At 45.3% G+C, this 72,089-nt stretch overlaps 1 protein-coding gene and 1 long non-coding RNA gene across 2 annotated transcripts; one reads left to right on the top strand and one right to left on the bottom strand.

The window, feature by feature from the left end:
* The first annotated feature begins 13,279 nt into the window (after positions 1-13,279).
* UBE2V1 (ubiquitin conjugating enzyme E2 V1) lies at positions 13,280-45,939 on the top strand. The gene is made up of 4 exons (XM_077253239.1): positions 13,280-13,420; positions 31,992-32,140; positions 42,740-42,865; positions 45,147-45,939. Exons 1-4 carry the CDS (start codon positions 13,399-13,401, stop codon positions 45,291-45,293), a joined length of 444 nt encoding a protein of 147 aa, XP_077109354.1. The 5' UTR covers positions 13,280-13,398; the 3' UTR covers positions 45,294-45,939.
* Positions 45,940-66,448: 20,509 nt separating this feature from the next.
* On the bottom strand, positions 66,449-70,121 carry LOC143769226 (uncharacterized). Its single transcript, XR_013214281.1, has 2 exons — positions 69,984-70,121; positions 66,449-67,612 (listed from the first exon to the last, which is right to left on the bottom strand). It is a non-coding gene; the product is annotated as an uncharacterized LOC143769226 (long non-coding RNA).
* Between the last annotated feature and the right edge of the window lie 1,968 nt (positions 70,122-72,089).

Raw genomic sequence — 72,089 nt, 5'->3', positions numbered from 1 at the left:
AAACATTTCTTAAAATTTCCAATTATCTTGTTAGGTATATTATTATTCATTTTTCTTTAAAGGAATGAGTCACATACATTTTTAAAAAAAGAACAATAATACCAGATACAAGGGACAAATACCATCACATTATGGCCAGACCACATATTACTACCACATACTGACCATATAATAACACATACAAGGGACAAATACCGTCACACCATGGCCAGACCACCACATAGTGACTGAATATTACCATGTACAAGGGAGAAATATTGCCACACCATAACGAGACCACATAGTGACTGAATAATACCACATACAAGGGACAAATGTCAACACATCATGGCCGGACCACATATTACTACCACATACACGGGATCAATACTGTCACACCATGACCAGTGTTATGACCCCAATGGCGAGGGTCTCAGAGGAACGTGGAAGTCTGCAGAATACAAAAATCCAGCTCATAGGGCAGTGGTAACTGGGTTGACCATATATCTACTCCTAACGCCAACACTAGAAGTAGCCGGGGATCATTCCTACGTTGATTCTAGATGACACGCGCCAGCCGGAGAATCTAGCCACCCCTAGTAGAGGAAAACAAAGACCTTTCTTGCCTCCAGAGAAGGGGACCCCAAAGCTGGATAGAAGCCCACCACAAATAATGACGGTGAGGTAAGAGGAAATGACAAACACAGAAATGAACCAGGTTTAGCACAGAGAGGCCCGCTTACTGATAGCAGAATAAAGAAAGGTAACTTATATGGTCAACAAAAACCCTATCAAAATCCACACTGGAAATTCAAGAACCCCCGAACCGTCTAACGGTCCGGGGGGAGAACACCAGCCCCCCAGAGCTTCCAGAGAAGGTCAGGATATAGATTTGGAACAAGCTGGACAAAAATACAAAACCAAAACAAATAGCAAAAGGCAAAAGGCAGACTTAGCTGATATAACTGGAACCAGGATCAGTAGACAAGAGCACAGCAGACTAGCTCTGATAACTACGTTGCCAGGCATTGAACTGAAGGTCCAGGGAGCTTATATAGCAACACCCCTAACTAACGACCCAGGTGCGGATAAAAGGAATGACAGAAAAACCAGAGTCAAAAAACTAGTAACCACTAGAGGGAGCAAAAAGCAAATTCACAACAGTACCCCCCCCTTAGTGAGGGGTCACCGAACCCTCACCACGACCACCAGGGCGATCAGGATGAGCGGCATGAAAGGCACGAACTAAATCGGCCGCATGAACATCAGAGGCGACCACCCAGGAATTATCCTCCTGACCATAGCCCTTCCACTTGACCAGGTACTGAAGCCTCCGCCTGGAGAGGCGAGAATCCAAGATCTTCTCCACCACGTACTCCAACTCGCCCTCAACCAACACCGGAGCAGGAGGCTCAGCAGAAGGAACTACAGGCACAAGGTTTCATAACAGAGCAACCAGGGCCTCTCTGCGACAAAACGGCCCCTGCCCCAATCTCCGAAGCATCCACCTCAACCTGAAAGGGAAGTGAGACGTCAGGCTGGCACAAAACAGGCGCCGAAGTAAACCGGCGTTTCAACTCCTGGAAAGCCTCCACGGCAGCAGGAGCCCAGTTAGCTACATCGGAGCCCTTCTTGGTCATATCCGTCAAAGGTTTCACAATGCTAGAAAAATTAGCGATAAAACGACGGTAGAAGTTAGCGAAGCCCAAGAACTTCTGAAGACTCTTAACTGACGAGGGCTGAGTCCAATCAAGAATAGCTCGGACCTTGACTGGGTCCATCTCCACAGCAGAAGGGGAAAAAATGAACCCCAAAAAGGGAACCTTCTGTACACCAAAGAGACACTTTGAGCCCTTGACAAACAAAGAATTTTCACGCAAAATTTTAAAGACCAACCTGACCTGCTCCACATGCGAATCCCAATTATCAGAAAAAAACAAAATATCATCCAGATAAACAATCAAAAATTTATCCAGATACTTCCGGAAAATGTCATGCATAAAGGACTGAAAAACTGAAGGCGCATTGGAGAGCCCAAAAGGCATCACTAAGTACTCAAAATGACCTTCGGGCGTATTGAATGCGGTTTTCCATTCATCACCTTGCTTAATGCGCACAAGGTTGTACGCACCACGAAGGTCTATCTTGGTGAACCACTTGGCACCCTTAATCCGGGCAAACAAGTCAGACAACAGCGGTAAAGGATACTGAAATTTGACAGTGATCTTATTCAAAAGCCGATAATCAATACAAGGTCTCAAAGATCCGTCCTTTTTTGCCACAAAAAAGAATCCCGCACCAAGAGGGGAAGAAGACGGACGAATATGTCCTTTCTCCATAGACTCCTTGATATATGAACGCATAGCGGTATGTTCAGGTACCGACAGATTAAACAGTCTTCCCTTAGGAAATTTACTGCCCGGGATCAAATCTATAGCACAGTCACAGTCCCTATGAGGAGGCAGTGCACTGGACTCAGACTCACTGAAGACATCCTGATAATCAGACAAATACTCCGGAACTTCCGAAGGCGTAGAAGAAGCAATAGACACAGGCAGGGAATCCCCATGAATACCACGACAGCCCCAACTTGAGACTGACATAGCCTTCCAGTCCAGGACTGGATTATGGGTCTGTAACCATGGCAGCCCTAAAACAACCAAATCATGCATTTTATGTAAAACCAGGAAACGTATCACCTCGCGGTGTTCAGGAGTCATGCACATGGTAACCTGTGTCCAATACTGCGGTTTATTTGCTGCCAATGGTGTAGCATCAATACCCCTAAGAGGAATAGGATTTTCTAATGGTTCAAGAGTAAAACCACAGCGCTTAGCAAATGAGAGATCCATGAGACTCAGGGCAGCACCTGAATCTACAAACGCCATGACAGGATAAGATGACAGTGAGCAAATCAAAGTTACAGACAGAATAAATTTAGGTTGCAAATTACCAATGGTGACAGGACTAACAACCTTAGCTATACGTTTAGAGCATGCTGAGATAACATGTGTAGAATCACCACAGTAGTAGCACAAGCCATTCTGGCGTCTATGAATTTTCCGCTCATTTCTAGTCAGGATTCTATCACATTGCATTAAATCAGGTGTCTGTTCAGACAACACCATGAGGGAATTTGCGGTTTTTCTATCACATTGCACCGAATTAGGTGTCTGTTCAGACAACACCATGAGGGAATTTGCGGTTTTGCGCTCCCGCAACCGCCGGTCAATTTGAATAGCCAGTGCCATAGTATCATTCAGACCTGTGGGAATGGGAAAACCCACCATAACATTCTTAATGGCTTCAGAAAGGCCATTTCTAAAATTAGCGGCCAGTGCACACTCGTTCCAATGTGTCAGCACGGACCATTTCCGAAATTTTTGGCAATACACTTCAGCCTCGTCCTGCCCCTGAGACATAGCCAGCAAGGCCTTTTCTGCCTGAATCTCAAGATTGGGTTCCTCATAAAGTAAACCGAGCGCCAGAAAAAACGCATCAAGATCAGCCAATGCCGGATCTCCTGGCGCCAGCGAAAAAGCCCAATCCTGAGGGTCGCCCCGTAAGAACGAAATAACAATTTTTACTTGCTGAGCAGAATCTCCAGATGAACAGGGTCTCAGGGACAAAAACAATTTACAATTATTCACGAAATTCCTAAACTTAAACCTGTCTCCGGAAAACAGTTCAGGAATCGGTATTTTAGGTTCTGACCTAGGATTTCTGATAACATAGTCTTGTATGCCCTGCACACGAGTAGCCAGCTGGTCCACACTTGTAATCAAGGTCTGGACATTCATGTCTGCAGCAAGCATAGCCACTCTGAGGTAAAGGGGAAGAAGAAAAAAAAAAAAAAAAAACTCAGAATCTTCTTTCTTATAATCCCTCTTCTGCAATGCATTAAACATTTAATACTGGCCTGGCAAACTGTTATGACCCCAATGGCGAGGGTCTCAGAGGAACGTGGAAGTCTGCAGAATACAAAAATCCAGCTCATAGGGCAGTGGTAACTGGGTTGACCATATATCTACTCCTAACGCCAACACTAGAAGTAGCCGGGGATCATTCCTACGTTGATTCTAGATGACACGCGCCAGCCGGAGAATCTAGCCACCCCTAGTAGAGGAAAACAAAGACCTTTCTTGCCTCCAGAGAAGGGGACCCCAAAGCTGGATAGAAGCCCACCACAAATAATGACGGTGAGGTAAGAGGAAATGACAAACACAGAAATGAACCAGGTTTAGCACAGAGAGGCCCGCTTACTGATAGCAGAATAAAGAAAGGTAACTTATATGGTCAACAAAAACCCTATCAAAATCCACACTGGAAATTCAAGAACCCCCGAACCGTCTAACGGTCCGGGGGAAGAACACCAGCCCCCCAGAGCTTCCAGAGAAGGTCAGGATATAGATTTGGAACAAGCTGGACAAAAATACAAAACCAAAACAAATAGCAAAAGGCAAAAGGCAGACTTAGCTGATATAACTGGAACCAGGATCAGTAGACAAGAGCACAGCAGACTAGCTCTGATAACTACGTTGCCAGGCATTGAACTGAAGGTCCAGGGAGCTTATATAGCAACACCCCTAACTAACGACCCAGGTGCGGATAAAAGGAATGACAGAAAAACCAGAGTCAAAAAACTAGTAACCACTAGAGGGAGCAAAAAGCAAATTCACAACAGACCAGATCACATATTACCACAACATAGTGACCGATTACTACAAAACTGATTAATAAAAAAAAAAAAACACAATACTAATATTACCATAAGTGCCATTATACACAGGAGCTCTGTACATAGTATACGCTGTACACAGTAATAATATCCCACATCCTGCTCCCATATGTACTCTATTCTGGACCCAACATATCTCATTCCTGGCCCATTGTGGTGTCTCTTTCCTGTCCCCTTACGGTGTATCTTCCCTGGCCCCTTATGGTGTTTCTTTACTGGACCCTTGTGGTGTGCCATTCCTGGTCCCATGTGTTTTCCCATCCGACCCCATGTGACTGCATTTTGCCCCATGTGCCTCAATCCTGTCCCCATCTCTTCTCCATTCTGCCCCCATACTGCCCCATGACTCTCCATTCTGCCTCATGTCTCCATACTGCCCCCATGTTGCCTCCTTTCTGTCCCATTTGATCTTCTATCCTGCCCCCATAGTGTGGCATTACATAAAAAGTAATACAGAAAAAAATATTCTCCTTACCTGACCGCAGTCCAGCGTCCTTGTCTTCCTTCATCCATCATGAGTGACATCATACTACGGCGACGTGCACGCCGAAGTCAGCTGCCGGCCATTACCGTGCGAGAAGCCTCCCACACGGTAATAAATCTCAACTGAATGTGTGCCTGAGGATGCATGTTCAATTACTGAACCAGAAGAAACCTGCCGCAGGGGCCCGGTGAGCAGAAGAGAGCTGTTCCAGTTTGGGACCTCTCTGCTCACTGGGCCCCATACGCCAATAAGGGCAGTAATGTTCTGATGGCGGCCATTCATGTAACAATCTATAACTGGTCTGAAAATGTGACACATGGCTATGTTAATAAAGTATTGAGCTGCCTGAAAAGTTAATGATTACTATGTCTGTATTTATGTAAGCAGCATTAATTATAACATTAAGCACTGTGGCTTCCCAAGTGCTAACATCCTAAATATACTCACTGTCAGGATTCAGTTCTGCTTGCGCCGGTTCCAGCGGTCATCACATGATCACTCGTTTACAATCATGTGCCTTCTAGCTTTTTTTCGCTGCTTGTCTCAAGTACTGTAGTTTTTCAGTCAACATTGAGAAAATGGAGAAGAGCAGCTGGTCTGCATGTGACTGCATTCACAAATCACATATAAGCGGTCACATCACGACTACTCAAACCACATAAGCGGTGTACAGGACTGGCGCCCAAACTGAATTTTTGATCCTTACAGGAAAACCTAGATCCACCTCTGGTTTCTGCTCAAAAAACTCCTAAATAAACTCAGTGTGAACATTCCCTAAAAACACTCAAAAGAACGAACATAAGTATTTCCCCTCAACTGCTACACTCAGAAACCCCTCAAATCTCATTAATATTCCCTGCATGCCTTCTGTCTCTTTTAATTGTGCCCTTTGGAATTCTCTCTGTGTGTAATAAACTCTTCTTCATCCATGACTTCTTCCTTTCTGATTCTCTTAACCTTCTGGCTCTTACTGTAACCTGGATCCAGCAGTCAGACACCACTGCTACTGCTGCTCTCATATAGTGGACTACACTTCTCTCATACCCAAGATCGGACAACAGAGCAGGTGGAGGCGTTGGTCTGTGCCTATCACCCAAATGTACCTTTCAGGTTATCCCTCAAGTACCCTCACTTGTCTTCCCTTCTTTTGAGGTCCATGCTGTCAGACTCTACATCCCCTTCTCCATGTGAGTGGTGGAGAAGTATAGTCCTCAGGGTCCCTCCCATCAGTTCCTGGATCACCTTGCTATCTGGCTTCCAAACTTTCTCTCCTATGACATCCCCACCCTCATCATGGGTGATTTCAACTTCCCCATTGCTTTTCCCCATCTGCTACTCACCTTTTATCTCTAACCTCCTGTTTCGGCCTTTCGCAGCTTACTAACTCCTACGCATAAAGACGGAAACTCCCTCCACTTGCTCAGTGGATGATTTCACAAACTCCCTATCCTGCTCTCTGACGACAACCTTCTTTCATTCTCTATCAAGAACTGCCATCCCGCTCAGGTCACCCCCACTTTCCACACTTATGGAAACATACAGGCCATTAACACCCAGAAACTTATGAAGAACTTGCAGTCATCATTGGCCCCTATCTCCTCCCTCTCATGTCCTGATTCTGCACTCAAGCATTAAAACGAAACACTGCAAAATGCTCTGGATGAAACTGCACCTCCTATACATAGAACAACTCTGCACAGACGGCGACAACCGTGGCACACTCTGCAAACACGTTTCCTACAGTGGTGCTCTAGGTGCGCCCAACGCCTGTGGAGAAAATCCAATCTACCTGAAGATTTAATCCATTATAAGTTTATGCTTAAAACATACAACACTGCCCTTCACCTCTGCAAACAAACCTATTTCAACACCCTCATCACCTATCTTATAACCCGAAACGTCTCTTTGACACTTTTCATTCCCTACTCAACCAAGAGTGCAGACCCCAACCACGGATCTCCACGCTGACGATCTGGCCAATTATTTCAAAGAAAAAAATTGACCATATCGACATGAAATTATCTCCCAATCCCCTCATACACTGTCCTCCCTCCCCTACTACATCTCGCTCACTCACAGATTTTGAACCAGTCACAGAAGAAGTAATCAGGCTCCTTCATCTTCTCGCCCTACCACTTGCATCAGTGACCCCATTCCGTTACATATCCTCCAGTCCCTTTCCCCTGCTGTCACCTCTCGCCTAACAAAAATAGTCAACCTCTCTCTCTCTTCCGGTATCTTTCCCATCCATTGCTTAAAAAGCCATCCCTCGACCAAAACTGTGCCGCTAACTATCGACCTGTCTCTAGTCTTCCCTTCATCTCTAAACTCCTGGAACATCTGGTCCACTCCCGTCTTATCCGCTATCTCTCAGATAACTCTCTTCTCGATCCTCTACAATCTGGTTTCCGCTCTTTACACTCTACTGAAACTGCCCTTACTAAAGTCTCTAATAATCTACTGACAGTTAAATCTAATGGTCACTACTCCATGCTAATTCTCTTGGATCTCTCTGCAGCATTCGACACTGTGGATCACCAGCTCATCCTCACTATGCTACACTCCATCGGCCTCAAAGACACCGTTCTCTCCTGGTTCTCCTCCTATCTCTCTGACAGCTCCTTCACTGTATCTTTTGCTGGTTCCTCGTCCTCTCCTCTTCCCCTGTTGGGATTCCTTAAGGATCGGTTGTAGGCCCCCTCCTCTTCTCTTTGTATACTGCCCCTATTGGTCAAACAATCAGTAGATTTGGTTTCCAGTACCATCTCTATGCTGATGACACCTAATTATACACTTCTTCTCCTGATATCACGCCTGCCTTTTTAGAAAACACCAGTGATTATCTTACCGCTGTCTCCATTTTGAGTTTCTGCTGCCCTAGGCACTTTCAGTGCTGCCTCCCACTTTGGTGATTATGACACTATGGGCAGTGACTTTGGCAAAAATCGCTGATGTGAAAGTAGCCTTTTTCAGCGGAACAAGCAGTTTTTCCCGCATCTGCCGCTTAACGGCAACACTGCGTTCGGCCTCATTCATTCCCTATGGGACTTGCGGACATGTGTGGCACTTGCTGTTTTGCCGCGATCCGGTAAATGCTGTACGTGCAGCAATGGGGAAAAAACACTGCTAGCAGTGTTTTTTTTGTCTCACCGCAAGTGCAAAACCTCAAGTGCCGCACATATCCACAAGTAGCCATCACTACCTGTCCCTGCACCTTGCTAGCTCATCCCTAACCATCCCTCTGACCTAAAACTACACTATAAAGCTTTAGAAAAACAATGTATTAACTGACATATTCCTATGATAATGAGGGCTCCAGGCTACGGCGTAGACTGGGACGGCCGGCCGTCTCCGGGTCTCCATTGTCTCTCTGTGCACAGACATCCCTCCACCGGACCCGGTAATTGCCGCTCGCAGTAGCATACCGGCAGAGGTGTATCTAGGTTTTCTGGCACCCGGGACATACGCAATTTGCACACTCAGTCATGTACCCACGAGCTCCTCTCCCTAATGCTCTCAATGTTCAGTGAAAACAGAGAGAAGCAGGAAGAGAAGCTCATTGTCACAGGACCACAAGTATCAAATATGAGCGAAGTGTCCATGTGATGAATGCTGGAACCTGCAGAGCTGAATCCTGATATCGCAGACTTCTGAATTATCACAACTAATGCACTGCACACTTTTAGGATTCTCCCTTGCCGGTGCACAGTCATGTCAGCACAAGCATGTGACTTGTATACTTCTGACCATATTCCGACTAGACGTGCCCGGCCTCGCTCAGTTCATTTTCATTGAGTGAGGCCACACAAGTCTATCAGCATGTGACCGCATGTATGTAAATTCCCGGCACGAGAGAATCCTGACAGCGTGTAGTGCGCACTGTGAGAATTCAGAAGTCTGCAGTCACATAGAATGACTGCAGACTCATTACAAACCTGGACATCCCCTTTAATGCTCCTAACATAAATAAAAACATGAAAGTTAGTCAGTATCACAAATAACATTTACATCGAGGTACCTTATAGATGACGTTGCCTCTGGAGCCGTTCTTCTTTTCTTCATCTTGTCCAGACCCCATGAGTTTTCTCATCCACAGCCGTCTCTGCAGACTTCCATCTTCTCCACTTGTTTGCAGAAAATCTCCACATGATGCCCTTAAAGATACAAGTGTCATTAAAATGCTCCTTAATAAAATTGCCCCTCACTATATTGTCTGGACAAAATATGACCCCCACACTGCCCCTCTTATGGTACATGCTCTTCACACTGACCTCTCCTTTCCATACCGGCCCCCCTCTTCACACTATCCTCTCTCACTGTGTTCCCCCTATAGGGCCCAGTTTTTATACTGTACTCTCTCATCACACTCCCCCTCCTTGGTATACTGTCCTCTCCTGGCTGTGCCCTTACACTGTCCCCCATGCTACGAACCCACTACTCAGTTTCTGTTCTGTGCCCACTCACTTTTCTCCCCCCATACTGTCTCATCACACTATTCCCCTCCCTCCTCATACTGTCTCCTCTCACATCCCTCCTGTTCACCGTACTGTCTCCTCATATATTTACCACCTCACTTTCTATACTGCCTGCTCACCTGACTCCCCATACTGTGTCTGCACACATCCCATCACCCTCACTCCCCATACTCTGTCCACATCCATTTTTCACATCGCTACTGTGTCCGCATACATTCCCCCGTTCGCTCCCCATGCTGTCTGCACCCATCCCCCCATACTGTTTCCTCATATATGCCCCCATTCCCCAGTACTGTTTCCTCATACATGCCCCCCATTCCCCAGTACTGTTTCCTCATACATGCCCCCATTCCCCCATACTGTTTCCTAATACATGTCCCCCATTCCCCCTTACTGTTTCCTCATACATGCCCCCCATTGCCCATACTGTTTCCTCATACTGTTTCCTTATACATGCCCCCCATTCCCTCATACTGTTTCCTTATACATGCCCCCCATTCCCCCATACTGTTTCCTTATACACGCCCCCCATTCCCCTGTACTGTTTCCCCATCTCCCCCTTTGCTCTTCATTTTGTGTCCTCAAATATCCCCACACACATTAAATCCCCCATCCCCACTCCAATTCTCCCCACACATAATAAATCCCCCTATCCTCACTCAAATTGTCCCCATACACAATAAATCCCTCCATCCACACTCAAATTCTCCACACACATAATAAATCCCCTGATCCCCAAATTGCCCTCCCCCCTCCGTGCACTTAATCTTCAGTGTGGTCTGCCCCACTGGAGCACTTACCACCAGTGTTCGCCTCTGCAGCACGAGTGAGCGACGTCAGCAGCGTGATCACATGATCTGATTACGCTGCTCACGTCGTTCTGACCCGGCAGTCAGAGCCTCAATTGTACTCACTTCTGTAAGATGCGAGTACAATTGATCCCTGGGCAGGAGCGGACACTGACAGCTTGGGGCCCCTGTGCAAGAACTGTGTCTGGGCCCCCCTCCTTTTATGGCAACAAAACTACATATATATAACCACACACACATGCATGTGTATATATTACATACCATATATATTCGAGTATAGGCCGACCCGAGTATAAGCCGAGGCACCTAATTTTGCCCCCAAAAACTGGGTAAGCTTATCAACTCTAGTATAAGCCGGGTATGTATTGTCCCCTCACTCCTATCCCGGTATGTGTGGCTCCCCAGTCCTGTCCTGCTCTGTGTGGCTCCCCACTCCCATCCTTGTATGAATGGCTCAGCTTCCCCCCCATCTTGTATGAATGGCTCAGCTTCCCCCCTCCCATCTTGTATGAATGGCTCAGATTCCCCCCCTCCCATCTTGTATGAATGGCTCAGCTTCCCCCCCTCCCATCTTGTGTGAATGGCTCATCTTCCCACCTCCCATCTTGTATGAATGGCTCACCTTTCCCCCTCACATCTTGTATGAATGGCTCAGCTTCCCCTCTCCCATCTTGTATGAATGGCTCAGCTTCCCCTCTCCCATCTTGTATGAATGGCTCAGCTTCCCCCCCTCCCATCTTGTATGAATGGTTCAGCTTCCCCCCTCCCATCTTGTATGAATGGCTCAACTTCCCCCCCTCCCATCTTGTATGAATGGCTCAGCTTCCCCCCTCCCATGTTGTATGAATGGCTCAGCTTCCCCCCTCCCATCTTGTATGAATGGCTCAGCTTCCCCCCTCCCATCTTGTATGAATGGCTCAGCTTCCCCCCTCCCATCTTGTATGAATGGCTCAACTTCCCCCCCTCCCATCTTGTATGAATGGCTCAGCTTCCCCCCTCCCATCTTATATGTATGGCTCAGCTTCCCCCCCATCTTGTATGAATGGCTCAGCTTCCTCCCCTCCCCGCTCCCATCTTGCATGCATGGCTCCCCCATCCTCCTCCTGTCCTCCCTCCTTCATCCTCCTCCCTGGCTGTCATACTCACCTTTCCCACACCGTGCCGAACATCCCTCCATCTCTGTCTGGGGCTGCAGCTTCTTCCTGCGTAAGCAGTCACGTAGTAGCGCTCATTAAGGTGATGAATATGCATCCATATTCATCACCTTAATGAGCGGTACCACGTGACCGCTCAGACAGGAAGAGCTGCCGGCGCTGAGACCAGGCATCGCTGGAGTAGGGTGAGTATGACGTCTTCAAGTGGGTGGGCGGGGGGTGGGAGGCGGGCGGGCGTGCGGGAGGTGACCCCGGACTTTAATTTAAAAAAAAACAAAACTAGTTCAGGTAAAGGCCCCCCCCCCCCCCCCCGCCATCGTCCCGCCCTAGGCACGTGCCCTCAAGTGCCTAGTGGCAAATACGGCCCTGGCTGTCTCCAACCTCATGTCTTCCGCTATCTGAAACTGAATGTGTCAAAAACTGAACCTCCCACTCCTGTCTTCAAGACTTTACATGTGCTGCGCCGATTCTTTGGAATGCACTACCTAGGTTAATACGATTAATCCCCCAATCCCCACAGTTTTAATCGTGCCCTAAAAACGCATTTGTTCAGACTGGACTACCGCCTCAACGCATTAACCTAACTATCCCTGTGTGGCCCATTCAAAATTGTCACCATAACCAGGTTCCTCGTATCATATTCTCATACGCTTTATGCAGTTAATAGCCCTCTGTGTCTGTACTGTTACATACTTAGGCCAATAACCGGTTCATGCAGCTTTACATGAACACCCGAGCCTTACACTATGGCTGATCCGAACAACAAAAGCAATTGTTACCATCCACCTCTCGTGTCTCCCCTTTTCCTCATAGGTTGTAAGCTTGCGAGCAGCAGGGCCCTCACTCCTCCTGGTATCTGTTTTGAACTGTGATTATTGTTATGCTGTAATGTCTATTGTCTGTACAAGTCCCCTCTGAAATGTAAAGTGCTGCAGAATGTCGGCGCTATAGAAATAGTTATTATTATTATTTTTAAGAACAACTCGAGGTTCCTAATTTCAGTCTTTTGGATGTATGTTAACGACGTCAGGTTTCCAAGGATGCCGAGTGGCTACAAGAAGTGACCCGGGCATTCTTCAGGCATCGTGTGCTTGGAAGCTGCTCCATATTTACCAATACGAGTCAATGGGAATGGTAAAAACCCCTCTATAATTTCACCTGGGTGTCTATTTTGAGTATTTTGTGTTTTCGCCTAAAAAAAAAAAGTTAACGTTTTATTCATTTTAACAAAAAACGTCCAAAAATGTCCCTGTCCCCTACAAAAAAAAACACTTAAAAACATTTATACAGGTAATAAAAAAGAAAATGTTAATAAAATGCTTCAGGATCAGAAAACGAACGCCGGTCTTTCCCAAAGTGAATGTAAAAAGCGTTGTGTGAACGCCGCCCTATGTTGGGCACATGGCTTGCTCCTATGACCATGTGTCCGGCACCACCAGGGCTGCTGGGTGATTGTGTTCAATTTCCCCACTCAATACTCCTTTACTGATAAACTACAATGCCCAGCATGCCTTGCCGGTGAGTTCTATGGTTGGTGCCGCAGGGCATGCTGGTATTTGTAGTTGAACGACTGCTAGTATTTGCCAGCCGCACTGCCCTCATCCAATATGGCTGACGACGCAAGGGGCGCTCTATCGCTCTCGCCGCTGAGCTCTATGGTTTCCTCAGCCATGGCGCCAGCCCCGCCCCGCTCTCCCTGTGACAGCAGGCCTGTCGTGACATCACCGAGAGGCCGGCTCCGGAGCACAGCGAGCGCAAGATGGCGGCCACCACGGGCTCAAGTGAGTCGGGCAACGGGGGAAAGCGGGGAGGAAGCGGTCTGTGAGGAGAGGACGGGGCCCCGGAAGGGAGCGGCGGCCGCCAGAGGAGGATGAGGTCCGTTCGGCCGCGGAGGGGCGCTGTGTAGCGGCGCGGAGAGGCTGAGGCCTGGTCTCCTCACAACGCAGGATTGTGCTCTGTCAGGAGCCGGGCCCGGGGGCCGCTGCTGACTGCGTAGGGTCCCTGGGGGCCACACATCCTGTGTTCTCAGGGTCCTGTGGGTGTGGTGAGGGGCCCTCCCGACAGGCTGGCTCTGCAGGGGCCCCTGGGGACCTCCCCTGCTGTACAACCGGAAGAGGGGCCTAGTTTGTGAAACAGGAAGGTGGGGCCCCCAGGGCCACCTGTCTGTATGCGGAGCTCCTGGTGCTGTGCTGCAGTCCTGTGTCAGGGAGGAAGCGAGAGTCCGGCCTGTGGCAGGCGTCGTGTCCTGTGTTACATGGGACTGCGCCTCCTGCTGAGTTTTTAGTCACAGATGTGCACAGGAAGACTCCCGCTCTGCTGGCTGCATCACACATTGGGAACGCCCTCACGGACCCCCGAATGGAAGAGCAAGGTTCCCCAGTATGTGGGGCTCTGCAGGGAGATCTAGCGGGATGATTCTGTAACAGTCAGTGGAAGGGTGGAGGATCGGGGGTCACTGAGGGATTCGGGAGGAGCGACCCTCCGCTGTCAGTCAGGGCGATGTGATATATGGAAGGGCCCTGGGGGATGTAGGTGCCACCTGTAGGAGCCTCGAAAATGGGCCCCGCACCTGTCACACATCTATGTGCTGAGGATGTGATGTCAATGTTAAAGGGAACCTGTCACTCCCAAAATCGAAGGTGAGCTAAGCCCACCGGCATAAGGGGCTTATCTACAGCATTCTGTAATGTTGTAGATAAGCCCCTGATGTATCCTGAAAGATAAGAAAAAGAGGTTATATTATACTCACCCATCGGTTCGGTTGGGGTCCGATGGGCGTCGCGGTCCGGCGCCTCCCATCTTCTTACGATGACATCCTCTTCTTGTCTTCATGCTCCGGCGCAGGCCTACTTTGTCTGCCCAAAGTACGCTGGAGCCGCAGCGTCAAGACAAGAAGAGGACGTCATCGTAAGAAGATGGGAGGCGCCGGACCGCGACGCCCATCGGACCGGACCGCAGCGGGCCGCCCCTGGGTGAGTATAATCTAAGCTCTTTCTCTCATCTTTCAGGATACATCGGGGGCTTATCTACAGAATTCCAGAATGCTGTAGATAAGCCCCTGATGCCGGTGGGCTTAGCTCACCTTCGATTTTGGGAGTGACAGGTTCCCTTTAAAGATGAGGACCCCTTTAATAACACATGAGCTTGTTGTAAATCTCAGAGAACAAAAAAACCTATTTGACCAAAGCGTATAAATTCACTGTAAAAATGTACAGATTGCTGCGTACGTTCCCCTGTTCATACAGCTTGTGTGCAGACCTATGTGTCACCATGGTAACGGACTACTAACAAACCGTGTGTAGTCAGGTCCTGCAGTCCTGGGTTAAGCTGGATTCGCACAGCACAAGGCCCAGGCTGACGGTGAGTCTCCTGACCTGAAGCTACAGCCTAATGTATGCCTATCAGATTGTACGTTCGGGGTATCGCAGTTGTGTACAGACTCTGACATACGGCCTTAGGGTAAGTTCACATTTCCATATCTAGGAACATACAAGTGGAATTAAAGGGCTTGTCCACTACTCGGATATTCCCCGCTGAATCCCTATGTTTCCCCCTCGAAACATAATATTGCTTAGGGCTTGTTCAGACGTCCATGATCATCTGTCCAGTCTCTGATCACAATGCACGGACTGGCCGTGCGTCTCCCTCATGTACTTCTATGAGGCTCGGAGAGGTTTTATTGCTGCAGAAAACAAGCAACATTTTACATTACCAGCAAAAGCTGAGATTTCATGCACGCTTGTTTTTTCTTTGACTGAATTTGAGAACTGCAGCGTATTTGTAATCTGTAACATGTCAATACTTTCTCTGTTTTTGCAACGTTTTCTCATCCTTAGAAAGTAATGAGAAAGTGAAAAACACATTAAACAGGTTTTGCTCTGCTTTTGCAGCATTTTTTGGTGAATAAAACAATTAAACATGTGCTGTAGACAAATCGCATACCGTATGTAGTCCGCAACTTCAAAAGCAGCAAAACCTGTGCTTTAACTGCAAGACAGTAGGTTTTGACTTCAGAAGAAGATGCTGTGTGTGAATATAGTTTATTTTCCTACAGAGTTAATCGCAAATATATACAGTGCCTTGCGAAAGTATTCGGTCCCCTGGAACTTTTCAACCTTTTCCCACATATCATGCTTCAAACATAAAGATACCACTGAAGTTGGATCAGCCTATAACTTCATTTTCCACTTTGATTTTGAGCATCATTCCAAATCCAGACCTCAGTGGGATATTAGATGTGATTTACGTTGATCATTTTTAGGTTTTATTGTTCTCAACACATTCCACTATGTAATGAATAAAGATTTACAACTGGAATATTTAATTCAGTGATATTTAGGATGTGGGATTTTAGTGTTCCATTTAATTTTTTGAGCAGTGCACATACAGTGCCTTGCGAAAGTATTCGGCCCTTTGGAACTTTTCAACCTTTTCCCACATATCATGCTTCAAACAAAGATACCAAATGTAAATTTTTGGTGAAGAATCAACAATTGGAACACAGTTGTGAAGTTGAACGAAATTTATTGGTTATTTTAAATTTTTGTGGAAATAAAAAAATGAAAAGTGGGGCATGCAATATTATTCGGCCCCTTTACTTTACTTTCAGTGCAGCAAACTCACTCCAGAAGTTCATTGTGGATCTCTGAATGATCCAATGTTGTCCTAAATGCCTAATGATGATAAATATAATCCACCTGTGTGTAATCAAGTCTCCGTATAAATGCACCTGCTCTGTGATAGTCTCAGGGTTCTGTTTGAAGCACCGAGAGCATCATGAAGACCAAGGAACACAACAGGCAGGTCCGTGATACTGTTGTGGAGAAGTTTAAAGCTGAATTTGGATACAAAATGATTTCCAAAGCTTTAAACATCCCAAGGAGCACTGTGCAAGCAATCATATTGAAATGGAAGGAGTATCATACCACTTGAAATCTACCAAGACCCGGCCATCCCTCTAAACTTTCATCTCAAACAAGCCAAGCCAAGAGGCCCATGATCACTCTGGATGAACTGCAGAGATCTACAGCTGAGGTCGGACAGTCTGTCCATAGGACAACAATCAGTCGTACACTGCACAAATCTGGCCTTTATGGAAGAGTGGCAAGAAGAAAGCCATTTCTCAAAGATATCCATAAAATGGGTTGTTTAAAGTTTGCAACAAGCCACCTGGGAGACACACCAAACATGTGGAAGAAGGTGCTCTGGTCAGGTGAAACCAAAATCGAACTTTTTGGCAACAATGCTAAACTATATGATTGGTGTAAAGGCAACACAGCTCATCACCCTGAACACACCATCCCCACTGTCACTGTCAAACATGGTGGTGGCAGCATCATGGTTTGGGCCTGCTTTTCTTCAGCAGGGACAGGGAAGATGGTTAAAATTGATGGGAAGATGGATGGAGCCAAATACAGGACCATTATTGAAGAAAACCTGTTGGAGTCTGCAAAAGTCCTGAGACTTGGACGGAGATTTGTCTTCCAACAAGACAATGATCCCAAACATAAAGCAAAATCTACAATGGAATGGTTCACAAATAAATGTATCCAGGTGTTAGAATGGCCAAGTCAAAGTCCAAACCTCAATCCAATCGAGAATCTGTGGAAAGAGCAGAAAACTGCTGTTCACAAACGATCTCCATCAAACCTCACTGAGCTCAAGCTGTTTGCCAAGGAAGAATGGGCAAGAATTTCAGTCTCTCGATGTTCAAAACTGATAAATACCCCAAGTGACTTGCAGTTGTAATCGCAGCAAAAAAGGCGCAACAAAGTATTAAGTTAAAGGGGCCGAATAATATTGCACGCCCCACTTTTCAGTTTTTGAATTTCCACAAAAATTTAAAATAACCAATACATTTCGTTCAACTTCATAATTGTGTCCCACTTGTTATTGATTCTGCACCAAAAACTAAACATTTGGTATCTTTGTTTGAAGCATGATATGTGGGAAAAGGTTGAAAAGTTCCAAGGGGCCGAATACTTTCACAAGGCACTGTATATACACTGCTCAAAAAAATAAATGGAACACTAAAATCCCACATCCTAAATATCACTGAATTAAATATTCCAGTTGTAAATCTTTATTCATTACATAGTGGAATGTGTTGAGAACAATAAAACCTAAAAATCATCAACGTAAATCACAAGTAATATCCCACTGAGGTCTGGATTTGGAATGATGTTCAAAATCAAAGTGGAAAATGAAGTTACAGGCTGATCCAACTTCAGTGGAAATGTCTCGAGTCAAGGAAATGATGTGTAATAATTATAGGGGATAACTCAGGAGACTCTTTGCGTGGAACAAGACAACTACAGGACACAGTTTTATAAGTGGTAAAGTCTATATTATCACACGGTGATTCAAACAGGTGCAGAGAGAAACTCAAGTCCACAACACTTAGTGCAAATAATAAACGCAGCTTAGCAGTCTATAGGAAACTTCAGAGGAAAATGCAATCAAGCAGAAATTCTATGAAGCACAGTTATTCTTGAGGATACGTGACACGAATAAATCCTTGTCTTAGTCCAGACACAGATAGATATGCTTATTAGGCAGTTCAAATCATATCTTAGCTCAACCAGGGAGGCCTGGTTAATAGTCTCAGGTTATTGCAAAGCAGCAACAGCTTACATGACCTGCAAATGCAGATGGAAGTAAACATGAACAGCAGATGAAGGAGGATTACTGGAAACTTGTGTATGCAGCAGGAACTCAGAGCAGAGTAGCAGGATCACCACACAGGTTCACAGGAGCAGGTGTATAGCCAGGGAGTAATCAGAGGTCAGGAGCTGGATGCAAGGCAGAATACTCTAGCACAGACTGAAGGCTGGGGTGGAGTTTTATAGCAGGAGACACAGTGCACATGAGACCAAAGACGCCATCTTGGAAAAGGGCAGTAATGCACAAAAGGTAAAAAATGTTTAGAGTCCCGACATGATGCTCAGTAGTGTGTGTGGCCTCCATGCCTGTATGACCTCCCTAAAATGCCTGGCCATGCTACTGATGAGGCAGCGGATGGTCTCCTGAGGGATCTCCTCCCAGACCTGGACTAATGCATCCGCCAACTCACGTTGGTGGATGGTGTGAGACATAATGTCCCAGATGTGTTCAATCGGATTCAGGCCTGGGGAACGGGCGGGCCAGTCCATAGCTTCACTGCCTTCATCTTGCAGGAACTGCTGACACACTCCAGCCACATGAGGTCTGGCATTGTCCTGCATTAGGAGGAACCCAGGGCCAACCGCACCAGCATATGGTCTCACAATGGGTCTGAGGATCTCATCTCTGTACCTAATGGCAGTCAGGCTACCTCTGGCGAGCACATGGAGGGTTGTGCGGCCCTCCAAAGAAATGCCACCCCACACCATTACTGACCCACTGCCAAACCGGTCATGCTGAAGGATGTTGCAGACAGCAGATCGCTCTCCACGTCGTTGCCAGACTGTCACATCTGTCACATGTGCTCTGTGTGAACCTGCTTTCATCTGTGAAGAGCACAGGGCGCCAGTGATGAATTTGGCAATCTTGGTGTTCTGTGGCAAATGCCAAGCGTCCTGCACGGTGTTGGGCTGTGAGCACAACCCCGATCTGTGGATTTCGGGCACTTTGGCTATTCCCTGGAGTTAGTTTCTAACTGTTTGTGCAGACACATGCACATTTGTGGCCTGCTGGAGGTCATTTTGCAGGGCTCTGGCAGTGCTCTTCCTGTTCCTCCTTGCACAAAGGCTGAGGTAGCGGTCCTGCTGCTGGGTTGTTGCTCTCCTACGGCCCCCTCCACGTCTCCTGGTGTACTGGCCTGTCTCCTGGTAGCGTCTCCAGCCTCTGGACACTACGCTGACAGACACAGCAAACCTTGCAACAGCTCGCATTGATGTGCCATCCTGGATGAGCTGCACTACCTGAGCCACTTGTGCGGGTTGTAGAGTCCGTCTCATGCTACCACGAGTGTGAAAGCACAACCAACATTCAAAAGTGACCAAAACATCAGCCAGAAAGCATTGGTACTGAGATGTGGTCTGTGGTCCCCACCCGCAGAACCACTCCTTTATTGAGGGTTTCTTGATAATTGCCAATAATTTCCATCTGTTGTCTACTCCATTTGCATAACAGCATGTGAAATTGATTGTCAAACAGTGTTGCTTCCTAAGTGGACAGTTTGATTTCACAGAAGTTTGATTTACTTGGAGTTATATTCTGTTGTTTGTGTTCCCTTTATATATTTTTTTGAGCAGTGTACATACATACATACATACACACACACACACACACACACACACACACACACACACACACACACACACACACTCTTTCCCTGGTGGTTTTGGTGCTTCTTGGCCTCCTAGATCTTCCCTTTTGTCCCACATGAGACAAAAGCGGTGGCATAAGGCGAGACATTACTGCAGAAGGCCAGTATGCACATGGAAACACTGCAGAGAAATCGGCAGTAGGTGTGAGCATGGTGTTTTTTTTATGTGTGGGGATTTTTGTTTTATTGTGGACTTATTTTATTGTAAACCCATTGGCAATGCGCAGCACAAACAAAATATGCAAATAAAAATGGCTTTTTATTGCATGTTCTGTCTTCTGCAATGAAACCGCAACACAAATGAACATAGTGTGGACAAAAAAAATCCACCTGGATCACCCAGATCAGAATTTAATTGCTTATTCACTTTTCTGTTGCTCTCAAACATTGTGGATTCTCCATCCCCCAAAAAAAGAGAGCCAAAATTCTGGTACAAATTGACTTGCACTATCTGTTTCGGGGTAGAAGAAATCCATGCACTTGTTACTGAAACATCCTCATTCCTGTGTTTGCAGTTGCATAAACTACTCTAAATCTTCCATGTACAGTTCTGGGGCACTGACAATGTAAAGCTGTGTGAATCTGTAAGCCAAAATCAGGAGTGAAACCTACACTGAGAAAGTATAGTGAAAGTTTGGGACCTCTTGTGTTTTGGCCCCACTTCTGGGTTTGATCTATGAATACTACTGTGTGACTATGACCTGAGGCTATGTTCAAACTTTGCGTTTTTGCTCCATTTTTTCCCCTCCCGCTAGCAAAACCTAATCTTGGCAATAAACAAGTTGCTTACAAAAAGCAGGTTTTTGTGCAGATTATACAGTCATGGCTGAAACTGTTGGCACCCTTGAAATTGTTCCAGAAAACAAAGTATTTCCCAGAAAATTATTTAAATTACACATTTTATTATACACGTTTTTCCTTTGTCTGTATTGGAACAACAAAAAGAAAAAAAGGCAAATTGGACATTTCATACACAAATGGGCCGGACAAAATTGTTGGCGCCCTCAACTTAATACTTGGTTGTACACCTTTTGGAATCAATGCAATCAATCGCTTCCTATAACAATCAACAAGCTTTTTACACCTCTCAACTGGAATTTTGGACCACTCTTCCTTTGCAAACTGCTCCATGTCTCTCATATTTGAAGGGTGCCATCTCCCAACAGCAATTTTAAGATCTATCCACAAGTGTTCAATGGGATTTAGAACCGGACTCAGTGCTGGCCACTTGAACTCTCCAGCGCTTTGTGTCCATACATTTCTGGGTGCTTCTTGAAGTATGTTTGGGGTCAATTTTCTGCTGGAAAACCCATGTCCTAGTACCCAAGCCTAGCTTTCTGACACTGGTCACTATATTGCGACCCAAAATCCTTTGGTAATCTGCTAATTTCATGATGCCTTGCACACAGTCAAGGCACCCGGTGTCAGAGGCAGTAAAACAATCCCAAATCATCTTTGAACCTCCACCATATTTGACTGTAGGTACTGTGTTCTTTTCTTTGTTGGCCTCATTTTATTTTGGTAAACAGTAGAATGATGTGCATTACCAAAAACCTCTGTTTGTCTCATCTGCTCACAAGACACTTTTCCAGAGGGATTTTGGCTTACTCGTGTACATTTTTGAAAACTGCAGCCTAGTTTTTTGTGTTTTTTTTGTCTGTGTCAGTAGTGGGGTCCTCCTGGGTCTCTAGCCATAGCGTTTCATTTCATTCAAATGTCGACAGATAGTTTGCGCTGATACTGATGCACCCTGAGCCTGCAGGACAGCTTCAATTTCTTTGGAACTTGATTGGGGCTGCTTATGCACCATCGGGACTATTCTGCTTTGCAACCTTTCATTAATTTTTCTCTGACGTCCAGGGAGATTAGCTACTGTGCCATGGGTTGTAAACTTCTTGATTATGTTGTGCACTGTGGACAAAAGAACATCATGATCTCTGGAGATGGACTTGTGACCTTGAGATTGTTGCAATTCTTCAATAATTTTGGTTCTCATGTCCTCAGATAGTTCTCTTCTCCTCTTTCTGTTCTCCATGCTTAGTGGCACACACAGACACACAATGCAAAGATTGAGTCAACTTCTCCCCTTTTTATCTGGTTTCAGGACTGACTTTCATATTTCCCACACCTGTTACTTGCCACAGTTAGTTTGAATGAGGATCACATGCTTGAAACAAAGTTCTTAATCCACATTTTTGGAAACATGCCAAGAATTTTGTCCAGCCCATTTTAGAGGGTCTTGTGTGAAATTATGTCCAGTTTGCATTTTATCCCTTTTTTTTTTTTTTTTTTTGTTTGTGTTGTTCCAGGACACATGAAGGAAATAAACATGTATTTTGTAGAACAAAACAGTGTTTGGAACAATTTCAAGGGTGCCAACACTTTTGGCCATGACTGTGTGTCATTTGTCTACATTACATGTTTAATAAAATTAGTTTTATTCACCAAAAAGACAGCAAAAACTCGTGGTTGCTTTTTTTTTTGTGTGTCGTACTTTCTTATTGTTTTCAATGGTGAAAGATTGCTGCAAAAATGCTGAAAGAATTGGCATGCTGCTGATTTAGGAAATTCTACAGTTTTAAAATTCAGTCAGGAAAATAAAAACAACGATGTCCATGAGATTTCTGAAATCTCACAACTTTTTCTGGTACTGTAAAAAGTAACTTTTAATTTGCATAAAAAAGCCACTGCAAAAAACGCAACGTGTGAGCATAGCCTTATGTTCTTTCATACCAATGTGTTTATTTTACCCTTCCTAGAGCAAAAAAAAATATGCAACAAAACCCATGTGTAAAATTTAAAGGGGTTGCCTGGCCGTAGGCTAGAGCTGTGCGGCTCACAGTGCACACGCTGAGTAATGTGAGGATTCTCAAGGCAGCGAGTGTGTGACCACAAGTACACGATTTCATGCAGTCATGTGCCAACTAGATGTGCACGTCCTCGCTCAATGCCAGTGTAATGAGCGAGGCTAGACACATCTAGTCGGAAATATGAAAATCGCATACATGTGGTCAGGTGCGCGCTGCTCCTGTCACCGGAGAATTCTCACAGTGTGCACAATGTGAGAATACACAAAGTTTGCAGTCGCATAGCAAATGCAGACTTCTATCCCAAGGCCAGACATCCTCTTTTAAGAAAATGAGTGCCGTGCATTTAACACAGATCCCTTTTATTTTTTTCCTTACTATGCTGCTATTTTCTGAGTGCAGCATCCTCTATAACCACCGCATGATAAACCATGCAGGTCTATTTTTGCAATACCCTCAAGATGAGATAAGACCCAAGTAACGGCCGCCAATCTGGAAAGTGGTGTGTATATGGGTGCCATAGTCCACACCTGTGTAACGAGTTGCAGATCCAGTGGGTACCGTAATCCGCAGCCATGGAACGAGTTGCAGATCCAGTGTCACTAGTCCTGTGTTGGGGTGTGGGTCACAGTTCAGAGGCAATGTAATAGGAAATGGCAGACTTCAGATTAGCCCCAGTTTCTGCATGTAGATATAACATGGGAGAGGCTTGTATTCATCCATAGCTTCTCATCAGCTGTTAGGGGATTATTTATTCAATTGTCTCTTCTTTGCCTTTTCCTGTATTTTTTATACATTGTAGAAATTGCAGGACATCTCCAAGAAGTGAATGCTGTCATCTGTCATGATGTTGTTCCTGTGTTCCCCTCCCCCTCCGTACTTGACATGTATGGAGATTCTCTGGATGCCAGTGACTTCAGCATCTGCCACGCCTCCTGATAAATGACACCGCCATCCTTGTGTAACTGTAGTTTCCTGTACTGCACACACTGCTTGTCTGAGTCTCCGTAACACCTGTGTATGCGCACGTGACAGGCAGTACGGTACAAAGATATGTATCCTACCTTGTTTTGTTAAACAGATGTTTATTCCCTTTAGTGTGTATTGGAACAACACAAAAAAACAGAGAAAAATAAGGCAAATTGGACATAATTTTACACAAAACCCCCAAAATGGGATACCTCTTTTCTTTGAAGGCCTCATTCCGTTTTCAGTAAACAGTAGAATGATGTGCTTTACCAAAAAGCTCTATCTTGGTTTCATCTGCCCACAAGACACTTTCCAAGAAGGACTTTGGCTTACTCACGTACATTTTGGCATACTGCAGTCTAGCTTTTTTATGTCTGTCAGCAGTGGGGTCCTCCTGGGTCTCCTGCCATAGCGTTTCATTCAAATGTCAACATAGTTTGCACTGACACTGATGCACCCTGAGCCTGCAGGACAGCTTAAATTTCTTTGAAACTTGATTGGGGCTGCTTATCCTTTATCCAGACTATCCTGCTTTCATCAATTTTTCTCCTTGTCCACATCCAGGTAGATTAGCTACAGTGCCATGGATTTTAAACTTCTTGATTATGTTGCACACAGTGGACAGAATAGCATCAAGATCTCTGGAGATGGTCTTGTAACGTGGAAATTGTTGATATTCTTCAACAATTTTGTTTCTCAAGTCCTCAGACAGTTCTTCTCTTTCTGTTCTCCATGCTCAGTGAGGCACACACAGACACACAATGCAAAGATTGAGCCAACTTCACCCCCTTTTTATCTATTTTCAGGTGTGATTTTCATATTGCCCACACCTGTTACTTGCCAGATGTGAGTTTGAACGAGCATCACATGCTTGAAACAAAGTTGCTTACCCACAATTTTGGAAAGGTGCCAACAATTTTGTCCTGCCCACTTTGGGGATTTTGTATGGCTTTATGTACAATTTTTGCCTTTTTTCCCCTGTTTTTTGTGTTGTTCCAATAGACGTCTACAAAATAAATAAACGTGTATAACAAAACATGCAATTTCAATTTTCTGGGAGAAATATTTCATTTCCTGGACCAATTTCAAGGATGTCAACACTTTCGGACATGACTGTACATATAATTACATCTCTATAGGCACAGAACACCTCCTGGCTCGGTTTCTGGGTGACGCAATAGAATAGTGAGAGCAGCTCTAAAGTGTAATGCAGAATGTACCGTATTTTTTGGACTGAAAGATGCACTTTTTCCCCATAAAATTTCGGGGGGAAATGGGGGTGCGTCTTATAGTCGGAATGTACTTACCAGGAGTGTGGCGGCAGCAGGAGTCGGGAGATACTGCCGGCCCTAGGGCTGGGAAGAGGGGGGGTGTTCAGTGGTCCGACGTTGCAGGGCGATGATCTGACTTCCATACCAGACTTTTGCGGCAGTATTCAGCGGTGCGGGGGCTCCGCCAACATTTAGTGAAAGCCCAGAGCCCCCGCACTTCCATTGCTTCAATGCGGTGGCCTCTGGGTAAAATGGCCCCCGGAGGTGGCGCATGAGCGGATTGGGATCTCGTCGTCCTGAGATCTCAGGAGATGAGATCTCTGTGCTGAGATCTCAATCTGCGCATACGCCGCCTCCGGCAGCCATTTTCCCGGAGGCCACCGCATTATAGCAATGGAAGTTCGGGAGTTCTGGGCTTTCACAAGATGTTGGCGGAGCCCGAGCACCACCGAACCTGCTACACCAGTCTGGGATGGGAGTCAGAACATCGCCGGACCACCGAGCACCTCCTGTGACCCAGGTCCACCACTGCTGCCGATTTTCCCCCGCCCCCAGTAAGCTGAATTCAGACTGTAAGACGGACCCCCATTTGACGCATTAATTTTTTACCCTACTTTCCTTAAGAAAATTTGGGGTGCTTCTTATAGTCTGAAAAATACGGTAATTAGGGATAAGTAATGTGTTCACGTGAGACTTCGCAGTTTGGACTATAGGCAATCTTGAGTTTTCAATCCTGTAGCCTAGAAAGCCGCCTTGACTTGTACGTGGCCAGCAGTAAGACATGCCATGTACTTTAGGTGCTTTTGGACACTGCCTGGTTCGCTTGCTTCATAATTTCTTCTGGTGATGTTGCAGAGTATTGGGCATGTGCCCTTCCTGGCACTTGAGTGTTATTGCTCTGAATCCCTCTTTGTTCTTGATGATGGCTCAGGAGCTGAGTCAGTCATGATGGGTGGTGGTTGACTGGAAGTGAGTGGACCAGTTTACTGGTGACTAATGGTTCATCCTATGTTGTTTTGTCTTTATTTTGCTGTTGTGTCCCCACCCTGTATGACCTGGTGCTTATCATTCATCTGTCAGTCTCCATATACCGTCAGTAGCTGTCGGCCAACACCATTTCCTCTGGGTTCCTCCATGGACACGCAGGCATATGTTATCAATGAGCGTAAAGTAGTAAGCTTCCATCAGAAACCTCTGGTGGAGGCTCATCCTGAAAAAAGGATCGGTATGTAATTGTAATGAGTTCAGCTCTAGAGTATAATACAGGATGTAACTCATGATCAGTACAGGATAAGTAATGTAATGTATGTATGTACACAGTGACTCCACCAGCAGAATAGTGAGTGCAGCTCTGGAGTATAAGGGTATGTGTCCACATTCAGGATTGCATCAGGATTTGGTCAGGATTTTTTCATCAGTATTTGTGAGCCAAAACCAGGAGTGGAACAATTAGAGGAAAAGTATAATAGAAACATATGCACCACTTCTGCATTTATCACCCACTCCTGGTTTTGGCTTACAAATACTGATGGAAAATCCTGACCAAATACTGATGCAATCCTGAACGTGGACACATACCCTAATACAGGATGTAACTCAGGATCAGTACAGGATAAATAATGTAATGTATGTACGCAGTGACTCCACCAGCAGAATAGTGAGTGCAGCTCTGGAGTATAATACAGAATGTAACTCAGGATCAGTACAGGATAAGTAATGTAATGTATGTACACAGTGACTCCACCAGCAGAATAGTGTGTGCAGCTCTGGAGTATAATACAGGATGTAACTCAGGATCAGTACAGGATAAGTAATGTAATGCATGTACACAGTGACTGCACCAGCAGAATAGTGATTGCAGCTCTGGAGAATAATACAGGATGTACGGGAGAAGGTAATACAATGTACCAAGTGTATTAAACACAGAAAATGACTGCAGTCTAATCAGCTGCTGAGTATAGGCTCGTAGGCAATTGGTTAATTCTTGGAGATGGAAGGGGGGGGCGACAGTCAGTATTGGTTTATTTCATATGTATTTTAAAAAGTGAACCGGTCAGCATTATTTTGCTAAGTAAACTACAGTCATTGTCAGGTTGGCAGTAATAAACTGATTAAAATGATACCTGGGGTGAAGAAATCCATCTTGTGGTTCTTGCGTAATCAATGTTGGAAGTTTTCAGTTAATGATATGCCCATGCTCCGGGCGAGACTGTAGGCAGAATCTTATCTTCCTGCTCTATCTAGGCCAGAGAAACCAGGGAAAGACCTGCCCACAGGCCGCCCCGAAGCACAGTCTGTCTATCTCTATGAGGAGGAACATGTTTGTTTCGAGGCGGCATGTGGGCAGGTCTCTCCTTGATTTTTCTGGCTTAAAGCAGGAAGATAAGACTCTGCCTACAGTCCCGCCCAGGAGCGCGGGCATATCAACTGAAAAAACACTCATTACACAAGAACCACAAGATAGATTTCTTTACCCCAGGTATCATTTTAACCAGTTTAACACTGCCAATCTGACAATGCCTGTAGTATGCTTAGCAAAATCCTGCTGATAGGTTTGCTGTAAGGTTCTGGTTTTAAAGGGAACCTGTCACCCCAAAAATCGAAGATGAGCTGCGGCCACCGGCATCAGGGGCTTATCTACAGAATTCTGTAATGCTGTAGATAAGCCCCCGATGTAACCTGAAAACAAAAACAAGTTAGATTATACTCACCCAGGGGCGGTCCGGGTCCGATGAGTGTCGCGGTCCGGGGCCTCCCATCTTCTTACGATGATGTCCTCTTCTTGTTTTGACGCCGCAGCTCCGTTGAGGGCAGAGCAAAGTACTGCAGTGCGCAGGTGCCGGGAAAGGTCAAAGGCCCAGCGCCTGCGCACTGCAGTACTTTGCTCTACCCTCAGTAGGGCAAAGTACGCCTGCACTGGAGCTGCGGCAGGAAGACAAGAAGCGGACATCATCGTAAGAAGATAGGAGGCCCGGACCGCGACGCCCATCTGACCCGAACTGCAGCGGGAACGCCACTGGATGAGTATAATATAACCTCTTTTTCTCTTCTTTCAGGATACATCGGGGGCTTATCTACAGCATTACAGAATGCTGTAGATAAGCCCCTGATGCCGGTGGCCGCAGCTCATCTTTGATTTTTGGGGGTGACAGGTTCACTTTAAGTAGGTTTCCTTCTGTCCCATTCTGCAGAGTCAATCCCTGACCTTGTAGTGGATACACTCTGCTCAATCTCATCATATGTGTTACACATGGCATGAATGTAATGGAGCCTCACAGGGAAGGAAATGAGACAAGCCACAAAATAAGGAAGTAAAACAAGCAGAACTGAAGCAGAAAGTGATAATAGGCACAGAAGTCAGGTACAATGTGCGATGAGCTCCAGCTATGGTGCCGCTCACCCCGGGGTACCATACAACTAGAGGATACAAATGATTCACGGAAAGAAATGGCATGTTCTGCATCAATGCACATAAATCTGAGAACTATTAGACGTGTCAATCATGCAAATATTCAAACGGAGTACAGTGGACCATTCATAATGGGATATAGATAGAAGAGCGCAAAAAAAAAAACTATGATTAACAGTCTAGGATAATATTCAAAAAGTGCAATATTTAATAAAATATAAATTTAGTTTATAAAATATACATGCAGGATAGTAATTTACTAGTACAATTACTGTGTATTGCCTGGTATTATACAGTACAGACCAAAAGTTTGGACACACCTTCTCATTTAAAGATTTTTCTGTTTTTTCATGACTATGAAAATTGTACATTCACACTGAAGGCATCAAAACTCCGAATTAACCCATGTGGAATTATATACTTAACAAAAAAGTGTGAAACAACTGAAATTATGTTTTAGGCTATGTGTACACGTTGCGGATTTTGCTGCGGATCCGCAGCAGCTTTCCATGCGTTTACAGTACAATGTAAACCTATGGAAAACGCAATCCGCAGTGCCCATGCTGCGGAAAAAACTGCTCGGAAACGCGGGTTACATTCCGCAGCATGTCAATTCTTTGTGCGGATTCCGCTGCGGTTTACACCTGCTCCTCTATAGGAATCCGCGCAGTGCCTTTTACCTGCGGATTTGAAAAATCCGCAGCCCTAAAAAATACGTGTGCACATACCTTTATATTCTAGGTTCTTCAAAGTAGCCACCTTTTGCTTTGATGACTGCTTTGCACACTCTTGGCATTATCTTGATGAGCTTCAAGAGGTAGTCACCGGGAATGGTCTTCCAACAGTCTTGAAGGAGTTCCCAGAGATGCTTAGCACTTGTTGGCCCTTTTGACTTCGCTCTGCGGTCCAGCTCGCCCCAAACCATCTCGATTGGGTTCAGGTCTGGTGACTGTGGAGGCCAGGTCATCTGGCGCAGCACCCCATCACTCTCCTTCTAGGTCAAATAGCCCTTACACAGCCTGGAGGTGTGTTTGGGGTCATTGTCCTGTTGAAAAATAAACGCAAACCGGATGGAATAGCATGCCGCTGCAAGATGCTGTGGTAGCCATGCTGGTTCAGTATGCCTTCAGTTTTGAATAAATCCCCAACAGTGTCACCAGCAAAGCACGCCCACACCATCACACCTCCTCCTCCATTCTTCACGGTGGGAACCAGGCATGTAGAGTCCATCCGTTCACCTTTTCTGCGTCGCACATAGACACGGTGGTTGGAACCAAAGATCTCAAATTTGGACTCATCAGACCAAAGCACAGATTTCCACTGATCTAATGTCCATTCCTTGTGTTCTTTAGCCCAAACAAGTTTCTTCTGCTTGTCTCCTGTCCTTAGCAGTGGTTTCCTAGCAGCTATTTTACCATGAAGGCCTGCTGCACAAAGTCTCCTCTTAACAGTTGTTAAACATAGAATAAAAGCTCACCGACACAAAAAGAGGACTTAGAAATCCTCCAAAAATATGAAAAAAGTAACAGAGAAAAAAAGCAGAGATGTTTACCTGCTGAACCCTCCAACAAAATGCCCTGGCAGGGTGCAGCGGACCCGATTAATTATGGCAAACACACAGGTGCAAAAAATACCGATGAAACAACCACTTTCAATCCAGTGTTGGCTGTTTGGTATTAGTGCACAAAAAGATGAGAGATAATATTCTGTATGTGGCATTATTCACACAGGCAATGCAGAGCATCTGGTTTACAGCCTATTACTAACGCACATACAGGCGGGCCGCCCAGTGCTACAAAATGCATGCTGTGCGAACAGAGGCCAACAGTTTACAGAGCCATCTTGGTCCGACTCAAATTTGGACTCATCAGACCAAAGCACAGATTTCCCCTGGTCTAATGTCCATTCCTTGTGTTCTTTAGCCCAAACAAGTCTCTTCTGCTTGTTGCCTGTCCTTAGCAGTGGTTTCCTAGCAGCTATTTTACCATGAAGGCCTGCTGCACAAAGTCTCCTCTTAACACTTGTTGTAGAGATGTGTCTGCTGCTAGAACTCTGTGTGGCATTGGCCTGTCTCTATTCTGAGCTGCTGTTAACCTGCGATTTCTGAGGCTGGTGACTCGGATAAACTTATCCTCAGAAGCAGAGGTGACTCTTGGTCTTCCTTTCCTGGGGCGGTCCTCATGTGAGCCAGTTTATTTGCAGCGCTTGATGGTTTTTGCCACTGCACTTGGGGACACGTTCAAAGTTTTCCCAATTTTTCGGACTGACTGACCTTCATTTCTTAAAGTAATGATGGCCACTCGTTTTTCTTTACTTAGCTGCTTTTTTCTTGCCATAATACAAATTCTAACAGTCTATTCAGTAGGACTATCAGCTGTGTATCCACCAGACTTCTGCACAACACAACTGATGGTCCCAACACCATTTACAAGGCAAGAAATCTCACTTATTAAACCTGACAGGGCACACCTGTGAAGTGAAAACCATTGCCGGTGACTACCTCTTGAAGCTCATCAAGAGAATGCCAAGAGTGTGCAAAGCAGTCATCAAAGCAAAAGGTGGCTACTTTGAAGAACCTAGAATATAAGACATAATTTCAGTTGTTTCACACTTTTTAGTTAAGTATATAATTCCACATGTGTTAATTCATAGTTTTGATGCCTTCAGTGTGAATGCACTATTTTCAGTCATGAAAAATCTTTAAATGAGTAGATGTCCAAACTTTTGGTTTGTACTGTATATTATATATTATTATACTCCAGCGCAGCACTCACTATTCTTCTAGTGCAGTCACTGTGTACATACATTACATTACTTATCCTGTACTGCTCCTGAGTTACATCCTGTATTATACCCCAGAGCTGCACTCACTATTCTGCTGGTGCAGTCACTGTGTACATACATTACATTACTTATCCTGTACTGATCCTGAGTTACATCCTGTATTATACTCCAGAGCTGCACTCACTATTCTGCTGGTGCAGTCACTGTGTACATACATTACATTACTTATCCTGTACTGATCCTGCGTTACATCCTGTATTATACTCCAGAGCTGCCTATTACAGTGACCCCGTTGTATGTGGATATTAGGTGTTTAGGTGTTTATGGAATCTGTAGATTGGAGTTGACCCTTCCGACACTCATGTCTGAGCACAGACTGCAATGCATGGACCGGCCGCGGGTCTCCTGACATGAGTTTAGCAGCTGCATAAATGAGGCTGAGTTTGGGTCAGGAGACCCACGGTATGTCCATGCATTGCAGTCTGTGCTCAGACTTGAGTATCGCATGTATGAAACCGGCCTTAGTGTGTTCCAGGAGTAATACACGAACTAAAGTAGCCACATTGTGTGATAAACCTAGAGTTGTTTTGATTCCTTTTTTTCCCGAGAGTTCAGACTGGACCCTGTGATGTGTGCTGTGTTAGATGGGGGTTGGCATCCAGTCAGGTAACTTATAATTATGAAGCCACTGTCCCTTATGATGATGCGCCTCCTCGTGTGACTAGATCACCTCTTACTTTCCTCATGAAGTGGCAGAGATCTGTCAGCAGAGGACGTCATTCTGATCTTATCTGTCTCTTTTAGGCGTCAAAGTTCCTCGTAATTTTCGACTTTTGGAAGAACTTGAAGAAGGTCAGAAAGGAGTTGGTGATGGGACAGTTAGCTGGGGTCTGGTAGACGATGAAGACATGACACTCACAAGATGGACTGGTATGATTATTGGACCACCTAGAGTAAGTATAAGTCTCTGTATTGTCATGTCCACGTCTTACTGTCAAGATACGTGTCTGTGTGCAGGAGCATGTGTGGCAGTACATGGAGCTGCAGGGACTGTGCTGCCATATGGTGCTCCATGCCGCAAGTGGGGATCTTTCCCTAGAGAAGCAACATTTATAGGGCAGAGAAGTTCTTTAATGTGGTATTCAGAGAAGAACACATATACCGTATTTTTCGGTCTATAAGACGCATCTAGGTTTTATAAGAGGAAAATAGAAAAAAATAGAAAAAAAATGTAAGCAAAAAATGTGGTCAATTCCATACTTAATTATCCCCTGTCCTGGTATGCATGGCCCCCATCTCTGTCCTGGTATGCATGGCCCCCATCCTTACCCTGGTATGCATGGCCCCCATCCTTACCCTGGTATGCATGGCCCCCATCCTTACCCTGGTATGCATGGCCCCCATCCTTACCCTGGTATGCATGGCCCCCATCCTTACCCTGGTATGCATGGCCCCCATCCTTACCCTGGTATGCATGGCCCCCATCCTTACCCTGGTATGCATGGCCCCCATCCTTACCCTGGTATGCATGGCCCCCATCCTTACCCTGGTATGCATGGCCCCCATCCTTACCCTGGTATGCATGGCCCCCATCCTTACCCTGGTATGCATGGCCCCCATCCTTACCCTGGTATGCATGGCCCCCATCCTTACCCTGGTATGCATGGCCCCCATCCTTACCCTGGTATGCATGGCCCCCATCCTTACCCTGGTATGCATGGCCCCCATCCTTACCCTGGTATGCATGGCCCCCATCCTTACCCTGGTATGCAGGGCCCTCATCTCTGTCCTGGTATGCATGGCCCCCGTCCTTACCCTGGTATGCATGGCCCCCGTCCTTACCCTGGTATGCAGGGCCCTCATCTGTGTCCTGGTATGCATGGCCCCCGTCCTTACCCTGGTATGCAGGGCCCTCATCTGTGTCCTGGTATGCATGGCCCCCATCCTTACCCTGGTATGCATGGCCCCCATCCTTACCCTGGTATGCATGGCCCCCATCCTTACCCTGGTATGCATGGCCCCCATCCTTACCCTGGTATGCAGGGCCCTCATCTCTGTCCTGGTATGCATGGCTCCCATCCTTACCCTGGTATGCATGGCCCCCATCCTTACCCTGGTATGCAGGGCCCTCATCTCTGTCCTGGTATGCATGGCTCCCATCCTTACCTTGGTATGCAGGGCCCCCATGTCTGTCCTAGTATGCATGGCTCCCATCCTTATCCTGGTAGGCATGGCCCTTTACCTGGTTTGCATGGCCCCCATCCTTATCCTGGTATGCATGGCCCTTATCTTGGTATGCATGGCCCTTTACCTGGTATGCATGGCCCCCATCCTTACCCTGGTATGATTGGCCCCCAGCAGAGAGAAAAAAAATTCTTGCCTTCCCTGCACACCCTTGCAGCATTCTGCTCCAGTGCCATCATCTGCTTTTATGCTTGTAAGCAGCGCATGGCAGTAACGTTATGCATTGCTCATAAGCCACCGAGGACACCTGCTGGGAATACTCTGTTCTCCACGCCGGGACTGTGTGCGTGGAGCGCAGTGAGTATTCATTGCTCTTTAGCGAGCACAGTGGCAGCCGCCGGGTTCCTGCAGCTGCCAGGCTTTCACGTGTGTCGCTACTAAAGGGAAGGAATATTGCATTCCACACGTTCATTCATTGCCTTGGGCAGCTGCAAGAAGCTGGCTGCTGTGGTTAACACTGTGCCCGCTATTAAAGATAAATGAATATTCACTCCTTTCCACGCCCATGGGCATGGAATAGAGTGAATATTAATTTTTGGAGGAAAAAAGTGCATCTTATAGTCAGAAAAATACGGAATATGAAAACAGATGCTCCGGTATAGCCCCTTGGGAATTTGTATGAAGACTCTTTCCAACTCGGAGGATGGACAGTACTGACACATGTTTGCATTCTGACCTCTAGATCTGTATAGAAAGGATTTGAAGTCACAACAAATTATGCGGGAATCATTAACCACACACTGTATAAGACCGTTGAGGATAGGACAAGAAAAGTGTGTATTGATTGATCAAGATCATCCACAGTAACAAATGAGATATAATCTTTATTATGCAACACAATTTCAGCAACATGCAAAATAAAAACATTTAAAAAAGCCAAAAAATGGCTGAACAATAACCCCTGGACAGTCCGTGTAAGGACCAATCGGTGACCTCCTCCAAAGTGCTAGCCGCAGGCCTACTGAATAAGACTTTTCTACACATCAATGATCTGAATTAATTGTGCCAAAAAAATTGTTTCTTGGCATAATGACCCCCAAAATAACCTAGAACCTAAAGATATTTTTTTAGAAATGAATGATTTGGTACAAAAATGAAGACCATGTACTCTCCACATGCAGATTGAACATGCGATAAAGGCAAATGGAAGCAAGAAAGGGATCAAGTAATTGCAATAAAGGGTTAAGGCATGTAAAATACAATGGTTTCAAAGGAATATGCCAAAAGCAGTTAGTCACAAAACCTCCATTATAATAATGCAGTGCTGCAACCTGTCAGCAGCATGATGGTAGGGAGGAGGACCCCACGCGTATCGCCACCTGAATGTGTGGCTTCCTCAGTGGAAAAAAGAAAGTAGACTTGTTGTTCAAAAATGTCCCATATAAATAATTGTGGATGATTACCTTGACGGCGAGTGCATCGGTGAAAGCAGTGTTGCGGAAGTAGGGGCTGCGCATGCGCGTCCCATTGTCTCCCCGGACTATCATGTCTGCCAATGCAGTCATGGAAACAGCATCGGCTTGAGGATCAGTGCGCATGCGCGGTTTTATCTGTATGCTTGTCATGAAAGAGTAAGGGCAGCGTATGCGCTAGATCAGGACATCGCAGCACATCGTTTGCATGCAATTATAAATGACACAAGCTGCCCAATATACGCATGCGCATGTACACATTCTAGTCTCCCCAGACAGTCATGTCTATAAGTGCAGTCAGAGACAGCGTTAAGGTACCGTCACACTCAGCAACTTTGCAAAGAGAACGACAACAATCCGTGATGTTGCAGTGTCCTGGATAGCGATCTCGTTGTGTTTGACACGCAGCAGCGATCTGGATCCCGCTGTTCCATCGCTGGTCGGAGCTAGAAGTCCAGAACTTTATTTTGTCGCCAGGTCGGCGTGTATCGTCATGTTTGACATCAAAAGCAACGACGCTAACAATGGATGTAATGGAGCTAACAACCAGCGAGAACGAGAAGAGAGTCGCCGTTACGTCACTGGATCGCTCCTGCATCGTTCTGGAGTTGCTGTGTTTGACGTCTCTACAGCGACCTAAACAGCAACGCTCCAGCGATCTAGTTTAGGTCGGCTCGTTGTCTATATCGCCGCAGCGTCGCTGAGTGTGACGGTACCTTAAGTTATTGCATGCTGAGCTATATGTTTTATAAAGTAGAGGAATGTGCATAACATATGCTTTTTGTTGCGATGTCCTGAACGTATGGACGTGATCTGTACATAATTATAAGTGACATAAACAGGTCAAAATACGCATGTGCAGCTATTAAATGAATGCTACCTGAACCGCGTAATAGAACTTAGATCTTGCTGTAAGGTATGAAGATAATACTTACAGTACGTGCAGGCAGAGCATATGCCTCAATGTCTAAAAGAAAATCACCCTATGTATGTAGGATGCATGTATATATGGCTGAGAACGACACACTTACAAAAATGATTAACCTCTAAACAAATATGAAAGAGGACAACAATAGTTGGGGCGCATTGCACATTTCTGTATTATAAGGGAACCCTATGAAACATATGCAAGAAATCTGAACTATTGCAAATACAGTACATATACATATAAAGGTAAGTATGAGACTCCCGTGTTGGGGGTTCTTAAGGCAAAAGTAGGGGCATGGTCTAAATTGCACTTGTCAGTGGTGGGCCGAGTCAATCTTATTAAAATGATTCTCATGCCTAAGATAATGTATGTCCTCCACCTATTTGGATACCATGTGGGAAATTTAAGCTGATTAACTCCTTATTTAGGATTTTGGTGTAGGGGAAGCAGCAGCCCTGTATTAGGTTGGAGACGCTTCAGAGACCTAAGGATGAAGGTGGTTTGGCTTTGCCTAACCCTGAAATATACTGCCTGGCGGCTCAGTGCCAGCACTTAAAGGGCTGGGAGCGTGAGCCATCCACCAGCGTGGTACAACAGCTGATAGAGAGGGTGACGACAAGATGTTCTGCGGTACAGTGCTTGGGAGATGGGTCTCTGGGGGCACTTGGGAAAATCTATCCTACGCTATTCCTGATATATAAATTATGGGGAAGAGTCAGACAAATTCGTGGAGTCACCTTCTTACCAGGTTCTCCCCGCTGTGGTTTAATATCAATTTACCGGAGTTTATGGCAATAGGATGTTTACCAGAATGGCAGTCCAGGGGGATACGATATGTCTATCAGGTTCTAGAGCGGCGAGATCTGAAATCCTTTTCCTAGCTACAATCGGAAATTGGTATTAGGGCTTCTGGGGGATATCAATATGCACAGGTGAGACATGCGTTTAATGCTCAGAACAGGGGAGACTGTTTTAAAATTCAAGGTAATTTAGTGTGTGGAGTATGTGTGTGGAGAGGGGGCAATGAGAGGGGTTATTTCCACCTTGTACTGAGACCTACTACATACTCATTTACTGGGTTACCCAACTGGCGCTAGAACTAAATGGGAGAGAATTGGGCCATTTAGAGGATGAAACATGGATGTCTGTGCTAGAATGGATACCAAAACTGTCGCTGAATGAACCATATAGACTGTCTCAGGTTTATATCGTACGTAGAGTGTATAGATCTCCAGATGTTTTGTATAAGGGTACTGTCACACAGTACCATTTTGATCGCTACGACGGTACGATTCGTGACGTTCTAGCGATATCGTTACGATATCGCAGTGTCTGACACGCAGCAGCGATCAGGGATCCTGCTGAGAATTGTACGTCGTAGCAGATCGTTTGGAACTTTCTTTCGTCGCTTGATCACCCGCTGACATCGCTGGATCGTTGTGTGTGACAGCGATCCAGCGATGTGTTCGCTTGTAACCAGGGTAAACATCGGGTAACTAAGCGCAGGGCCGCGCTTCGTAACCCGATGTTTACCCTGGTTACCAGCGTAAACGTAAAAAAAACAAACAGTACATACTTACATTCCGGTGTCTGTCCTCCGGCGTCTCAGCTTCTCTGCAGTGTGAGCGCTGGCCAGCCGGAAAGCGAGCACAGCGGTGACGTCTGACGTCACCGCTGTGCTTTCCGGCTATGGCGCTTACACAGTGCAGAGAAGCAGAACGCCGGGGGACAGACACCGGAATGTAAGTATGTACTGTTTGTTTTTTTTACGTTTACGCTGGTAACCAGGGTAAACATCGGGTTACTAAGCGCGGCCCTGCGCTTAGTAACCCGATGTTTACCCTGGTTACCCGGGGACTTCGGCATCGCTCCAGCGCCGTGATTGCAACGTGTGACCGCAGTCTACGACGCTGAAGCGATAATCATACGATCGCTGCGACGTCACGGATCGTGCCGTCGTAGCGATTAAAATGGTACTGTGTGACGGTACCCTATTTCCGGATTGCGGTCTGACTCGGTCTGAGTGCCCTAGGTGTAGGAATGACAATGCTGGACTGCTTCACATGCTCTGGACGTGTCCGAGGTTGGCTGCTTTCTGGTTGGTGATTATCAGTCGATTATAGATGCATGGTCCCAAGGGAACCGGTGGTGTGTTTGTTGGGATATGTAGAGGAGATAAGAGTAGATAACAATTTGAAGATAGCAAATGCTAGACTATTGTACATGGCTGGAAGGTCATAGCAAGAAACTGGGTAAGAAGATCCACCTTCGAGAGGAGAATACCTTCAATATGTGAAACATGTTATTACTCTAGAAAAGAGGGTTTACCAGAATAGGGGGAAAGTGGAGTTTTATGATAAACTGTGGACGCCTTGGCCGGAATTGGGGTAGGGGAGGGATCAGGGAAGAACGTTCTGTGAAGTTTTTTTCCTGTTGGGATGTTAGTTTATAAGGGGACAGTAGGAGTCATCACATAATACTAAAGTATATGCCGGTATACGATATGCTAAGGGAAGAGCATGAGATGTCTAAATGGGGAGAAGGGGGGGGGGGGTGGTAATGTTAGGATATATTGTGGGGGGAGGGGAATCTTTTCAATATCCCTGTATTGTTGTAAAATGTTTATTGTGATTTTATACTTAATAAAAATCTATTTGAGTAAAAAAAAAAGTATGGTAAACCAGTAGTGTTATAATCTAATGTATAAAGCTGAATGTGTGTGTGTATGTGTGTGTATGTCCGGGATTGGCATCTGCACTGTCGCAGCTACAGCCACAAAATTTTGCACAGTCACACGTCTGGACCCTGAGAGCGTCATTGGCTATGTTGTGAGGCGAAATTTTAACCCCGCGCGTTCCAATTCACCAAACAATTTTGCCCCTATCTACATAATGGGGAAAAAGTGAAAGGAAAAGTGTCGGAGGCAAATTGACAGCTGCCAGATGTGAACAAGGGGGACTTAGAGTGAGAGCGATGGCGCCAAGGAGTATATACCGTACAGTTGTTAAGGTGGGGCCCCGACATGGGATACTTACCACACACAGGGATATGAACACGCACACAACATGCGCCACACACTACCACGTGCTTGGAACACATATCACTCTCAGCACACATTTCACCACACATACACCAACCTCGTCACATAAAAGTTGAAACACAAAAGTCGTCGCTTAAAACTCGCCACGCGCAAAACTCGCCACATACAAAACTAGGCTCACGCAAAACTAGCCACACGTGCAAAACTCACCTCATGGAAAACTCGCCACACGCAAAACTTGCACACGCGGAAAAATTGCCACATGCACAAAGTTGCAACACATGCAAAAGTTGCCTCACACAAAACTTGCACATACTCAAAAGGCACCACACACAAAACTAGCCACGCGCAAAACTCGCCATGCGCAAATCTTGCTGCACACAACTTGCTACACTAACCTGTCACATGCAACTCGACACAAAAAGTTGCTACACGCATGTCGCCACACAAAACTCATCTCACAAAAGTCGCTACATGCATGTCGCCACACGCAACTCAACACACACAACTTGACACATGAAACTCGCCCTAAAACACACACAAGTCTGGTATTATCCTTCAAAAATAAAAATCTGATTAATAAGCAGACAAACTACAAGAGCAACAACTGTACCATATAGGAAATACGGCATCTGTCAGTCACATGACCTGTCTATTATGTGTATTTGTGAGCTAATATATACTGCCAGGGTGGAGGGCGTCCTGTTGGCTGGGGATTTATCAGGCTGCCAATTTAGCTTACAAATACTGAGGTAAAAATACTGAGCAAATAACGTGTGAGCGCGGTCTAATACAGGAGGAGATGACATACAGATATATACTATATACAGGAGGAGATGACACAGGTATATACTATATACAGGAGGAGATGACACAGGTATATACTATATACAGGGGAGATGACACACAGGTATATCCTATATACAGGGGAGATGACACACAGGTATATCCTATATACAGGGGAGATGACACACAGGTATATCCTATATACAGGGGAGATGACACACAGGTATATCCTATATACAGGGGAGATGACACACAGGTATATCCTATATACAGGGGAGATGACACACAGGTATATCCTATATACAGGGGAGATGACATACAGGTATATACTATATACAGGGGAGATGACACAGGTATATACTATATACAGGAGATGACATACAGGTATATACTATATATAGGAGGAGATGACATACAGGTATATAGTACATACAGAAGAGATGACATACAGGTATATACTATATACAGGAGGAGATGACACACATATATACTATATACAGGGGAGATGACACACAGGTATATACTATATACAGGAGGAGATGACATACAGGTATATACTATATACAGGAGGAGATGACATACAGGTATATACTATATACAGGAGGAGATGACACACAGGTATATACTATATACAGGAGAGATGACACAGGTATATACTATATACAGGAAGAGATGACACAGGTATATACTTTATACAGGGGAGATGACACACGTATATACTATATACAGGGGAGATGACACACACGTATATACTATATACAGGGGAGATGACACAGGTATATCCTATATACAGGGGAGATGACACACAGGTATATCCTATATACAGGGGAGATGACACACAGGTATATACTATATACAGGGGAGATGACACACAGGTATATACTATATACAGGGGAGATGACATACAGGTATATACTATATATAGGAGGAGATGACATACAGGTATATAGTACATACAGAAGAGATGACATACAGGTATATACTATATACAGGAGGAGATGACACAGGAATATACAGGAGGAGATGACATACAGCAGGTATATACTATTTACAGGGGAGATGACAAATGTATATACTGAGGGGAAAATGAGAGGTGTGAGGTGAAAATGAGGGGTGTGAGGTGAAAATGAAAGGTGTGAGGTGAAAATGAAAGGTGTGAGTGCAAATTGAGAGGAGTGAGGGAAAATAGTGGAGTGATCGGAAAATGACAGATGTGAGGTCAAAATGACAAGTGTTAGGGGGGAATGAGAGGCATGAGGGGGAAAATAAGAGGAGTGAGGGGGAAAATGAGAGATGTGAGGGGGAAAATGAGAGGCGTGATGGGAAAATAAGAGAAGTGAGGTGCTATAACTAACCACAGATATTTACTATGCCCAGGCAACGCCGGGCTCTTCAGCTAGTGTTAAGTACAGAAGATATGCAAACAGCCCAATATCTAATTATGCAGTAACAGAATAGAGAGATTGGCTCCAGATCTAGGCCAACGCTTTGGCTTCCACCATAACCTATCATAGACCTGTCCCACCACTTAACAATTGAAACAGCAAAAGTGACTATCTGATTTAGTGATGAAAAAATGAAACTTTAGCTGCAGATTGCATGGAGGGGTGTAAACTTGTAAACTGGATATACAGGTTGTTGCTATGAGGAATTCAAGATTGCAGATCTTTTTGTCGCATTCAGATCCAGAGCTGTACTCACAATTTTGCTGACTCTTATAGAAAACAGTCAGCAGTGTCTAACACCCTACTGTCAGTTCTGAGAATGCAGCACTCAGTGACTGGGTAGAAGATAAGTAAAGGACTGGCAATCCTTGATTATTTGGCCCTGTGCTTGTCTCCTATACTTTTGTTGCTTTGCACAAAAAAATCCCTTATTGGTATATGTTGTGGGATATTGTTATCTAAGTGTCAGATTTGCAGGAATTCCCCTCTTACTAAAAGGGCTCATGCAGATTACTGTATAACTGGACGAGTGCTATCTGTCCCCATGTTATTCTATAGGGCCGTGCACATGTCAGATTCCCCCCCCACGCTGAATACCCGAGTGTGATTAGCATAATCTGACCCATTTCCTTGGATATGGAAAAAAACAGTTGTGTCCCTAACGTTTGGATCTCTTTTTAGAAGAAAAAAGCAGCGGATCACATTTTAGTGACTAGACCCCCCATTACTAGTGATATTAACATGTGTATATGTATATATATATATATATATATATATATTTCTTTTATCTCTTGTCTAAACCTGAGTTGTCTTGTGGTCTGAAAAATATTGTAATTCTTCTTGGGAGTCCTGTGCCGTTTTGGCTTTTTGTGAAGCGCTCTTGCATATTCTTTGCTGCCTGAGTTAATGGCAGTCACTGATTGGCTGCAGCACTGTAGACAATAACATTCACCAGGAGCAGCAATGGGTACTGGACTCGGGGAGGGGAGTATAGTGAACTTTTTTTTTTTTTTTCATAAACAAACTGCAGCTTGAGTAAAGGTGTTTTCTGAAACTAAAAAGCCCCATTAATGCCAGTTTTGCACATCCCTCTTACACGGTTCTGTGTATGGACCACCATGTACTGACTGCAGGCTTCGTGACCCGTATTTAACAGCCTAAATAATATATAGTCACAAATGGGGGAACTTGTGGCAAGAGACTTCTGTCCAGAACCACCAACGAGACCCATTGTACATGCACTAGTTTCCTTACTGTCCAGGACTTGTACAAGCCCACAGTAAAACCGCGTATGTCTAGCAGGTTTTCTCGTAGGTGTCAGACGGACGTCTCATCACTTGTTCTTCCAGTAAGGGCCATGGTTTGGACACTGCGGTGTCGGATATGCAGAACTGGGGATATGGCTCCCAGATGGCAAAAACAAAGCAGAACCGTTTAAAGATAATTTAATAGTAAGGTGCCTATTTTGAGGATTCTGAGCCAGTTGGTAATAGCATACCTAAGTGGTCAGCGCCACTATACTAGTTGGATACCAGCTGTGTACACGGACCCTCCCTCTATTTTTGGACGCTCTACATTAGTTTTCCTTGCCGGTGTTTCGCCTGCTATAAATCTTCTGGCATAGTACATATGTATGTGATTTACTGGTCTTCCTCTCGCTTTTTCTGCTAATGTTTTTTTCTTTTTTTCCCTCCCAGACAATCTATGAAAACAGGATATACAGCCTTAAAATAGAGTGTGGTCCGAAATACCCGGAATCCCCTCCGTTCGCCAAATTTGTAACAAAAATTAATATGAATGGCGTGAATAATTCTAATGGTGTGGTGAGTAGGACGCTTGACTTCTGTTCCTTCACGTAAGGGTGGCAGACGCTATAGAAAGGAGGTGATTATTTGTGGCTCCAGATGACCGGGTCCTACATAAATAGTGGTAGTCATACATGTGCACAGCACTGCTCCGTGCCCATGTGCTACGTACATAACTCATAGAGTAGCGATGGGTGCAACATAAATGTCCGTGGTCTCTGGGAGCATTATTTCATTCGTTCGGACGTCCCGGCCCTTATTCATCCACTGCCCCCATGATGGCAGACAGATAGTAATCACTGCTGGCTGCAGTCGCTGGGCGTGAAGATGGTGATGTTTGTGTGTGAATGATGACATTACATAAGAAAAGGAACATTAATTAGAAAACAAAACCTTACACATTACAGCCCCGGATTCACCAGTGTATATAGATGCTTATTAAAGGGGAAGACTGCTCCTTACACTCCTTAATATTGTATTAAAATGAATTCTGCCTCTCACCTAAGAAACTTAAAAGGAGAGCAACATAATGTAGAGTCAGAGACCCTGATTCCCTGACACTGATTGGCAGCATCCTGTGTACACTGTAAGAAAGCTACTATTCAGTGGTGTGAGTGGGGTTATACAGGGCTCAGCATTCAGGGATCTGCTGCAGAGAAAACTGTGATTCTGTCATAACTGTTGCATCCAGTAAACTGAGGGACACATTGCTGGAATCAGGATCTCCGTTCCTACATCATGCTGCTGTCAGATTCTGCTGGGTAAGATCTATGTCTGATGAGTAACATCGCAGAACAGGCGATATGCCTTTCACTGCTTAGTAACTTCCAGTGTACCCTTTACAGAGGCTGCCAACGAGCGTTAGTCCACTGCATCCACACAACAGAATGGGCTGAGATCGGAGGACCCTCAGATTCCCACTTATTTGCCTCTTAGATGCCATGGTCTATAGCAGGGGTGGGGAATCTTTTTCTGCCAAGGGCCATTTGGATATTTATACCATCCTTCGGGGGCCGTACAACCTCCGCCCACAAAGTGCATCTTGACTCTGGCACTGGTGTCAGGACGTAATCTTTCATTGCATTCCCTTCAGTGTTCAGTAGTGAACACTGTGTATGTGCGCTAACAGAGCAAGAATGAGCTGGTTGTAATCAAAATACACCTCCCTGCCCAAGAATGCGGTTCCTGAGAATCGGCCCAGGGATGTGATAAAAGGTCATCGAGGGCCGTAAATGGTCCTAGGGCCTGAGGTTCCCCACCTCTGATCTGTAGCAACTGCAGCACCTAAGTGGTTTATAGAGGGAGCCAGCTCTAACTGTAAGGCTAGGTTCACATCGCGTTAGGGCAATCCGTTTAATGGATCTGTAAAACATATGTGCTAACGATGAGCCCCATATTGTCTTTATCTGTGCGATCGCGTTAACGGATGGTTACTTTGCGTCTGCATGCGTTAGCAATAGATTTCTCTGCAGAGCGAACGCTTCCGTTCGCTGTGCGTTTGCCGTAACGCACCCGAAAACGCGGTAGTCCACATTCGAAGGTGCGTCACAAAATAACGGACCATCGCTAACGCATGCCGATTTTGACATGCGTTAGGATGCGTTCCGTTAACTGAAGTCTATGGGTGCGATAACGGACTCGTTATATTGCGTTAGTGCCGCTTCTAAACGGATCAGTTAAAACGGATTGCCCTAACGCGATCCTAGCCTAATCCCAGGGATGAAGGTCTGCCATTTTACACTCCTATTAGGCCCAATATTGCAATATAGAATACCGAAGCGTGTTTTACAAGTGATCAAATCAACATTTTCTCTGTGCATAAAAGAAAAGTAGGGGGTAAAATAAAATCAAGAAATAAAAATCTTAAATACAAATTTAAATAATCCCCCCCCCCCCCTCCCCTTCTCAGTTTAAAAATAAAAAAAAAAACATATTTGGTTCCGCTTCATCCGCAAACATACATTCAAACTATGAAATTAGTCGCATAATTTATACACCAAATTAGACAAAACTCTGCCTTTTCTCACAAAAAAAGATAAAGGAAATGTGGATGCTCCCATGGGCTATCATGTCAAAAAATAAGATATGTGAATGTGGCCTGAAGGAAGCCCTATCTCATGCAGACGACGGAGTGGCCATTAGCGAGCAGAATAAGACAGGAACGTCTTGCGACATAGTTGGAACTTTAGAGGCTTTTTGAGGGTCAGTGAGGAGAGGGGAAAAATACCGTAAAGGAACTGAAGACTGGGTTTAAAGCTCTGACCTCTTCTCTTCTACCCCTTCTTTCTTTTTGCCTTAGGTGGATCCCAGAGCCATATCCGTTCTAGCAAAATGGCAGAATTCCTATAGCATCAAAGTAATCCTGCAAGAACTGCGGCGTCTAATGATGTCCAAAGAAAATATGAAACTTCCACAGCCCCCCGAAGGACAATGTTACAGCAATTAAGAAACAAAACAAACAAACAAAAAAAATGAATGAAACAAAACAAAAAAATGAGAAAAGAGAAAAATTGTTCATGCCCAATTTAAAAGGAATTTAAGCTCTCGTCATTTTCCAACTGTAGTAAAAAATTTTAGATACATCTTGTAGACCTCAGACGTACTGGAAGTTTTCCCAAGATAACACCAGTTTATCTTGAGACGCTGTAAATTATACTAATATTTTTTTCCTCCCCTCCCCTTTCATTTTTAAAACAGAAATCTTAAATTTGTGCTATAACGATAATCAAGTCTACATAGTCGACGTTCCGGTGTCAAGAGAAAAAAAAATATTTAAATTCTTCCTGTTTGCGAGCAGCGTGGCACATTATCTGACTGTGAAGCCTGTATCACACAATCACATTATTGCTGCAATTTATTTTTTACGATTTTCTTTTCCTCGCTATAGACTTTTTAGTTTCGAGCTGTTCAAGTCCATCAAGACGTCGATTGTTTCCTCATTTCAGATTTATATATTTTTTTTTTCTGCTATATATTTTTTTGTGTGTCCAGTTTTCAGACTGGGTTTCATGGACTACTAATGAGAATGCGTGCTAACTTGGGTCATCCCTACCCTCCCTTTGTGTCGTCTCTAATAAATGCTGGATGTGGCAGATTGTGAGTGTGGTAATTTCATTAAACATCGCGACACTGATGGGTGGTGGGCACGGTTCTTGCACTGGTCCGAGCACATGTTATGACTTATGGGGAAGCCTACCTTTATTCAGGCTTGAGGTTCAGTCCTGCAGTCAGGATTCTCTGGGATCGGACACACATGGTCACATGCCGACTAGACGTGCACAGCCTCTCAATGCAAATGGATTGAGCCAGTTTGGACACGTCTAGTCGTATTGTGTCTGGAAGTATACTTCCATACTTGTGGTCACAAGACCGCCCACTCCCGATGCTGGAGAATCCTCACAGCGCTCACTGAAATCAGCAGCATGTCGATTATTTTACTTTATTTTTGTTACCCATAGAAAGCAATAAAGTGAAGAAAAAAAAACGCTGAAAAACGGGTGTTTTGAACTCCAGATTTTGGCTGCAGAAGAAAAGACAGCAAAACGATGCATGTTAACATAGCCTTAGTCTGTGTTCTCACAATAAGTATGTGTTGTGTTTTTGATACTGCAGTATTTCTGCACCAATTACGGTAGCTTAAGGTTTTTTTCTAGTACATTTTTCATTATGCGAATTTTCTCATTTTTGTGATGTCTGACCATATTTTACAGTAAAGAGGTTGGAGAATGACAGAGGGATGAAAAGAATCGTGGGGTTCTCCCTCCTCGCAGGCCCTGCTTTAGACTATTATACCTGTTTGGAGACCTCCTTTATGTTTCTATTGCTATAAGATGAAAATTCTTGGATGCAGCTCTTTCATGTATGTCTTTTGTCATGTACATGTCATGTACAATGTTGAAGATGGTGCAGAAAATAAAGCTGAAGAAAATTCATCAAGTTGCTTCATCTTCACCATCTGAACATAGAAAAGGATGTGTGGACAGAGCGACCAATTTGTCAGTATCACGGCCATAGTTTCCGTATTTTACAAAATTGTAAGTTTCACATTTCATTGGTTTTGATCTGCTTTTATTTGACTCGTATCACAGGGTCTATTCTTACTGGATGAGTAAACGTCACTTTATCTATGGCTTCTACTTTGTACACTGTGTGTATATGTGGACAGAGTGGTTGATCCATCAGCATCACGGCCTGAGTTTCCATATTTTCCAAAATTTTAGTTTTCGCCATTTTGGTTTTGATCAGCTCTTACTTTTGGGTCTACCCTTACGGGATGAGAACATGTCTCTTTATCTGCGGCTTCTGCTTCATACACAGGCTGCCTTGTCCTCCAATAGTGGCTGCTTCACACCTTGTGGTCCGAAAATCAACTTCTGGGTCTAGACATCAACTTTTAGATTGCAGACTTATACAGTTAACTTCTACGGATGTGATGTAATCCAGTTGGACTGAAAAAAAGATTCTTGGCACTTTTGCTTAATTCTGAGAATTGTTCACAAACAATGTATGAAACTGTGATCTTGAAAGTGATGGAGAATTGAAACACAACATCTGTTAGAAAGCTTTTAAGGAATCACGCACAGTTGTGTTACCCAAACACAACAAAGATTGGTGGGGGGATGATGTCTGATATTATTGCTAATTGTGGATTATAAATGCTTATTGACAATGATACCAGACAGGTTGCAAAACTTTCTGCCAGAGATCTTCACACCAAATTAATTGGGCTCTATCGCACCACCGTATAGGTCTGCACGGCAATAGCGCAACTACAGTTTTGGCCAGACAAGATAAATATCCAACCTCCATTCCTCTTGGTCAGCATCAAGACGTTTATTAGCATCCTGGATAGGACCTGTGCACAGTATATACCGTATGGGAATAAACATACTAGAAATAGGAGGAAACCAATATGGCTAAATAGAGCTGTAAGGGGCGCAATAAGGGACAAAAAGAAAGCATTTAGAGAATTAAAGGAAGGTAGGTAGTGAGGAGGCATTAAATAAATACAGAAAATTAAATAAATTCTGTAAAAAGCAAATCAAGGCAGCAAAGATTGAGCCAGAGAGAGTAAAAATAATCCCAAAATATTCTTTAACTATATAAATAGTAAGAAACTAAAAAATGACAGTGTTGGCCCCCTTAAAAATAATCTGGGGGAAATGGTGGATGAGGATGAGGAAAAAGCCAATATGCTAAATGACTTTTTTTCATCAGTATTTACAAAAGAAAATCCCATGGCAGCCAATATGACTAGTGATAAAAAATTCCCCATTAAATGTCACCTGCTTAACCCAGCAGGAAGTACAGCGGCGTCTAAAAATAACTAAAATTGACAAATCTCCGGGCCCGGATGGGATACACCCCGAGTACTGCAGGAACTAAGTACAGTCATTGATAGACCATTATTTTTAATCTTTAAAGACTCCATAATAACAGGGTCTGTACCACAGGACTGGCGTATAGCAAATGTGGTGCCAATATTCAAAAAAGGGGCAAAAACTGAACTTGGTAATTATAGGCCAGTAAGCTTAACCTCTACTGTGGGTAAAATCCTGGAGGGCATTCTAAGGGATACTATACTGGAGTATCTGAAGAGGAATAACCTTATGACCCAGTATCAGCACGGGTTTACTAGGGACCGTTCATGTCAGACTAATTTGATCAGCTTCTATGAAGAGGTAAGTTCCGGACTGGACCAAGGGAACCCAGTGGACGTAGTGTATATGGACTTTTCCAAAGCTTTTGATACGGTGCCACACAAAAGTTTGTTACATAAAATGAGAGTAATGGGGATAGGGGAAAATATGTGTAAGTGGGTTGAGAGCTGGCTCAGGGATAGGAAACAAAGGGTGGTTATTAATGGAGCACACTCGGACTGGGTTGCGGTTAGCAGTGGGGTACCACAGGGGTCAGTATTGGGCCCTCTTCTTTTTAACATATTTATTAATGACCTTGTAGGGGGCATTCAGAGTAGAATTTCAATATTTGCAGATGACACTAAACTCTGCAGGGTAATCAATACAGGGGAGGACAATTTTATATTACAGGATGATTTATGTAAACTAGAAGCTTGGGCTGATAAATGGCAAATGAGCTTTAACGGGGATAAATATAAGGTCATGCACTTGGGTAGAAGTAATAAGATGTATAACTATGTGCTTAATTCTAAAACTCTGGGCAAAACCGTCAATGAAAAAGACCTGGGTATATGGGTGGATGACAAACTCATATTCAGTGGCCAGTGTCAGGCAGCTGCTACAAAGGCAAATAAAATAATGGGATGTATTAAAAGAGGCATAGATGCTCATGAGGAGAACATAATTTTACCTCTATACAAGTCACTAGTTCGACCACACTTAGAATACTGTGCACAGTTCTGGTCTCCGGTGTATAAGAAAGACATAGCTGAACTAGAGCGGGTGCAGAGAAGAGCGACCAAGGTTATTAGAGGACTGGGGGGTCTGCAATACCAAGATAGGTTATTACACTTGGGGCTATTTAGTTTGGAAAAACGAAGACTAAGGGGTGATCTTATTTTAATGTATAAATATATGAGGGGACAGTACAAAGACCTTTCTGATGATCTTTTTAATCATAGACCTGAGACAGGGACAAGGGGGCATCCTCTACGTCTGGAGGAAAAAAGGTTTAAGCATAATAACAGACGCGGGTTCTTTACTGTAAGAGCAGTGAGACTATGGAACTCTCTGCCGTATGATGTTGTAAAGAGTGATTCATTAATTAAATTTAAGAGGGGACTGGATACCTTTCTGGAAAAGTATAATGTTACAGGGTATATACACTAGATTCCTTGATAAGGCGTTGATCCAGGGAACTAGTCTGATTGCCGTATGTGGAGTCGGGAAGGAATTTTTTTCCCCATGGTGGAGTTACTCTTTGCCACATGGGTTTTTTTTTGCCTTCCTCTGGATCAACATGTTAGGGCATGTTAGGTTAGGCTATGGGTTGAACTAGATGGACTTACAGTCTTCCTTCAACCTTAATAACTATGTAAGTATTCAGTTAAATTCCATGGAAACACTTAAGGTGAGTGTCGCCTCCAGAATGCATTTTAAACATAATTATACAATGCTTTAGGGTACTTAGCCTTCTATAAAAACAAAATCACTGGTGCTGTGCCTGTTACTGGTATAATACTTGAGAAAAGTACATTTAATGCCTTTGCAAATTAAGTGGCTTCAGTGCACCCTTGCAATGGTAAAGAGCTCAGTGCACTGTTACATCCCCAAAATTTGCATCCCCTTCTTCCACTGGACATTCATTTCCTTGAGTGCTGATGCTCACTGCGCTGAGAGAGGGAGTGGTTGGAGAATGTGCTACTACTGACTTTGTCGTATTACTGAATAGCTGATTATCCCCACTGCCAGCAGTGATAAAATTTTAGCCACCTATATACAGATGCTTCTAACAAAATTAGAATATCCTCAAAAAGTTAATTTATTTCAGTTCTTCAATACAAAAAGTGAAACTCCTATTATATAAGTATTACAAGCATAGTGATCTATTTCAAGTGTTTATTTCTGTTAATGATGATTGTGGCTTACAGCCAATGAAAACCCAAGTCATTTTCTCAGTAAATTAGAATAATAAAAAAAAACACCTGCAAAGGCTTCCTAAGCGTTTAAAAAGGTTTCTTAGTCTGTTTCAGTAGGCTCCACAATCATGGGGAAGACTGCTGACTTGACAGATGTCTAGAAGGCAGTCATTGACACACTCCACAAGGAGGGTAAGCTACAAAAGGTCACTGCTAAACAAGCTGGCTGTTCACAGAGTGCTGTATCCAAGCATATTAATGGAAAGTTGAGTGGTAGAAAAAGTGCACAAGCAACCGGGATACCCGCAGCCTTGAAAGGATTGTTAGGAAAAGGCCATTCAAAAATTTGGGGGAGATTCACAAGGAGTGGACTGCTGCTGGAGTCATTGCTTAAAACCACACACAGACATATCCAGTACATGGGCTACAAGTGTCACATTCCTTGTGTCAAGCTACTCATGACCAATAGACAACACGAGAAGGGTCTTACCTGGGCCAAGGAGAAAAAAACTGGACTGTTGCTCAGTGGTCCAAGGTGTCGTTTTCAGATGAAAGTAAACTTTGCATTTCATTTGGAAAACAAGGTCCCAGAGTCTAGAGGATGAGTGGAGAGGCCACAATCCAAGTAGCTTGAGGTCTATTGTGAAGTTTCCACAATCAGTGATGGTTTGGGGAGCCATTTCATCTGCTGGTGTAGATCCACTGTGTTTTATCAAGACCAAAGTCAGCGCAGCCGTCAACCAGGAAATTTTAGAGCACTTCATGCTTCCCTCTGTCGACAAGCTTTTTGGAGATGGAAATTTCATTCTCCAGCAGCACTTGTCCACACTGCCAAAAGTACCAATACCTGGTTTAAAAACAACAGTATCACTGTGCTTGATTGGCAGCAAAGTCGCCTGACCTTAACCCCATAGAGAATCTATGGGGTATCGTCAAGAGGAAGATGAGCTGAAAGCTGTTATCAAAGCAACCTGGGCTTCCATAACACCTCAGCAGTGCCACAGGCTGATCGCCTCCATGCCACGCCGCATTGATGCAAAGTGAGTCCCGACCAAGTATTGAATGCATTTCTTGAACATACATTTTAGTAGGCCAACATTTCGGATTTTAAAATCATTTTTCAAGCTGGTGTTATAAAGTATTCTAATTTACTGAGATAATGACTTTTGGGTTTTCATTGGCTGTAAGACATAATCATCAACAATAACTGAAATAAACACTTTAAATAGATTACTCTGGAATGACTGTATGTAATGAGTTTCACTTTTTGTATAAAAAAATTGATATGTTAACTGCTAAAATGTTATCATTGGTGGCAGTGGTGATAATTACCTATTTGGTGATGCCATGATGTCGGAAGACACATTTTCTCCACCCTCTCTGAAGCCGATTGATACACTTCTGGGTGCACAGGCACAGAGAGCAGCATCAGCAGAGAGGAGCCAGGGAGGCAAACGCACCCAACCACTGTGCATGTCCGCAATGAACTGTTTGTGTGCTTGACCAACGTGGTCAGTGGTAGTGCACAAGCCCGCACACTCGGGGTAGTGTTTGTTCCCAGGAATAGAGTGCTGTCCATCAATATTAGGTAAAGCCCTAAAGATGCAAAATTCAGGGGCATAATGGTGCACCGAGCTCTTGGCCACTCCAAGGGTGCACCGAAGTTGCCTCCTTTGCATGGAAATTAAAAGTTATTGTCTCTGGTGCGAAGTCACCTAATGCACTGTATAGTTAGTTTAAAAGGCATTTTGAGGGTGACGGGTCTCTAAACTCCTCTTTAAGACTTCACTCAGACATCCATGTTGTAATTTTTGGCATCAGTGTATAATCCGTGTACCGTCCGTATGTAATATTGAAAAGTATAGAAGAAGCTGTGAAATTCATTCATTTATCCATCCGTGAAAATCACTGATGACACAAGTACCATTTTTTCATGTACTTGTGTAAACCCAGATGTATGAATGAGGCCAAAAACAGCCTTTTGGGACACTTTCCTGCTGTTTGTGCACACCTTATAAACTTCAGCTGCGACTTCAGTATGGATGGCCTTCTTGCTGCCCCTATTACATTACAGGGTGGAACCAAAAGAGGGCTACCACCCATTCTTTTTAATTGGGCTGTTAACACTTTATTCACTCCGCAAAAGTCAGCCCATGCCCTGTTTTGCCCATGCGCCATGGCATTTCTGAGATATGGAAAACATTTACACCTATCCACCTTAGGGCTCATACTCACCTGCGAGAAACTCGGATGAGTCTCGCACGTCAATGCCCAACACTACATCCGGCACTCGGATCGGAGCGTGCGGCCGCATAGGAATACATGAGCCTATGACTGAGACTGAGCCCTAAATGAAAGTGTGGCTACCAGGAGAAAACGAATTTCCTTCTGCATCAGTAATGGGGGCAATGCACAGAGCGGCTTCTGTCACCACTCACTATACTGTAATAAAATGCCGGCACTTTGATTGACAGCTGGATCTGCAGCGCATCTGTAAGCTGGCCCCTGGTTGGTAGTCACGTGAGTGGGCCACCCTCTCCATGTCAGGGCCAGTTACAGGAAATTTAGTTTTGTTGGCTAGTGTGTGTGATGGTACTGCCACTTCCATCGTCGTTTCCAATGCACTTATTGCAATCTCATTCCTGTTTCCCTTTTCGATCAATAAGCCAGACCAGTGCTCATATGAAACGTCCATTTTATACTCTCGCAAACTCGTAAACCGGGGATAACAGGTTACACATTCGCCTCATCCATCTTCCACACAATACGCCGGTTACATTGGGACAAGTTGGACTTGCCTGAGTTTTCTTAACTTACGGGTCCACATGTAACACTATAATCCTAGTACCCGGAGTCTTTAGCTAAGTAAGTCCCAGGGCTCACTCATTGAGATTAAGCTCCCTGTTTTAACACTCATAGCGGGGTGCTACCTTTTCTTAAAGGCCCCCTTTTCTACTGGACCATACTTTTCCTGGACTTACAAGCTTTCCTTTTCTGCAAGAGTCCCCATTTGCCTCTGATGTTCTGCAGCCTCTTCAACTTCTTTCCTTGCAGAGCAGAGGCGTAGCTAGGGTTTTGGTTCAGGGGGGGGCGAAGCTTCTGAGTGGGCCCCTAACCAGGTAACCTTGATTACAACTGGGTGACGCACCCTAACAGTGGTGGAGAACCTCAGCAGATGACCGCGCTGTTGCTGAAAATAATCTCTATACAAAAAGCAACATTGATATTACCGCCATATGGTCAGTGGTAGATACCAGTCCTACAGAACATATAAGAGATCACAGCACAGTTACAGATGGTGACATACAGAGGACGTTCTTTCTGATGGAGTTGTCCACTTTTCCCGTCTTTTCCATCTGGCACAGACCGACACAACTTCTTCCACCCAGGACTCATCTGCTGAGATTACAGCAAAAACAAATTTCACTTCTCACATTCCAGCCCCATCACCATCTATTCCCAACCTGCACAAACCCCTCATCCTGCTGATATCCCAATACTGAGCCGCTGCTGCCGTATGTGTCCCTATTACTGCACCTGATACCCCAATACTGAGCCGCTGCTGCCGTATGTGTCCCTATTACTGCACCTGATACCCCAATACTGAGCCGCTGCTGCCGTATGTGTCCCTATTACTGCTCCTGCTGTGTGGTTCTTTGTGCCCTCTAAATTCTAAAGCAACCCTCAATAATATAGTAATGCTGGATGCAAGTGCCCTAGAAAACAGTGCCCACATTTTGCTCCCTAGAAAGTAATATTGCCCTGTGTGCCCCTTTGATAGTAACAGTAACCTGAGTTCCCCTATAACAATAAGTGCCCACTTAACATTGAATGTCTTGAGTCTCCCCCTGTACAGCTCCCCTATACACAGTATTATGCTCTCTTATACACAACATGATGCCTCCTCACTGTAATGTACCCCCACACAGTATACTGACCCCTTAGTAGCCCCCAAACTGCTTGATGGCCCCAACACTGTGTGATGACCCCTTCACTGTAATCTCCACACTGTATGATGACCCCCTAGATAGCCTCCATATAATATAATGTGCCAGATAGTGCTCAATATAGTATAATACATTCCCCATAGGCCTTTATAGTATAATGCATTTCCCCATAGGCCTGTATAGTATAATGCACTCCCTATAGGCCTGTAGACTTGTAGATTGTGAGCCTTCGCGGGCAGGGTCCTCACTCTTCCTGTACCAGTTATGACTTGTATTGTTTAAGATTATTGTACTTGTTTTTATTATGTATACCCCTCCTCACATGTAAAACGCCATGGAATAAATGGCGCTATAACAATAAATAATAATAATAATAATATAGTAAAATGCACTCCCCATAGGCCGTATAGTATAATGCCCCCCATAGGCCTGTACAGTATAATGCACTCCCCATAGGCCTGTACAGTATAATGCACTCCCCATAGGCAGCCTGTACCGTTTAATGCTCCCCATTAGGCAGCCAGTACTGTATAATGCACTCCGATTAGGCAGTCTGTATAGTACAATGCACCCCCATTACGCAGCCTGTATAGTATAATGCACCCCCATTAGGCAGTCTGTATAGTATAATGCACCCCTATTAGGCAGCCTGTACAATATAATGCACCCCCATTAGGCAGCCTGTATAATATAATGCACCCCCATTAGGCAGTCTGTATAGTATAATGCACCCCCATTAGGCAGTCTGTATAGTATAATGCACCCCCATTAGGCAGCCTGTACAATATAATGCACCCCCATTAGGCAGCCTGTATAGTATAATGCACCCCCATTAGGCAGTCTGTATAGTATAATGCACCCCCATTAGGCAGTCTGTATAGTATAATGCACCCCCATTAGGCAGCCTGTACAATATAATGCACCCCCATTAGGCAGTCTGTATAGTATAATGCACCCCCATTAGGCAGCCTGTACAATATAATACACCCCCATTAGGCAGCCTGTACAATATAATACACCCCCATTAGGCAGCCTGTACAATATAATGCACCCCCATTAGGCAGTCTGTATAGTATAATGCACCCCCATTAGGCAGCCTGTACAATATAATGCACCCCCATTATGCAGCCTGCACAGTGTAATGCACCCCCATTAGGCTGCCTGCATAGTATAATGCACCTGATTAAAATAATAAAAAAAACAATACGCACCTTTCTTCCTCTTTGTTCCCGCAGTGCTCTGAGTGCCCTCTCATTTCCTGACAGCGGGCGCAGGGTACTGACGTCATCACTACCCCCTGTCAGTGTCGGCGTCAGTGACGTCAGACGCTGACGGGGATGATGGGAGGAGCGTAACACTCCCTCTCTCATCAAGCTGACCCTGCGATGACAGGCGGGGGGGGCCCACTGCTGGCACAGGGCCCCCCACCACCTCAGGGGCTGCATAGCAGGGAGATCGTGTCTCCCTGCTCTGCCGCAGAATGTAACTATCGGTGCGCTGTGCACGCCGATACAGTTTAGCGTAGCTCTGGGTGGGCCCCCTCAGAACTTGGGGCCCAGGGCCTCTGCCCCCAGGTAGCTACGCTACTGTTGCAGAGCCTTGTAGTTCCACACCCGATTAACCTGTCCTCCTTCTGTCACATCCTCTCCAGCACACAGCCTACTCCAGACCCCGCTACTTCAACCCTGACTCAGTACTTCCTATATTCCTAGAGCCTTCCCACTGTTTCCATGTATAGGGCCACCATCCCACACTCCCTGGGGACGGTCTTGCTGTTAACTCTACAGGAACCTGACACACACACAGACCAGCCATGGGGATAAAGTACTCTTTATAATATGCATAAACTTTAACCATACACTATAACAATTTTAGCATACATGTCACAATTTCTTCTTAAGGGGAACAGGACTCATGTCCACCCTCTGACACATCTGTGCAGTTAAGCGAGATTTTCTGGCCATCTCTAATCGCAGTGGTGCTATCTATAAGCTTTATTTTTCCCTGCATGCATCCTGCATACATCCTGCATACATTTGGTCATGTGCCACCTAGATATGGGAGGCATCACTTAATACAGACGTACTTGTACTGTACTGCACAGCGCCATATTTTTAATAGTCTTGGTTCCTGGTATTGCTGCTCTGCTCCATTCAATTGAATATGACTAAGCCACAAGAATGGCCTCTAATGATTCTATGGTTGCCTGTCCTGTACATTGTGGAGAGGGAGGGTTGTGTATATAATTTCTACTTTCCAGGAGGCTTCTTTTGAGACACAACTAGGCAGACCTGCCAGAGACAAAGATCCCTAGACTGAGCCGGTAAGGCCCAGACTTCATTGACCTTCTGCCAGACATTATTTATTTACATGTGGGTGACATGTGAAAAATGTGTTCACTTGGTCATGGGCTGTTCATTCTCCATTCAGCAGTACATTTATGACTTAAAATCTAGGCTTAGATCTGAGTCGCCAAAAAACAGGATTCAGACTGTCCCCCTGATGGGCTCATAAGGTCCAATATATCAAAACATTTAAACCAGTTTTGGCATTAAACGCTTTGAAAGGTTTCAAAAATTTTTGCACAAAATTTTTTCAACTTTTGGTCTTTCCTCGACTGTTCTGGCCAGCTCCGTTAAACAGGGTGGAACATGGGCCCGGCAGGGGCGTGGTATCTCCCCGTCCTGCCCAAGCTTATGAAAAGCTACACAACTTTAGTGATGCAAGTCCTGCCAGAAATAACATTCGAGCTCCACTGAGTAGATGCGCCTATTGATGAATTTGGCTCATCTTACGCCATAATGTCCCTCATCTTGCATAATGAATCTGGCCCAAAGAGATGAATAAGACAAAGGGAATCCAAAGTCTGAAATGTTAGACTCAGTTTGTGCTCCTTTCTGGTACTGTATCTGTCTTCTCACACAGGCAGAATAATGTAATCTGTAATTTATCAGTCTGAAACGCAAAACTAGTTCAGTCTTTCATACTTTGCCCCTAATGGAGTAACCAATCCGCTGTCAGTGTGAACAGCCCTTTAGTTATGGACATGCCGACCCACCCAGATAATAATCAATAATTTGCACAAAAAACAAACCACGTGTTTTTTGGTGTTGTGTTTTTTTTTTTAAATAAAATTATAGATTCTCTTGGTGTAAACCCCGAGTGTAGACCCAACTACTAATTTTGGCTTACATACTGATGCACAAATAAAGACTTTCAAAGTATTTTGCTAACTACCATATTTTGGCATGGCAACAATCCCACTGCTGGTAGTTCTCCTCGTGGCTTCTTACGTTTTTTGTTGGATTCACTCCTTTGTTTAAAGGGACTGTCTCATGATCCTTATTGTAAGGGTAAATGCTAGAATGTATAGGGGTCTCCTGGTAGGTAAGATGTCTATGCAGTCATGTGGGTAGGGGCATTGTTCCAACGTTAAGTACGAGCATGGTGACGAGTGCATTCACTAGTAATTCTCTGCTGGAAGCTCTGCATGTGAGATCGAGGGTAGGGGGCAGGGCTGGACTGGCCATCTGGCAGTTCTGGCAAATGCCAGAAGGGCCTGTCTGGTCATGGGCTGCCTTGTCTGCTACGTTGTTAACAGAATTGGTGTTCTCAAGACACCCATACTGTTAAGAGTTGTGATGGAGCACAAAGTTGCTGACTCCGTCACTTACCCCATCAGGCCACGGCTATCATTAGACATATTCGTCTTGTAGAAAATCTTCCTTTCCTCCATCCAGGGTAACATTAGTAATATATCCCCATCTGGTTCATGGGGACGGGGACAACATGGGCTTGTGTGATTTCAAATGCCAGGGCTGAATTTCAGCCCCAGTCCGTACCTGGTAGGGGGTGTAGTGTCCACAGAGGGTATAAAATTTGGAGGGTGTATAATGAGGGAGGTGTCTGTCGTGGGTATTGTCGGTGAATCAGGAGAGGGTGTATATTTGGTGTTTGTGGGTTTTGGGAGTTGTGTTCGCCATAGGATTTTGTATTATTAGAGGAGTTATATAAAGTTGGATGGGTCTGTGAGGGGATTTGCAGAGTATATAAAGTGGAGGCAGTTTTGAAGTGGACTTGAGGATTGTATACAGGGTCTTTACTGAAATTTGGGATTGTAATAAGGAGTTAGTGAGGGGATTTTGAGTAGCATATAGAATGTGAAGGTTTTCTGCAGTGGGAAAAGGTTCTGCAATTAGGGAGACCTGTATTCTTTGTTAAGGGATCCTAAATAATGCATTTTTAAAGGTGTGGGTTTTTTGTGAGTTTTGGGTTGTATGCGTTAATGGGTCCCTGTCCACGTGGTGGATTGAGGTGGGTTTTTTGTTCTTTATTATTTAGATGGTTTGTTCTCTGATTTGGAGTCTTTAGGTTTTGTTCACATTGCGTTTTAGTCTACTGATGGCGAGGTTTACGTCTGAAATAGGGATGAGCGGACCTGTGGATGTTTGGGTTCATCGGGTTCAGCTGAACCAGTAGTAAAAGTTTGGTTTGGGATCGAACTTGACCCGAGAACCGAAGCCAATTGAGACCTGAACTTTGATGCTTTAAAATGGCTGTAAAATGGTTACAGCAAGGGCTAGGGGGCTGCAAAAGGAAGCTAAATGGGGTAGGACCAGGAAAATTGTTCTGCAAATGTGGATAGAGAATTGACGTAAAGGGGTTCTGTTACCATAGTAATCATGGTGAAATAGGAAGTAAATGAATAGCATGAAAATTTTATCAGTGCCCCCACTGAGACTTAGGCTTTCTAATGGCAGTCCAGTTAAAAATTTCTCCTACAGAGCATGTTCCATAGTGCCCCCACAGAAGAAGCGTACAAATTTCACCCACAGACTATGGGGCACAGTACCCCCACAGAAGCTGATAAAAAATTTCACCCACATAGCATGGAGCACAATACCCCTACAGAAGCAGCTTACAAATTTCATCCATAGACCATGGGACAGAATACTCCCACAGAAGCAGTTTACAAATTTCGCCCACAGAGCATAGGGCAGAGTATCCTCACAAAATCAGCTTACAAATTTTATGCACAGAGGATGGGGCACAGTACCTCCACAGAAACATAAAAATTTTACCCACAGAGCATGAGGAAGAGTCTCCCTACAGATGCAGCTTACAAAGTTCACCCACAGAGCATGGGGCAGAGTACCCCTAAAGAAGCAGCTTACAAATTTCACCCACAGACTATGGGGCAGAGTACCTGCACAGAATCAGCTTACAAATTTCACCCACAGAGTATGGGGCACAGAACCCCCACAGAAGCTGATGAAAAATTTAACTAACAGAGCATTTTGCAAAGTACCCCCACAGAAGCAACTTAAAAATTTCACCCACAGAGCATGGTGCAGAATACCTCTACAGAAACAGCTTACAAATTTTACCCACAGAGCAAGGGGCACAATACCCCCACAGAAGCTGATGAAAAATTTCACTCACAGAGCATGGGGCAGAGTACCCCCACAGAAGCAGCTTCCAATTTTCACCCACAGAGCATGGGGCAGAATACCCCTACAGAAGCAACTTACGCATTTTACCTACAGAGCAAGGGGCACAGTACCCCCACAGAAGCTAATAAAAACATGTCACCAACAGAGCATGGGCACAGCACCCCCACAGAAGCACCTTACAAATTTCACCCATAGATCATGGGGTGGAGTACCCTCACAGAAGCAGCTTACAATTTTCACCCACAGAGCATGGGGCACAGAACCCCCACAGAAGTTGATAAAAAAAGAACAGCCGCAGATAATAATAATAATAATAATAATAATAAAAAGCTCGTAGTTTTACTTTGGATACAGCTGGTGGTCCCGCCGCAAGGCTTGCTACAGGCAGTGCCAGACCCTTTGCCTTGGGATGCCTCCTCAATGCTGTTGCCTTAGGGTCCCGGGGGCCCGAAGTGTTTCACTTGAAAAAATGATTGTTGAAAGCAGGCAACCATGTTTGAATACTTCGAATAGGGATAATGAAATTGTTCTGTTTCTATCGTCTTGTTTGTTGGAACTGAGGCCATGAATAAGAGGGGACCCGGTATAACTCAAAGTGAAGGAACTGGAGACACTCTGTCATCCAATCTCAAACCGCCTCTACTTGTTGGTATAGGACCCGTTGAAGCATGTAAGGCTGGATTCACATTACGTTTTGGTCCTCTGTTAGACGGACTACATTACACCGCGGCATAACGCGGTGTAACGCAGTCCGTTAACGCCGCCATTACTTCCTATGTCGGATGCATCTCTAGCGCATGCCCACAAAGGGCGTGCACTAGTGATGTGCCGTCATTGAGCGACGGACCCTGGGACGCGGGCTGCAGCGTTTCCGGGTCCGTCACTGCTAGCGCAGATAGAGCATCTGCTAGCTCTATCTGCGCTAGCGCGATGTCATGCCGGCATTTACGTTAACAGCAGCCCGTTAACGCATGTGTTGAACGGGCTGCTGTTAACGCAATGTGAACCTAGCCTAAGATGCGAAACGGCTGTAATCCTCTTTTTCTGTGTGTTCTGCTAACATCCCTCCCTCATAACCTTGTCCACTTTGTGCAAATTAAATAAAGGACAAAGGTTTTTATATTCCATGGAAGATTTGAGTTGGCCAGCTGTTTTCTTATTATTATTGGATTACTTCATACGTGTTTTTCAGCAAGCACCTCCACGCACCGTGAATATACCGTGAAGGGTATCGTTGATTCAGAGATCACCATCTCCACCAGTAAGTCGATTTTTTTGTCTTTGTGCCTTTCAATTTTCACTTTTTTGGGGATTTCTACTTGTTCTGTCCCTCACCATTAGTATAGCGGTATTTGGGCCTATGAAATTACACAGAATGTAAATATTGCACAATGCACACATGGTTTTGTCCACAACATTACCATGGGACAGAGTAATTCCACAGAAGCTGATAAAGTAATTTCACCCACAGAGCATGAGGCACGGTACCCCCACAGGCGGGGTTGCAGAGTACACACAGAGGCTTTTGACACAGTACTCCCACAGGCAGGGTTGCAGAGTACATACAATGGCTTAACAGTACTCTCACAGATGGGTTTGCAGAGTACATACAATGGCTTAACAGTACTCCCACAGATGGGTTTGCAGAGTACACACAGAGGCTTTTTGGCATAGTACTATAGTACTATATCACAGACATGGGTGCATAAGATCTGAAAAATTTGTTTGTACGCACAGTTGTACTATCACAGACATGGGTACATCAGAGTGCAACATTTTATTTAGATACACATGAGTCCCAATGACACGTTGCAGGTTAGAACAAGTTTTGGGAACACACAGTACTATCACAGACATGGGTGCAGACTGCAGAGTACACATTTAGAATGTTTTTGGAAAACTGCGCACATGCAAAACCTGATACTATCCCTCACTACAGCTGTGTCCTGTCCTTACGCTGAGCAGAGCAGAAATGATAATTATCTTGAACCAGGAGGAGGAGGTGGAGGAAGTGAGGTAGGTGGAAGACTCAAGGGAGGAGTAATTCAACACTGTTTTTTCTTTTGTATTCTTTGTATTTTGTTTACTTAAAAAAAAAAAATTACATTTTTAATTTTCTTCATTTTTTTTTATGGAACTGACTTAAAACAACACCAAAACTAGAAATCTAGAACAGGGATTCGTACATCCAAGTGGAGGAAAAAGTGGACGTGGCAGTATGGGTGCAAGAGGCAAGGGAGGAGTAATCAAACACTTTGTTTTGGTAGTTTTTTATTTTTTTTTATGGAACTGACTTAGGCTGCCGTCACACTATCAGTATTTGGTCAGTATTTTACATCAGTATTTGTAAGCCAAAACCAGGAGTGGAACAAATAGAGGAAAAGTATAACAGAAACATATGCACCACTTCTGCATTTATCACCCACTCCTGGTTTTGGCTTGCAAATACTGATGTAAAATACTGAACAAATACTGAGATTGTGACAGCAGCCTTAAACCAACCCACAATTAAAGAAAACTAAAACTACCAATCTAGAACAAGGAGTCGTACATTTAAGCGGAGGCAGCAGAAGACCTGGAGGTATAGGTGGAAGAGGCAAGTGAGGAATAATTCAACGCTTTTTTTGTGGAGGGTGTATTTTTTTGTTTTATAGAACTGAATTAAAACAACCAAAAATTAATAAAACTAAAACTATCAATCTAGAACCAGGAGGCATAGGTCCAAGTGGAGGAAGAGGTGTATGTGGCAGTGTAGGTGGAAGAGGCACGGGAGGAGTAATCCAACACTGTAATTTTTTTTTCTTTAGGGAACTGACTTCAAAGAACATGGAGTGAGCCCAAAATCAAATAATAAACTACAACCAGGGGGAGTAGGTCAAATTGGAGGAAGAGGTAGACATAGCAGTGTAGGTGGAAGAGGCAGAGAAAGTAACCAACACAGTTTTTTTTATTTTAGGATGAGGCACTCAAATTAAACAAATGGCAAACACATTTAAATAGTGACTGTTTTCGGCTGGTATAATTGTCTAGTCATCCAAAAGTATGAACAAGTCCTGTGGGATCCACACCTGGTTCATTTTAAGGAATGTTAACTTACCCCCATTGGATGTGGACAGGCGAATTTGCATGTCTGTGATCACACCCCCTCCTGTGCTAAACACATGCTCCGACAGTACACTTGCTGCAGGGCAAGCCAGCACCTCCAAGGCATAAAGAGCAAGCTCAGGGCATGTGTCCAATATGGAGACACAGAAGTTTAATGGACCCAACAGGAACCCCAGTTGCGTTTCCTACTTCCTCCTCCTCTGTCTTGTTCTTCCACTTAGCCCCTGCTGTCATGTGGGAATGCCATCAGTAGTTTCTCTACCACTATATGCTTATATTCATGCATTTTGCACTCCCGCTCCAGTGATAGAAGCAATGATAGTATTCTGTCCTTGTAGTGGGGATCCAGCAGGATGGCCACCAAGTAATCTGCAATAGTGGCAATACGGGTGCAGCGCCCCAGAGTCCTGGTCGTTGCAGTACTGTGGCTCCGCCACTAAGGGGAGCCATGGTGCGTTCGATGGCACTGAAGGAGTTCCTCCAATCAGGTATCACAGACACCAATATGTTTCACAGCTGGGCCTCCGGGGGGAGCTAAGGGTGCTATTCATTAGGCCACTCCCCACCATAGTGGGTAAACTGGGGGTCAGGCAGGAAGTTAGGAGAGAAAGCTGACTGGATCGAACGAAGCAACACCTAGTGAGAGAGGGTGTTGTGGAGGAAGAGACAGAAGGGTCTCTGCCAGGGGTGGGATCCTGGCAGAGGCTTGGCATTGAAAGAACGTAACGGGACCGTGCCTGCTCAGAATAGCGGCGGTGCCCTAAGAAAGGATTAGAAGCGAGATAGGTTGTGCTGAGTGAGAAACGAAATCAAGCAGAAGGAGAATACCAGCAGGGGTTTTGTTGAAAGAGGCAGCACCTTGCTGAGGCGCATTACCGGTGGCCGGAACGCCGAGGGAGTGGAATAATATACAGCTTTAAGCCATACTCCAAACAGCGGCAGGACAGTCAGTCTCAGGCGGGCTGTCTACCACATATCACCTATGAAGTCTTGGGGGGCAATTGCGGGAGAGGGGCGTCTCTAGGGTCCCGGAAGAACTCCAGGCCTACCTGACAAACGGGTGCCGTTCTTACTGTAACATCAGGAAGGGACGGAAGATTAGCAGAAGATCAGTTAATCGAGTTGTGAGGGAACTTAAGAAACAGACACAACAGTTGTGGGGTACTTTCCGTAAGCACAGCAGGGAAGGACTACAACACAAAGCGCTAAGAAGGAAGGCACTGATTTCCACCTGTGAGGAGAACTCTGGAGGTGCCATTGGACCGGCCGGACTTGCGCAGCCTGGTGGACCGGATTCCGGACTGAGGACCGAGAGATCTCCAGTAAAGAGGTAAAGAGACTGCAACCTGGTGTCCTCGTTATTTACCGCGACCTGCACCCCACAACTGCACCGCTACACCACCGTTAACAGTACCTATAAGCAACGGACGTCCCCCACTGACAGACAGGGCCACGGACCGGGTCTAGCCACCGTGACAACCCCAGGACTGAGATCCCCGAGGCCCGGCTCCGGGTACCCCTCGGCCCTGCGGCGGTGTGGGGGCGCTCCGCACGGGCAACTTCGAGGGTCTTTACACAGGCACAGGAACATGTATTGGTTCATGTGTGCCAGGCATCCCAGAGGCAACAACAAACTGTCCTCGGTGGGAGGAGTATCTTCTGGGTTCTCTGTATCCCCCCCCCCGCCATGCTCAAATGATGCCCATGAGCTGATCTGAGTTGGGCCTGCTCGTCCTGCTCTTCTTTCTGTGCCACCACCTCATCCATCATGGCCTGAATTATTTTTTTTAGCAGGCATATGAGTGGTATAGTAACGCTGATGATGGCAACATCAGCGCTAGCCACATTGGTGGATATTCAAAGCAGTGCAACACTGCACATGTCACACATGGAGGCTCACTCATTGGGGGTGAAGTGGTGTTGTCCCGCAGAGTGACTCAGCCATGTGTGCTGCAGCTGAAACTCCACTATTGCCTGCTTCTGCTCACACAGTCACTCCAACATATGCAAGGTGGAGTTCCACCTTGTTTGTACGTTGCATATCAACCGGTGAGCAGGATGGCGGAAGTGACGCTGCAGCGCAGACAGGCGAGCAGCAGGGTGAGAACAGCAAAAGTGAGCACATATTGATTCTACATCAGCAGCAGCTCTGACATGTGTGGGTAGTTTGCCAGGAAGCTATGGACTACCAAGTTCAGCACATGCGCCAGGCAAGGGATGTGCGTTAAACCAGCTAGGTCCAGAGCTGCTACAAGATTTCGCCTGTTATTGCATACCATCAGCCGGGCTTGAGGTTCACCGGTACCAACTACTCATCTGTCTGCTGTATGATCCCAGTCCACAGCTCCTGCGAATTGTGAGATTTGTCCTCCAAACAGAGGAGTTTAAGAATAGCCTGCTGTCATTTCCCCCTGTCTGTGCTGAAGTTGGTGGTGCAAGTCTTACTGTGATGGGATGAGGAGGCGGTGGAGGAGGAGGCAACCTTGACAGATAAACGTCCAGCAATCCTACATGGTGGTCAGGGCTGGCATTTGGGGCAGGCAGACCAGGCAGCTGCCTAGGGCCTCCGCTCTTCCAGGGGCCCCCAGTCATTGGCGTGCCGCTAATAGCAGCAGATGACGCTCCCTCTCCCATCACTCCTCTGCTTATGACTCAGTGGGCACACAATGATGTCACTTCATCATGCGCCACGCTGTGCCAGTGGAGTCAATAAGACCCAAGGATAGCCTTGAGCAGAGCGGGGAATGAGGAAAGGTAAGTAGTGTCTGCATTAATGTGTGTGTATTATACTGTATGTGTGGGGGTACTGCATTATACTGTGATTGGGGTGCTGCATTTTACTCTGAGTGGGGAGCTGCATTATACTGTGTGGGGGGCTGCATTATACTGTGAGTGGGGGGACTGCATTTTACAGTGAGTGGAGGCTGCATTATACTGTGTGTGGGGGAGCTGCACTATACTGTGTATGTGGGGGGGACCTCACTATACTGTGTATATGGGGGCTGCTTTATATTGTGAGTAGGGGGCTGCATTATACTGTGTTTTTGGGGGCTGCACTATACTGTGTGGGGGGCTGCACTATACTGTGTTTGTGGGGGGCTGCATTATACTGTGAGTGGGGGTTGCATTACACTGTGTGGGGGCTGCATTATGCTGTATGTGTGTGGGGGGCTGCATTATACTGTGAGTGGGGGTGCTGCAGTATACTGTGTGTGGGGGCTGCACTATACTGTGTATGTGGGGTGACTGCACTATACTGTGTATGTGGGGGGCTGCATTTTACTGTGGTGGGCTGCATTGTACTGTGAGTGGGGGTTGCATTTTACTGTGCATGGGGGATGCATTATACTGTGTGTGGGGGGAGGCTGCATTATAGTGTGTGTAGGGGGATACACTATACTGTGTGTGCTTGTGGGAGGCTGAATTATACTGTGCGTGTGGGGGGCTGCATTATACTCTGTGTGGGCCTGCATTATACTCTGTGTGGGCCTGCATTATACTGTGTGTATTAGAACAAGGAGAAACGTGGGAGCATATGGATATTTAATTAGTAGAAAAATGCTTTATTAAGTAACATACAAATAACAAGCTTAATAGCAAAAGTACAAAAAAGCACAGAACATACAAAAGTGTGCACTTATATAAGGATGATTTAAAAAGAGAGTGGGTAACCCCCGGTGTGCGCTTGCAAAGTAACCATCATGCATAGCTCCATAAAGTGAGGCCAGCTGCTGCTCATACCTATATCGCTATAGTAGCGATGAGCAAATCATATAATGTATCATAAAGAAATGAAAAATTGAAGGAGCAGCGCTTACCAGCAGGAGGCACCAGGCAGAGCACACCGGTTGGGATCCACAGAACGCGACCCCCGACGTGCGTTTCGCCCGCAAAGAGATGGCTTTATCAAGGGAAGGTGCTAGTGAGTATATCTGGCGTCCTTAAATAGCACCACTGAAGGTACATGTGATCGGGCACCTGGTCTGAATCCGCCAATGGCCGCGGATTGGAACGGCGCATGCGCGCGCAGAAAGCCGGGCCCGTCGTCACAGAGTGCGTCATGCAGGGCGGGCGCGCCTAGGGAACCCAGGACGCACGCGCCGAGCAAACAAGACGCCGCTGGGACAACGGGCGGGGCAAAATGCACGACGCAAGCGCACTACCGCTCACCAGGAGGATATCAGACCAGAATTGCAGAGTAAACGGGCGCATGCGCGCATCGCCACCCGCACCAGACGTCACAGCCAGCGTCATGCATCGCGGGAGCGCCCGAGGCAGAAGCCAAGGGCGCACGCGCAAGGCACCGAAAGACGCCGCTGGGGCGCCGGCGAGGTGAAGCGTGCAGCGCATGCGCACCACCGCAATGAAAATGCCCTGATGTGACATCTATCTGCCGATAACATTTAAAAAACTAAGGTAAAAGGATACCAGCAAGGAGATGTTTAAGAACGTTTAACCACTGGAATATACACAGTATATACAAAGTGCCTTAATACATACAAAGAGAGATCGACATGTATAACTAAAGTAAGCCCCATAAATAGGGTCATAAGTTTGTACAAGGCATCAATTACAGAAAGTAAACTGATCCATTGAAGGTTAGTTGTAGCAGACGTGTAGTTATTATCGGCAGTAGATCCAGCCTGGGCAGAATAGTATTGTGCCAGAGAAGGACATCAGTACTTCAAATACCACGATGTGACTAAAAAACATATAAAGAAAAACATGCTTAAAATATAATAAAAACATACGAAGAGGACCCCCAATGGGTATCCACTCACTGGGGGGAGATGTTTCAACATAGAGGGCAGGAGATGAAGGGGAACGAGGCACCAAAAAGTACAGTATACGAGGATTTTTTTGTTTTTAATAAAGAATAATAGAGTTATCCATAAAATTAAACAGAAGGATGGGGGACACCTAACCAGTACTGGATAGTATTACATTAGAAATAAATATAAAGAGTTTTTTAAAGAAAAGGGGAGAAGCTTAAGTACTCATTAAGTCCCTTTGGTACCATGGTGTCTACACGGACAATCCAGCCCGCTTCACGCTGGGCAAGGACCTTTTTGTAATTGCCGCCACGTGCCCCAAGGTGAATACTGTCGATGCCCCTGACCTGAAGCGTCCTGGCGTCACATCCATGAAACATCTTGAAGTGACGTGGGATTGTTTTCAGGTCAGAGGCATCGTCTATGGTTTTGGCAGCACATATATCCCTGACGTGCTCACGGACGCGTATACGCAGCTTCCTGGATGTCAGCCCGATGTAAATTAGGGAGCACCCACATGTGGCATAGTATACAACATTAGATGTGCCACATGTGATACGCTGTCTGATGGAAAATTCTTTTGTACCATCAGAGGATTTAAACGTGGTGGCCCGTGTAATATTGGCACATGCCATACAATGGCCACATTGGTAAGAGCCAAGTACGGGACCTCTGGTACTGAAAGGGTTAATAATAGATGGTACATAATGACTACGGACAAGAAGACTACTCAAATTCGGGGATCTCTTAGCCGTCATCAGTGGAAATTTCCCCACGACCTGGGCCAATGAGGGTTCGGTCATCAAGACTGGCCAATGCTTTTTCAGTATCTCCCTCATATTGGACCATTCGTGGTTGTAGGTCGTGATAAACCTAACTTTCTCTCCATCCGTCCTCCTCTTCCGATCATTACTGCCAGAATGTAAGAGGTCCCTACGAGGTGTCCTCCTTGCTCTGTCAAAGCCTCGCCTAATACTTCTGTGGCTATATCCGCGATCTCTGAAGCGCCCCTCAAGATCAACCGCCTGTGCAAAAAGTTTTTCATCAGTAGAGCAGATCCGCCTCACCCTTAGGAACTATCCAACCGGGACGGCCCCAATGGTGGTGGGATTGTGAGCGGAGTCAGCATGTAGTAGCGCATTAACAGCTGTAGACTTCCTGAAAACGTCAGTCTGGACCCGACGAGTACTGTCGACCTCCAGCTTGACGTCCAGAAAGTCAATATGCTCCGAATCACAATTATATGTCAGCTTGATATTAAGCGAGTTGTCATTAAGTTGGCCCATAAAGACCCCGAGCTGCTGCGCCGTCCCCTCCCACAAGAAGAGGACATCGTCTATATATCTTAGCCAGCACAGCACATGGTCCGCGCCCCGCACCCCCCCGTCGCCAAAAATTTGTCTCTCCCATGAGCCAAGGAAAAGGTTGGCATACGAGGGGGCACAGGCCGCGCCCATGGCTGTGCCGCGTCTTTGTAGAAAAAACTTGTCCTTAAATGTAAAAAAGTTGTGGGTGAGGACGAAGCGCAGCAGCTCGAGGACTAGCTCACACATGGGACCGTCCAGGTCGGAGGCCCCCAAGAAGAGGCGGACTGCAGCAAGACCATCCTCGTGGTCAATGCACGTATATAGTGTTTGCACATCAGCGGTGACCAAGAGGACACCAGTGTCCACAAGGACACCGTCAACCCGTGTAAGGACGTTCGTCGTGTCTCTGACGTATGATGATAAAACTTCAACCAGGGGTTTTAAATAAAAATCAATAAATTTGCATATCGGCTCACATAGGCCCTCAATGCCTGACACGATTGGACGCCCCGGTGGGTTGACGGGGTCCTTGTGGATCTTTGGAAGTAAGTAAAAGGTTGGTATCTTAGGGGACCTGACTGTCAAACCCTCCAGGGCCTTCTTATCTATGATCCCTCTCTCAAAGGCCGCACCAAGGATAGCCTGTAGCTGAGACGAGAAGGAGGGCAATGGGCTATGAGTTAACTTAGTATAGGTGGTGCCATCCCGCAACTGGCGGAACACCTCTTTTTCGTATTTAACACATGGCCAGATCACGATGTTCCCCCCCTTGTCTGCTGGTTTAATAACAATGTCTTTAAAAGACTGTAGTTCCTTGATGGCCATTCTCTGTCTTGACGTGAGATTATCAAATTTACGCCTAGAGGACAACTGTTTAAAGTCTTCCATTACCATCTGAGTGAAGATATCCACAGCAGGGCATAGAGACAGGGGGGGGAAACCTCGTCGATCTGGGCATGCAAATAGGTGGAACCGTACCTTGAGGATTACTTACTTGTTCCTCCAAGAGATCCTCTAAGTCCTGCAGAGCCCCCCTTTCCGTCTCAGTCAGAGGCTCCTGGGTTTGATAGCTCTTATGATGCAGTTTTTTGAGTATGAGTTTTCGGGAGAACAGATGAAGATCCTTCAAAGCTAGAAAATAATCGAAAGAGTTAGTAGGAGAGAAATTTAACCCCTTACTCAGGACCTCAATCTGAATATCAGAGAAGGACCGCGTAGATAGGTTTAATACCTGGAGGCCACCGTTGTTATTCGTCCCCGGTTGCTTGCCAGCTCCAGCAATTGTTTTAGAGGCCTGTCGTGTGATGATTTTTTTTGGTATACACACTAGGTCCAGGTTGCTCCCCCCTCACTTCAGTATGTGAGGAATTATCCTCATGAGGGGCGTTAGACTTGGTTGATCTGGAGCGTGATCTAGAGCTTGAGAAGTTCCTAAAGCGGGGGCGAGATCGGTCCCCCACACTTCGCCATCTATAAACGTTGGAGGTTTGTTTATCCTGTACATCACGTTTAAATTTCTTTGCTTTTAGACCCTGGATCTCATTGACCCATTTCTGTAGTTCTATATCCATATCATCATTCAATTTTTTGATGGCTTCTCCTCTCATATCTTTTTTAAGCTTTGTTTGGACAATGTCGATCTCAGCCTCAATCTCGCCTAATTTGGATAAATCCAAACCCTTGAGTAGTGTCATAAATCCAAATGAACAGGTGTTTGAAAGTTCCTCCCATTTATTTTTAAAATCCTCGTCTAAAGTAGGGAATGAAGGAAAAACCTGGATTCTCAGTCCACGGGGGATAAGCCCCCCCTCCAGGTATTTTTCTAGGTAGGCATGATTCCACCATACCCTTGTTCTCTTTTTCAAGAGATCCTTAAAATGTCCGATGGTCTCCCGTAAATCACCACCTGATCCCTCTAACCCCCCATTAAAACCATCCTTAAATGTATTGTTTATTTGGGCACGCCATGTGGAGTCCCGTGCCCTGAAGTCCATAGTGGGCCTGTAAATAACTGTGGAAAACACAGAAACAATAATGATAGCAAAATCAGACTTCTATGGAGCTGGTCTTTTCTTCTGGTGGGGGGTTAGTGTGCACTATTTAGTGCCTGTCGCTCCTTTCCTTCCCCCCACTGTTGATATATAATATGTTGCCTGATTTTGCTATCATTATACTGTGTGTGTGGGGGGGGCTGCATTATACTCTGAGGGGGCTGCATTATACTGAGTTGTATGGGGCTGCATTGTACCCTGAAGGGGCCGCATTATACTGTGAGGGGGCTGCATTATGCATTCTCTAAGTGGGCTATATTATACTGTGTGTGTGGGGCTGCAGTATGCTCTGAGGGGGGCTGCACTATACTCTATGAGGGGGGCTGCATTATACTCTATGAGGGGGGCTTCAGTATACCCTGAAGGGTGCAGCATTCTACTCTATCAAGGACCATGGGGAGTGCATTATACTATATGTACTATATGAGACCTTCATTATACTGTATCCAGGACTCTCTGTTCCTATCATTCTTCCTCAGCTGGTGTAAAGAAACTCTGGGACAAGCGTCGAATGACTTCAATATTGTTGATCACGCTCATTTAACAGCCTGAACTCAGTGCATCTAAATACAACCAAAATGTTTGTGTGATGTGCAAAATGTGAGCATTTGGGGCCCCACTTTAAACTTTTGCCCTGGGCCCTACTTTGTCTAAAACCAGCGCTGGTGGTGGTAGGACATGAGCTAGAACGCCTTCAGCCTCTGTCCCAGCCACCACTACATTTACCCAGTGGGCAGTTAAGGCGATGTAACATCCCTGGCTGTGCTTACTGGTCTACGTATCGGTGGTTATATGTACCTTGCCACTGATGGCGTTGCATGGTGCACACTTGATTTGGTCTGCGACGTGTGTGTGTGCAGGGCAGGGATGGTCCACCTGGAAAAGTCGTAACGGCTGGGAACAACGTACTGCGGGACAGCCACCGCTATCAGTTTTTAAAAACTCCTCCACCAGCCAGAATGGTAGCATTTCCAAGGCCAGTAATTTGGAAACGCTGTCATTCAGTACCATGGCTCAATGGTGGCTAGGGGGGCATCTCCTCTTTCTCT

Source organism: Ranitomeya variabilis, chromosome 4 (genome assembly GCF_051348905.1).
Source record: "Ranitomeya variabilis isolate aRanVar5 chromosome 4, aRanVar5.hap1, whole genome shotgun sequence".
NCBI lineage: Eukaryota > Metazoa > Chordata > Amphibia > Anura > Dendrobatidae > Ranitomeya > Ranitomeya variabilis.
This window is presented reverse-complemented; position numbering and strand designations above follow the sequence as displayed.

What these genes read in the sequence shown, in the direction of transcription:
- UBE2V1 (XM_077253239.1), top strand. Translation starts at nt 13,399, where the DNA reads ATGGCGGCCACCACGGGCTCAA. An exon ending in GGCGGCCACCACGGGCTCAA is followed by an intron (nt 13,421 to 31,991) that starts GTGAGTCGGGCA and finishes TGTCTCTTTTAG; the next exon opens with GCGTCAAAGTTCCTCGTAAT. An exon ending in TGAATAATTCTAATGGTGTG is followed by an intron (nt 42,866 to 45,146) that starts GTGAGTAGGACG and finishes TTTTTGCCTTAG; the next exon opens with GTGGATCCCAGAGCCATATC.